The sequence below is a fragment of the Apium graveolens genome, chromosome 7 (assembly GCF_009905375.1).
Source record: "Apium graveolens cultivar Ventura chromosome 7, ASM990537v1, whole genome shotgun sequence".
In the NCBI taxonomy this organism is placed as follows: Eukaryota; Viridiplantae; Streptophyta; class Magnoliopsida; order Apiales; family Apiaceae; genus Apium; species Apium graveolens.
The window spans coordinates 237656765-237728853 of NC_133653.1; the positions used below are offsets into that span (position 1 = coordinate 237656765).

Genomic DNA, 72089 nt, shown 5'->3' on the forward strand with positions numbered 1-72089 from the left:
ATTGAATTACCCTATTTGACATGACATTATCAATGGCACTATGCAGCAAATTCCTTACCTTTGCATCCTTGGCAATAGATGAGATATCTTCAGCTTTGTATTCACTTTTCTTCTTTGGTATGGTCTTTGCTGGCTGATCTGCAACTATAACAGAGAGCTTGGTTGGCTTATGCGGTCCTTCATTAATTCTGTCAAGGTATTTAGGATCTGTAGCTTCCAGAAACATAGTCATCTTCACTTTCCATATGGGATATTCAGACGGTCTCAGCATGGGAACCCTGATAGTCTCATATCGACTATGGGTTTGAGTCTTTGGAGTTTCCTCAGTTTTGGCAGGCTTGGTTGGATTTTCTGCTTCTTCAGACACGATTGTTTTGGATCTTTACTGTATGTGTGTTAATAGATAGGCTCTGATACCACTTATTAGGTAACAAAAACTGTAGAAGGGGGTTGAATACAGTGTAGAATACAATCAATCAATTTAAAGCACAAGTAACAGAAAATAGATGTGTTCGATATAACAAACTCTGTTACAATGGAACTGTTCTCTCTCAGTGATGAACAAATATCACGAGAGCTGTTAGGTTACAATATATGATCTTCTCGATGATCGTAACTCTTATAGAGTAAACCTATGTTTGTGTTTATATAGGCACACAGTTACAAGATAACTTCTAGTTGATATGGAATATAATTTTGTCTCCTAAAATATATCAACCGGATATCTTATAATTCTTCTAATCCTCGAACTCTTTCCTTGCATATCTTCTTCTTGTATTAGTCTTTATCTTCTTTCCTGTAAATCAGCTTCCTTCCTTAACTGTAAGTCCTCCAGTACTTAAGTTCTGATATCCATCTTCTGATATTATCTTCTGATAATCTAAGTTCTGATATCCTTAAGTTCTGACTTCCAGTAAGTTCTGATTCCAGAAAGTACTGATATTTCCTGTTAGTTAAGATCTGAGAACTAAACATGAAACATATTAGATATGACATCTCAAATATATTCAACAATCGCATCACCTCAAACTTTGGTGTTGGCTTTCCCATTTCTTCGTAATACTGATTCATATAGAGACTATTAGAACTAGCATCATTTAGTTAATCATAGGTGTTACACTATTGTGATTTGTGAACAGTAATTATGATTGTTCAAGTTTTTTTAAAAGTTGGAGTTCTTACCTTTACAATGTCGCTCCATCTCTTTAATAATTTGTGCATTAGAAATTATATGCAAAGCAGGTATGAGTGGAAGTAGGACTAGAAGTAGTAGGAGTACTAGAAGTGGAAGTAGGATTAGAAGTATGAATTAATATAGAATAAGATTTTAGTTCTTTTGTTGCCTTCTGGTTTGCGCAAAAGAAAGTTTTAGGCTAATTGGATCAGTTCAGCGAGTCTTCTTTTTTTGGTAACCTGAATTTCTCCATGCTAAATGTAATAATATCTTCTAGTACTTGTATCCATTACAAGAAAGTATAAAAAACTAGCTGACTTAAATTTAGACATATTCAATACTTTTAGAGGACTCTAGAAGTAAAATATGATAAGTCCATTGCTGATGGGTTTTTTTTCTTGTCTGTGTTCTGCCCTTGTGTTCTTTTATTGTCATTTTATACTATTTTTTGTTTTCTTTTTTACATGTTATAAATTTTCTATATTGTTAGCTATATGAATAGTTAGTCTAATTTATTTATTTTTGAACTTTTATAGGTACATTACAATTTACAAAAGCAACAAATTTTATTGTCATTATATATGTTGGTTGTGTATATAACATGGATTACTGGATTATTATCATTTCTTGATGATATATTACTTGATTTACGTATTATTTTCATGTAGTTATGGATCCGACAAGTGAAAATGCAAGTCAAAAAACCTTAAGAACATACTGGAAGGACGATAATTTAACCAAAACTTTTCTTGAGGCTTGCATTCATGAGGTTACGGCCTGTGGTAGGCAAGGTAGTAGTTTGAAACCTTATTCCTGGGATAATGTGGGAGAAGTTCTTAAGAAAATGCATAGCTTTAAAGTTGAACGAAGATAAATGAGAAATCGATATGATTACTTGAGAAATAGATATGTTGCTTGGTGCGGTTTGAAAGCTAAAAATGGAAATCACTATGATCCCATGACTAACATGTTTAACTTCACTCAGCAAGAATGTGGCGCCCTCCAAACCCAGGTCATAAGTTTGGGGTCCACAACACATATACAATATATAAACCTGAATGAGAAATATTATTTGCAATGACCCTGCTTTACATAACCACGGATGGCAACAGGTTAAAGTATGAAAATAGGCCACAATCCTAACCTTTATTACAACATACCAAATCCCAACTAATTTAACTTACAATTGATAATAAAATTATTCTTACAATCTGACTATCTCTATACCGCATGACGCTTCTGCTAGCTCGAATCAACTCAACTGGAACCTTAGCCTGCACTTTGGACCGAGGAACTTCACTATCATCCATATTCTTTTCAACTGTAAAATATATAAAAGAATCGCAAAGGTGAGCTAACTAGCTCAGCAAGTCATAATAGTGATACCTGAGGTTAAACAATGACCAAATGAGATGATTCAAAGGAATCAAGTTTCTTTTTAACTAATCATTAGAATTGGATATTCACTTTAAGTTTTAAAAAACCAAGGTTAGGCTGCTGATCAGTCACGCACTAACCCCGAGCAAGCTCACATCACTGCTCTAATTACTGGATCCAAGGCACACATTGGCCTAACTTGACCATTGGTATGGTCTGACCACGAATCTGGACAACATATATAAAAACTATCCAATCCTAAAGCAGTTCAATATGATAACAAAATGATTCAATAAAACAAGATCATAATCAATAATGTTTAAACATTTGCATGAAAATGTCAGAAAACTCAAGGATATCACAAGTGTATATCAGGTTATGTATAAGAAGCGGTTTTCCAGTTTGTAAAATGATCAGGTATTTGACCAGTAATGATTTTTCGGGATATGGTTCTTTGATGTTATAAAGAATGATTGGAATATAAAAGTTTTAGTGTTTCAAATCATTCTCTTTCAGTGTTTGGGTGTTTGGTAGTTATACTTTTGAAGAGTAGTATTATATTTGTATGGTTTGGTGTCTGATGATCAACAAAGGATGGGTTACAAAGAATAAGGCTTATGGCTCAAGATCAAGAAAATCAGGGTTCAAGGTTCAATGGTTTAAAGCTCTTGCAATGTAAAACAGGAGTTATTCTAGATAATAGCGACATGTTATAAAATAGTTCAAAAACATTGGTAATATATATCTTGCAGAAAAGTTCAAAAATACTTGCCTTACAAGGCTTTACAACTATTACTGATCAACTCTGAGCCAACTCTGCTGCTCAAGCTCTAACGTCCCACCACTAGATCCCATTGGATTCGACTTTGACACTCAGGTCTTTCTGTTGGAACTCTACTGAGCTCGTCGACTGACCACTATGTTATCTTTAGTCCATCGTCCACTTTCAGGTTCCCGACTATAACCTACAGGGTCGAAAATACCCTATGTTAGACGTCAAGGTATGCTTGACATATCCTCGATACTAATTCTTACCCAACGATATTCAAACCCGGCTCGTAATTATTCATATTAGAATAACACATAAAATAATTAGGATTCACATTCTCGAAATCGATCCAGTGTTTATTTTTAGAGAATACGTATACTCGTCATTTTACGAAATTAGGGTTACTGTGTTTTGGTCAAAACATACAACACCACATATAATCAGGTTCTGTATAAAACATACGTATAAGTATTTACGTATACTCGCTCGACGTCCCGATAATCCTCGGATACGCTCCCGTATTTCCGTAATTTGATTTTCCCGGAAATCAGGCAGCGTCCCCTTTGTTTATCGAACTACCCGTCGAAACATCAATCGACGTCAAACCAACAATAATCAAATTCACAACTACAATTCCAACCACCAGTTCAGTTTAACAATTAATCCAATCACAATTCGTCAACTGATTTACATACTCGACTTTAATGAAAAATCAAATTCTCGTTTCAACGGTAACCTCACGAACTAATTTATTTATTTTAAAATATTAGGACTCAAAATTATATCATCACCGTCCACCGTCCGCTCGTCGAAATTCATCGCGGACGGCGGTAAAATCCGCGGGTACCCATTTATTTCGGGTTTCCAACACTAATCCTACCGATTAACTATTATAACCCCACACGAAATATTTTATTTCACAAATAATACTCAAGTAATTTCCTGCAGAAGTTAAATAAATAAATTAATAATCTGAAATGTTAATCCGAATAACAGAGGAATAATCAATCTGCAACACAGGCACCAACACAGAGCAGGACACACACGCAGGGACACGCATCCACGCGCGACAAGGGGCCGGAGAATGGCCGGAACAAATGAAACAACAAACAGCAACACAGAACTATAAAATCCAAGCAACACAACTACATATTCGACATGTACATACATATATACATGTACGAACACGGCCATGGGCCTCGCCACCTCTGCCTCGCCGGAAGCCGAGGAAGGGCGGCCGGCGCCGCATAAATTACTGTGAAAAACAGAAATCACGGCAATTAAATGGAAAGCACAGCCCTGCTAGCTTACCGAGGAGAAACAGAGGGAGATGAGGGAAATTTGTGGAAAAAGAATAAGGAGGAAAGATGAGAGGGATTGATGTTTCTGCTAGGAGGAAATGAAGAAAGAAAACCCAATAAATTGTATAAGTCCACTGATAACTGCCACGTATCACTATAAGGAATAAAATGCCTCCACGTGTCCTGTATTTCCAATTGCAAGCCCAACTTTAACCGAAATTTATAATTTAGCGAAATAAAATGCACAAAATAAAACTCAACAAATCTCCCAAAATAATCTTAAAACGTTATAAATATCCCGAAGTTCACAAAAACATAAATTTCATAATTTAAAAATAATTTCTGAAACGCAGTATATACCGTATTTCACATTTAACGAACCAAGGTGCACTTAAAACAGATTCAGAAAATCAGAAAAATTGTCTTAAAATATTACAAATATCCCGAAGTTAAAAAAAACATGAATTTTGAAATTTTAAAATGATTTTTAAAATGCACTTTATATCCGCTTTTATCAATGAAGCGAAACAACGAGCGCGTGAAATTAATCCCAAAAATTTCCAAAATAATTTTAAAATTCTCGGAATATTCCAAACTTAAATAAATATGAGTTTCATAATTTTTGAAGAATTATAGAATTAAGTATGGATTTTACAAATAAAAGCATTCAGAAAATCATTTAAAGATAAATAATTAATAAAATATTGATTTTTCAATTTTGTAAAATCCTAAAAATAATTATTGTAAATATAAAATCATAAAAACAATTTTAGAAATATTCCAAATATTTATGCAAATAAATTTGCACTAAATCCACTTTTGAAAATGAAAATAATTCAATATGATCCCATAATTAATCGCACGGACAACTCGATACACTATAAATCACACATGGATAATAATTAACAATACATAGCGGTCAAAACCAACATACATATCTTATTTATTTAATAATTTCCATAATTGCATAATTAAATAATTAAAAACAATATATGAGTCGTTATATCCTTCCCCCCTTGAAAAGATTCTGTCCTCAGAATCTGGTCTAGTTACACAAGTGAGGATTTTTGTCAAGCATATCCGACTCTAGTTTCCAAGTAGACTCTCCTATTCAAGGATTTCAAACGTACTTACTATAGATATACACTCATTTTTAATGACTTTCCTTGAATGATCAAGGATTTAGATCGATCACTATATACAGAACAAACTTGGACAAGAGCCCATTGGTTCCTAATCACTCACTTAATTCAAATCAGATACTTAACGCTTTAACATTAACAGGTTAAACACACTATATGTGCACACTGTTGTGCCGGTAACGTCAACTCATGAATAACTTTATCTATATTTATCAATACTTCGAATGGTTCATTAATTTTAGGACTTGACATGTCCCTTCTACTTAGATTTATCCAATCTCTTTCAAAACGACACTTTTACTAACACTACTGGTCCTATTTCTATACTCATACTTTCTCTCAATATAATTTCATCTTCTTTCTTTGTCTACTCCGAGCTGCTTTAACCAATATCACTACGCTCTTGGTGTGTAGAATTAATTTAGAATTTAACAACTTCCTTTCTCTCAATTTATCTCAATAAAAATGGGAATTTACACTCGCGTTCGCATGAAGCTTGGTAAGGTAGCATTTCAAAGCTGACATCAATGATAAATAATCATTCCAGTGTTTTCTTAAAACTCAATCTCTCAACATATCTTATATTTCCTGAATCACTTCCGTACTTTGAATCTCCGTTTAAGGATGATAGGCGGTGCTCGTTTTCAACTTGGTTTCTAAACATTTAAACATCTCTTACTTTTTTTTTCCATCAGTTAAGGCTGAAAATTAGTCTCGTATATCCACGTATTATCACCTTTAAGTATTTAAACTTTAGATTCCATGCTTTCCTATTTGTCTATTAGATCCTCGGTGGTCTTAATTACATCCAATCTTCTCTGTCGGCATAGTGCATATGTTACCCTACAGCTTTGCTTAGGTAGTTGTTCATGGATCAATTCAGAATCTTTTGTTAATCTTAGTCAAAATTCCATTCTTGAAGACTCAATGTATAGTTTCCTGAACAGCTAAAGATGTTATCAATAAATACAATTCAGTTATCTGAGTACTCCTTATACAACATGTTCCTTAATTCATTATAAACAACTGATACACTTATTATTTCCCATAATATCACCGGAGCTTGCAATACTCATAACTCATTTTAATCGTAACCTCTAATATGTTTTCAGGTCGGATTTTAAGTTAATCCCCGAAACATAACATACTTCTTGAATTAGGTCTTGTAAGTAATTAATTCTTTATAGGGGTCACTTATTATTATTGGTTGTTTTGTTCAACTCCCGATAATCAGTATATAATCTCATAATTTCATTCCTTTTCTCCATCAATATTACTGGTACACTTTACGATTCAATTCTTGTAAAACCACTCTTTGTTCTGTCTTGTCCACTAGGCTTTCCAATACTTCGTCCTAACCCTTTGACATGTCCAACACTTCCTGATCTATCTTGAAATTTCCTTCTTATACCTGGTTATCACTATTTTTCTTTAAATTTCTCTATATCTTGGAATCTCTTCTTTATCTCGTGAATTCCTAGTAGAATCTTATTTCTTAATTCCTTTAACTGTAGCACCTAAGTGCTGAAAGAAGACCTGGGGATATCGTGCTCGTTCTTCTAGGCGCATAAATTTCCTTTTATTAACTGCTAACATCATAATACATTATCTTCTCTTGACATCTTCTTATCTTTTCTTAACAATTCTAACTGAAAAGTCATGCTACCCATCTTTGCTTCCTTTAGATTATATATTTGACTTCCAACTTCAACATCTAAAATTCCATAGATAATTCTTCCGGTACAATTCTTTGTTTGTTTTCTCCTTTTTGCTTATCGCCTACCTCTACATTTGCCCTTCCTCGTGAGTACATACTTCAAACTTTTATGGTCCGTATAGATCTTACACTTTTCTCCCTACATATCATGTTTCCCAATCTCTCAAAACAAATATTGCTACTATTAGTCCCAATTATGAGTAGGATACTTCTGCTCATAAGGTTTCGGTGGTCTGGGTGCATATACAATAACTTTATTGTGTTGCATCAACACACATCCTACTTCCTTATGAGAAGCATCACCATAGACTACCAAATCTCCTTGATACCTTCAAAGTGATACAGCAGGTGTTATAACCATCCTTTCATTTAACTCCGCAAAACTTTCCTCACCCTTCTCCATTTCATATAAACTTCTTACTTTTATTGGTGCTTTTGGCCTTCCTTATTCATAGTAACTTTAGTTTCTTCTGGATCTCCTTTAGTCCCCTTCTGACTGATTATTTATGCTTTCTACCATTAAAATTTTTCACCTTGTAAACTTTACCTACAACTTCTTTCTTCTCCGACTCCTCCGTTGTTATTAAATACTTCGCATGGTCCTCCATTGAATTTAAGTAACACAAATACAACTTATCCAGATATCCTTTAAAGATTATGTCCATAGGTTCAATATCACTGGTATATTGGTTAATCCAAATGACAATACGAGAACAGTACTTGGTTCTGGAAATTATCTTTGATATATCCATAGGTTTAATCTTTAATTGGTGAAATACCAAGTCTTAAATCAATCTTATAAAAGTACTTTGCTTCTTGCAATTGATCGAACAAATCATTGGGTCGAGGTAATAGATACTTGCTCTTGATAGTAAACCTGTTAGGTTTTCGCTAGTCGACGCATAATCTCATACTTCCATTTTCTTATTAACAATTAGTAATGGTGCACCTTATAGGATATGCTGGGTCTAATCGCTTCTTCTTCAAATATCTTTTGCGTCTACTTTGCTAACATCCTCATTTTAACTGGTGTCATTTTGGGTAAGGCTGTAGTCACTAGTTTAGTCTCAGGCGTTAAGTCAATCGCAAGCTTCACTTCTCTATCTGGAGGAAATGTTGATAACTCATTTGGAAACATTTCTTGAAACTCTTTAATTGCTATAAAATCTTTAAATTTCGTTTGCTTCTGACTTTTATTTATCTCATAATCACCATAATGCTCACATCTTGATCACCGTAATCATTATTAATAAATTCTTTTCCTTCTTTCATCTTCTGAACCTCATCACCTTCTCATTTGGCATCCTCAGAATTATCTTTTCATCACGATGGTCTGTCTGGACATCACGCTTTAACAGTTAATCCATTCCTTAGAATAATATCAAATCCTCTTATCTTCCATGATATCAATTCTTCACAACTTATTGCCAGGAATCTCAATTTCACCATTGGTACTCACTTATTTAACAACCACACGTTCTTGACTTGCTAGTCCTTTAATTACAATCTTATCAATTTAATAGGGTAATTCATCTTATCAACAAAATCTTGAGAGATAAACAATTAAGTTTCTCTCACATCTTTTAATACTTTTAACACATAAGGTATTCCCTTAATCATCCATGTCATCACAGTTTCTCGTTCTTGGAGACGTATTCCTCATTGGAGTAGATTCCCTTGACTCTTAGTGCATCTCTGACTGGGCTAGTGATTTGCAATTTTCATCATATGCCTTTGTTTGCTTCCCATGCGTGAGAAGTCAATTGGAACTTTACCCGCTTGGTCCATAGTTCGTTGATTTCTGTTTGAAAAATTATCACGAAGAACGATAGTACAACGAAGCAACTAGAAGGATTCACAATTCAACAAAATTGAGAGTTGAAAAGAAAGAAGAAACAAGGATTTGAATATGAATGAGACAACCACATTGGTACTTAAGATGGTCAGTCTTTCGTACCATATGGCATACAGCACATGATTAGGTGGCGTCCCACCCGACTCTTCATCATTCTGACAAAGTGCCTCATCATAACACTGTTTGTCTCAATCAGAAAGCAAAACTTGAGGGAAGCAAATGAGTTTGAAAGGAATGGAATATCCTTCTTTTCAGTATTATTAAAAGAGTTTATTTGAGAAAAGAAGTTCATACATTTTTAAGAATTGAGAAGGAATATACACTGTAATATTGAAAACTAAAACGATACCATTGGTCACCACCCATATTTCACTTGTATTCATCTTTCGAGCTTGTTCGATCACATTCCAATTGCATCATATAGCAACTTTAGAGGGTACACTGAAATGCTTTTGCAAATTAAGCATTATGGTAAATTTCTACTTGTCACGTCTTGCGTCTTTAATATCGCACCCACACGGATAGTACTTTAATAATTCGATCATAATGGCGTTCCTTACCAGGTAACTTCAAGATTCCTCTTTTAATTTAGAATAACCACGTACCATTCGACATAACGATCCTTTTGTTAATAATATTCTGCTTTTAGAGAGGTCTGGAAATCTTTCCAATCTTCTGCGATCACGCTCTGGCTTCTGCTAAATCAATGAATTTTTCGAACTTTGATAGTCCTAATAATTGAATGTATAGTTACTCCGTACGCTGATTCTGTTGTAAATTTTATCAAACAATACGTGCACTTTACTGTTAGCAATAATCAACTTCTTCATAATCATAGGTTACTTCGTTCTTGCAATTAGCAATACTAAGTCTGAAACAGCATCCTTCCAGGTAATTCGGGCTTTCTAACAAACAAGAAACTCAAATAGTAATTTGACAACCAATGTTTAAAAATCATTTTATTCGAAAAGGCTTTTAGAAATTTGTAAAAGAAAATCTTTTTCGAAAACTTGTTTAAAAGTTTGGAAAATCACAAACCTGGTTGTCCTTACTATATAAGTTGGTTGTTGTCCTTCTGACCTATAACAAAGTACCAAATAAAAAAAAACATTCACATAAAGGTCCGTTCACTTCAATCTACCTTATCTCCTTTATCGTGTCCACTTACCTTCCTTAATCGACGAACACTTCAATTGTCGTTGCATACTATCTTATTTGTAGCTTCACATCAAAGCTTTCGTACTGGTAATACTCCCGACATTACCGTTGCAGTAATTAAGTAAATCAGGCTATCCAATGGTCAATAAGTCTATTTCATAAAACAAAGTTTGCTCATATCACATCTCATTACTGCTTTATATATCGCATTTATCATATCCTCATCATTTAATTTCACAAAAATTCCAGGTTTATACTTTTCTCTCTTACTCTTTCAAAATTCATCTAATTCATCCCATAATTATTTACGGGTGGCTTAGTCACTAATGGCTTCTTTTAACCCGATAACAACTATCCTCTGAAACACTTAAATCTTCTCTCTAAACTTCTTCTCACCTTTATTTATCTCTCAAGCGCTCCCCATTTACTATAACTCTCGAATCCATCCTTGTAGATACAATCACTTCATAGGACAAGTTCTAAACTGGGGGTATAGAACAGGATATAGGGTAAACTGAAGAGATACATTCACAATTAAATGTTCAGTAAAACAAAAATAAACAAATGGAGGTTCTTAAATAGATAGTCTCATAACAAGAGGTGGTGGAGTAGCGTAGAATAGCTTGAAGAGGTGCAACTGACATAACCGAAGGTAATGGCACTAATACTAATGGAGGAACAAGGTGCAAATCCAATCTGAGAGAATATGACGATCCTCGAACGGAAAGCTCCAAACGATCAAATGACATCGGGAATTCAGGATCTGTCATTGCCGTTATCTGGAAATCACATCGCAAGCTAAGAATCCAGAATCGCAACATGAACCGTGCCGAAGACTTAATATATAGTCGCACTCATCCTCACGACGTCTTATCTTTCTATTTCCTATTCCTAATCCTAACCCTTTACCCAATCCCGTCAATCTAGGCATGTTTCAGTGACTTATAACGTGTAGCTCTGATACCAACCTGTGGCGCCCTCCAAACCCGGGTCAGAAGTTTGGGGTCCACAACACATATACAATATATAAACCTGAATGAGAAATATTATTTGCAATGACCCTGCTTTACATAACCACGGATCGCAACAGGTTAAAGTATGAAAAAAAGCCACAATCCTAACCTTTATTACAACATACCAAATCCCAACTAATTTAACTTCCAATTGATAATAAAATCATTCTTACAATCTGACTATCTCTATACCGCATGACGCTTCTGTTAGCTCGATTCAACTCAACTGGAACCTTAGCCCGCACTTTGGACCGAGGAACTTCACTATCATCCATATTCTTTTTAACTGTAAAATATATAAAAGAATCACAAGGGTGAGCTAACTAGCTCAGCAAGTCATAATAGTGATAGCTGAGGTTAAACAATGACCAAATGAGATGATTCAAAGGAATCAAGTTTCTTTTTAACTAATCATTAGAATTGGATATTCACTTTAAGTTTTAAAAAACCAAGGTTAGGCTGCTGATCAGTCACGCACTAACCCCGAGCAAGCTCACAGCACTGTTCTAATTACTGGATCCAAGGCACACATTGGCCTAACTTGACCATTGGTATGGTCTGACCACGAATCTGGTCCACATATATAAAAACTATCCAATCCTAAAGCAGTTCAATATGATAACAAGATGATTCAATAAAATAAGATCATAATCAATAATGTTTAAACATTTGCATGAAAACGTCAGAAAACTCATGGATATCACAAGGGTATATCAGGTTATGTATAAGAAGCGGTTTTCCAGTTTGTAAAATGATCAGGTATTTGACCAGTAATGATTTTTCGGGATATGGTTCTTTGATGTTATAAAGAATGATTGGAATATAAAAGTTTTAGTGTTTCAAATCATTCTCTTTCAGTGTTTGGGTGTTTGGTAGTTATACTTTTGAAGAGTGGTATTATATTTGTATGGTTTGGTGTCTGATGATCAACAAATGATGGGTTACAAAGAATATGGCTTATGGCTCAAGATCAAGAAAATCAGGGTTCAAGGTTCAATGGTTTAAAGCTCTTGCAATGTAAAACAGGAGTTATTCTAGATAATAGCGACATGTTATAAAATAGTTCAAAAACATTGGTAATATATATCTTGCAGAAAAGTTCAGAAATACTTACCTTACAAGGCTTTACAACTATTACTGATCAACTCTGAGCCGACTCTGTTGCTCAAGCTCTAACGTCCAACCACTAGATCCTGAAAGGCATATGTCATAGCCTACTCGTTTATTCGAGTATTTAACTCAACTCAAATAAGAATGTAATAAGTAAATAGTGGATCAAGCATCAGAGAGATCTCACAAAGTAACATCTGTCAAAGAATAAAGAAACATTGTTCATCTGCAGTCTTGAAGATTCACTGGAAGAAGTTCAAGAAGTTGATCATGCCTCAGTGATATAAATCAAGATCGTGGAATTAATCAAGTGACAGAGATCTCGTCAAGGTATCATTTATTACAAGGATTCAATCAGAACAACAAAGTCAAGACATGAAGAAACGTCACGAAAGTTAGTCACTCATGAACCAGACAGTACATCGAGTGTCAACATTGAAGTGACGGAATTGATTCATAAGTCTCGAAGATTGTCTGAAGAATGGATGCTGCTCAGAGATAGTATTAATTCTCTATTAATTTAATTAAGTCATATAATTTAAATTAAGAAAATAAATTATATCTGCAAGGATTAATTTATTGATTAATTGAATTAAAGTGATTAATTAATTTAGAATTAATATTAAGGATTTTCAGAATATTAATTGATTAAAATCTGTGATAATTCTAAAAAGACAACTGATTGAACTAGCATGACAATCGGTATGACAATTGATAGTCATACCGAATGTCTTGCTAATTCAGTTAATTGAATTGATAGAATTTTCAATTAGAATAAAATCAATTAAGTATTCAGAAAAACAATTTCATTTGAACTAATATGACAATCGGTATGACAATCAATAGTCATACCGAAAGTCTTGCTAGTTCATTTTAATTGTCTTCCTAGCTCTAATAAGATTGTCTCACCGAAAGTCATTCAAGCTCAATTGGATTGTCACTGCAGTTCAACAACTTCGGCTGTTTTGATAAAAAGAAGCAGAAGACAAATATCAACATAACATTCATCAAAAACAAGAGCAGCCAAAAACACAGAACAAGAAAAAGCAGAGAACAAAGACAAAATATTTCATCTTCCATCTGCTTATTCAAGATTAACTATTCTAGCTTGTTAATGTTAAATCCAAACCACTAGAATTACTTATCTTGTTCTTGTATATCAATCTAGCGGATTAAAATCCCTAGAACTTAATCTCAAATCGCTTTTAGCATTTGATCTTTTAATTACAAAAATAGAAAAAGTTCATGTCGAATTTATTCTAAATTTGTAATAATTGATTTGAGATTAAACCCTTGTAATCGATACCGTAGTTGTAACACCTTTCAAGTTTAATAAAAGTTTTATTTAACTTGAATTTTGTTTCACAATTTTATTCCGCATTTTATTCGACGAAACGGTATTGTTTGCATTCAACCCCCCTTCTACAAACAAATTGGGACCTAACAATTGGTATCAGAGCCTTCTGATTAACGTACAAATCTAGATCCTAGACTTTTGTGTTTCTTTCACTTCTTGAATTTTTATTCACTCAAAAATTCATAATGACTACACAAAAAGTTGGAACCGTTAAAATTCCACTTTTCGATAAAGAAAATTATGTGATGTGGAAGAAGAAGATGCTACTGTTTTTACAGGTTGCTAATCCCAAATATTTGCAAGTGTTGAAGAAGGGTCCAAAAATACCTATGGTTATTGAACCAGAGGTAATAGAGAATGATGTGGTGATCACCCAAGCGAGAACTTATGTGAAGGATCCTGAGGACTTCTCTCCTGCTGAAATAGAAGAATCTTCCCTGGATGCTAGCCTTCAATTAATCTTAGTAGATTCCCTTAATCCCCTAATGAATAGACATGTGATGAATTGTAAAGATTCCAAACATATCTGGGAAACTATTGAGATTATTAATGAAGGCACAGAGGAAGTTAGGGAGAACAAACTAGAAATCCTAACCTCTGAGTATGAATACTTTAAATCCAATCCAGGAGAAGGAATCACTGAAGTGTTTGAGAGGTACAATGCATTGATCAATAACCTGAATATTAATGGTAAATACTATTCCATCAGGGAGGTCAACAAAAAGTTCCTTTTGACACTGCCAACTCATCTCGAACATAGAATCACTGCCATAAGAGAAGCAAGAGATCTGAGTGAGATTTCTTTGGAAAGGCTCTATGGTGTGTTAAAGACTTATGAGTTGGAGCAGATTCAGCAGAAGGAGGTTTACGGGAAAGGAAGGGTGGTCAGCACGTCTACTGCTCTGGTAGCTGATGAACAACAACAACAATCTCAACAGTCAGACAGAATGGTACAGTCTTCCAAGGTTGAAGACAATGTTATAGTAGCAGAATTTGATTCTCCTACTACCAATCAATCAGGAGATGATTATTATTCCTTGGAAGAACTGGAGCAATTGGAGGATGAGTCAATGGCCCTGATTGTCAAGAGATTCTCAAATGTCAGATTCAAAAGGAATCCCAAGTTCAAGTACAAGTCCAACTACAACAGATTCCAGAAAGGTGGATCTTCATCCTCTAACACCAGCAGTGGTGGGTATAAAACAGGGATGGTTGATCGAAGCACCATTCGATGCTTCAACTGTAATGAGTTGGGACATTTTGCCACAGAATGCAGAAAGCCAAAACAGGCAAGGAAGAACTCTTATGATTCTAATCAGAAGAGTAAATCTGAAAGGGCGTACCTGGCAAAGGGAAGAAGTTGGGATGATACTGACAGTGAAGATGAAGAAGTTGGGAATCTTGCTCTCATGGCTAGTGATGCAAGCACCTCATCGTCAAGAAAAGAGGTAAAACTTTCTGATGCTGAAATGGTTTATCATCTAAGAGGTAACTTAGATTGTGCTCGTCGTGATAATGAATTGTTAAATCAACAAATCAAAGACCTTGAGAAAGAGGTCAATGAATTAAGACTTGTGCACATTAGTCAAGATAAACTTAAAGACCAAGTATCTTTTCTAGAGAATAGAGTTGACTGTTATAGACAACTCGAAACTATTCTCAAAGACAAGATCACTGGTCTTGAGGCTAAGGTTAAAGCTTACTTTAATTCTTGTTCGAAGTCCAAAGAGTTTTACAATAAGCAAGCTGTTAATCAAACACATGGAATAGGTTATGATTACAATGCTGCTATTGGAAAATTAGGCATAAACTCCCCTCCTCATGTATGTGCTAAAGGCAGGGAAGTACCACATGTGCTTAAGGGTGTTGATGAACCCCTCTATAAGGAATCAATTGCTGAACCATTTGATGAGACCTCTTTTATTATTCAAGAAGAAATTCGTGCTGAAGATAATGCTAATGGGAAAACTGTCTCCAAGTCAAGTGTGTCAAAAGTTCCAGTCAAGGTTGTGAAAGCAACTGAGACTAACTCAGACACACATGAGTTGGATAGCACAAATGCCATGTCTACCATGCATAAGTTGCCTATTGTTAATCCTTCTCATAAAGCATGTGGTGTTCCTGATTGTATGTCTTGTGCTTTTAATCTGTTGTTTGCTTATTTTAATGGTAAGCATGCTTCTAATGATAAGACTACTCCTCGTCAGCATGTGAATAATAGAAAGCATGATAGGTCTAAGACTGCTAGTCCTCCTAAAGTTAGAAAGGAGACATTTGTGCCTAAGCCTAAACATAAATCTGATAAGGCTGTTTTAAAGGTCAAATGTTCAGTCATTGAGAATGTTGAGAATAGTGAAATTAAGAATGTTGTTTTGCCTGATAAAGGCCAATTTTACAAGTATGCCGGACCCAGCCAAGCTTGGGTTCCGAAGAAGTTCTAATCCATTTGTATTGCAGGGCATTAAACAGGTACAACCGGTAGTGTGGATTCTTGACAGTGGATCGTCAAGACATATGACCGGAGATAGAGCCCTGCTATCAAATGTGGTTGAGAAAGCTGGCCCAGTGGTTACCTTTGGAGATAACAGCAAAGGTTTAACGGAGGGATATGGCTGTTTGCAAGCTGGAAATGTTATCATTGAAAATGTATATCTTGTGCAAGGACTTGAACACAATCTGCTTAGCATTAGTCAGTTCTGTGACAACGGCTACAATGTTTTATTCGACAAGCTGAAGTGTCAGATTCTGCACAAGAAAAGTGAAAAACCCTCTTTAATGGGAATACGGAAAGGAAATCTGTTCGTAGCTGACATGAACTCTGGAAGCAATCTTGAAGTCAATTGTTTCTATGCAAAAGCATCGTCAAATGAGAGTTGGCTATGGCACAAGAGACTTTCCCATCTCAATTTCAAGACAATGAATTCTCTTGTCAAAAGAGAACTGGTAAGAGGTCTGCCTCAGCTGGAATTCATTCCAGAAGGACTATGTGAGGCTTGCCAGAAAGGAAAGTCAAAGAAAGCAAGTCACAAAGGCACTGACACATCTTCCATAACTGGTGTTCTGCAATTATTGCACATGGATTTATTTGGACCAGTTAATATCCTTTCTATGTCAAAGAAGTGTTACTGTCTTGTGATAGTTGATGACTATTCCAAGTATACGTGGGTTTTATTTCTTCACTCTAAGGATGAAACACCACAAGTTGTGATTGATCATATCAAGATGATTGAGTTAGATTCTAACGTCCCTGTTAGAGCAATAAGGTCAGATAATGGAACAGAATTCAAGAATGCACTTCTAAATGGATTCTGTACAGACAAAGGGATTACCAGACAATTTTCAGCTCCTAGAACCCCTCAGCAAAATGGAGTGGTAGAAAGGAAGAATCGTACATTGATTGAAGCTTCAAGAACTATGTTAAATGAATCAGGTCTTCCAATGTACTTTTGGGCTGAAGCTGTCAATACTGCATGTTATACTCAGAATCGAACTCTAATCAACAAAGACTTCATGAAAACTCCTTATGAGATTTTGAATGAACAGAAACCTTCTATCAAATACTTTCATGTATTTGGTGCCAGATGCTTCGTGCTCAAGGATGGAGATGATCGTCGTGGTAAGTTCGAGGCAAAGGCATATGAGGGTATTTTTGTTGGATATGGAAGAAGATTATATAGAGTGTATATCATTGATCAACACAAAGTAACTGAAAGTGTCAATGTTACTTTTGATGACACTAAACTCCCTAGTATCCAAACTGAAGATCCTTCTGAGAAACTGAAGTTTGATGATATGTCAGATTCAGAGTCAGAACATGGTCAAGAACCTGAGGTTGTTGCTGTTGAAGAACCTGTTAATCCTGATAATACTCAAGGTAATAGTGATGGAAACTCTGTAAACAATGGAGATACCACTGCTACTGACGGAGAATCTTCAAGTCAACATGGCAACAACTCAGGGGGAGATGCTGAAGGATCATCTAGTAGGACACAACATCACAATGAATTTCAAGGCGAATCATCAAGATCAAATCTTCCAAGACAGACAGTCTGGAATAAAGCTCACCCTTTTGAGTTGATTATTGGTGATCCAGATGTTGGAGTCAGAACTAGACGTGCTACTCAAAATGAGTGTCTGTTCTCAGGATTTCTTTCTGAGATAGAACCTAAGAAAATTGAAGAAGCACTAACTGATCCAGATTGGGTGATTGCTATGCAAGATGAACTCAATCAGTTTGAAAGTCAACAAGTCTGGAAACTGGTACCTAGGCCTGTACACAAGAAAGCTGTTGGTACAAGGTGGGTATTCAGGAATAAACTAGATGAAGATGGTGTGGTTACAAGAAACAAGGCAAGACTGGTAGCTAAAGGGTATTCTCAAGCTGAAGGTATTGATTATGATGAAACCTATGCTCCAGTGGCTAGACTTGAGGCCATAAGGATATTCCTGGCATTCGCAGCATTTTCAAACTTTAAAGTTTATCAAATGGATGTCAAGAGCGCCTTTCTGAATGGAAAGTTGGATGAAGAGGTATATGTAGAGCAACCTCCTGGTTTTGAAGATCCAGATCATATGGATTTTGTCTTCTTTCTTTTCAAGGCTATCTATGGGCTAAAACAGTCACCAAGAAAATGGTATGACACTCTCTCTGAATTTCTTATTGAAAATAGCTTTATTAGAGGTGTCATAGACAAAACTCTCTTTTCTAAAAAACATAAGAATGATACTATATTAGTCCAAGTCTATGTGGATGATATAATATTTGGGTCTACTAATGATAATCTCTGTAAGAGATTTGCTAAGTTAATGCACAGCAAGTTTGAAATGAGCATGATGGGAGAGCTGAAGTTCTTTCTTGGATTACAAGTAAATCAAAGGTTAGATGGAACATTTATTTGTCAATCCAAGTATCTCAAGGAACTCCTCAAAAAGTACAATCTAGAGGATTCTGCATCAGCAAGGACTCCATCAACTACAGCTGTCAAGCTTGGACCATGTGAAAACTCCATTAAGGTAGATGTCACAAGCTACAGAGGTATGATTGGCTCGTTACTCTATCTTACTGCAAGTAGACCAGATATTATGTATGCTACATGCCTATGTGCAAGGTTCCAAGCGGATCCTAGAGATATTCATCTCGTTGCTGTTAAACGAATCTTAAGATATCTTAAGGGAACACCAAATCTAGGTATTTGGTACCCTAAAGAATCTGGTTTTAACCTTGTTGGATATACAGATTCAGATTACGCAGGAAGTGTTGTTGATAGGAAAAGCACCTCAGGAAGTTGTCAATTCCTAGGAAGCAGGCTAGTCTCATGGTACAGCAAGAAACAGCAAACAGTTTCCAACTCAACGGCCGAGGCTGAATATATTGCTGCTGGAAGCTGCTGTGCTCAGATCTTGTGGATTAGGAATCAACTACGAGACTATGGCTCTGTATTAAACAAGATTCCTATTTTATGTGACAATACAAGTGCAATAGCCATCACCAACAACCCTGTGCAGCACTCGAGGACAAAGCACATTGACATCAGGTATCATTTTATTAGAGAGCACGTCATGAATGGTACTGTTGAACTATTTTTTGTTCCAACAGAAGAACAAATAGCAGATATTTTCACTAAACCACTTGACGAATCCACATTTACCAGATTAGTTGGTAAATTGGGCATGTTAAATAGTTTTAGTGATTAACTTAATTAGTATCTGGAATCTGTTCTTGAATGAATTTACAAATAAATTTTTCATAAATGAAAAATTCATTTGCAAATTTATTTTATCATTTTATCATATTTCTTGCTTATTTCTATGTAATATATATTATCTTATCTATGGTTATTTACTCTACTTGTTAATTGAAAATATCTCAGAATATTTTATTTCCTCTAAAAATATTTTTCTATGAATTTTATTTGCTAAAATTCAACAGAAATCTATTTTTTGGAATAAAAATAATTAATTCTGATATATTATCTTTGTTTCTGTAAAAATTATAAGTTTTTATTTCAGTTTTACTATTTTGAAATGAAGGTTCAGTACATTAATAGTTGTCTGTACATATTCATTTTATTTTAATACTGCAAAGACAATCGGCAAGACAATTAAAATTGTCTTGCTGAAAATCATTTCAGTATAAGTGAAAATATAAATCCGTTATGTCTATTTTATTTTATTCTAGAAAGACTATCGGCAAGACAATTGAAATTGTCTTGCTGAAAATCATTTTAGTATATAATGATTGCTTATTTTAAATATCAGATTAATTTTATAACTGGCAAGACAATCGGTAGGACTATTGATTGTCATGCCAGTAATAAAATTAATATCAGAATTATTTTGTACTGGTATGACAATCGGTATGACTATCAGATTGTCATACCAGTTATTTATTTTTAGTTGTTTTTATTTGTTTTATTTTCCTTCTTTTGCCTGGTATGACAATCGGTATGACAATCCCGGATTGTCATACCAGCTGTTATATAAAGGCTGTTGCTTTGTTGTGTTAAATCACTTTCTACATAACAGTTCATTTTCTAGAAATTCTAACAGTTTTCACTCTCTTTTACTCTCTTCTCTCTCCTCGAACAAGAACAAAACAAAAACCTGTTAATTCTTTGCTCGAGTTTTTACTCAGCACACTTAATCATCACTTTGTGATATATACATACAAGTATATACATAAAGAAGTGCTGCTGAAATTTTCTTAAAAAATAAAAATTATTATAAAAAACGCAAAAATCAAATTAAAATCAATTTGCCCCTTCAAATTCCATTTTAATTTTAATTTCTTACTTGTGTCTTTTGGTGTATCAAAATTGTGCTTGTGAGTTAAGAATTTTAACGAGATACATTTCGGTCTAAATTTTTCGATTATAATTAATTTAATTCGAATTATTAAATTAATTTAATTAATTCGAATTTTCTTAATATTATTCTTAAAATTCTGAAAAGCTTGTGTTTTATTATTTTTCTTTTTTAAAAAAAAAAAAAAATGGCTCTCAATTTCCAAATTGTCGCGCATAATCAAGTTGGTTATTTTAATCCGGAAAAATGTAATGTTGAAAAATTTAAGCCATGGATTAGATTTTTAAATGATCATTCGATTGTTAGCTCTGCTATTAAATCAAATGTGATTTTAAACGTCGATCTTCTTAGACTGATTTGCACAACTTCTACTGTGGCCGATGATTCAAAATCTTTTTCATTCACCATCGCAAACACACAGTATGTAGTTGATGAAACAGTCGTCAATCGTGCTTTAAATTTTCCACTAGACAATTTCTGTAATTTACCCTCTGAAAGTGATATCACAAATTTTTTCAATGCCATTCACTATCAGGGGGTGATCAATTTAACCAAACTTTCTAAATCAAATTTGGTGTCTGAATGGGATATATTCTTCGATACACTTTCCAAAGTGTTTGCCAACTGCACAAAATCTAATTTTCATAACATTACTTCCACCCTGCAGTATATTGGTCTTGCGGTTGTTTTCAATCAAAGGATCAATTTTGGCAAACTACTTTTTCCCATTCTCCTGAGACGTCTAACTTCTGCTTTACGTGATCATTCTACAAATCGTAGGGTATCATGTTACTATGCTCGTTTTCTTATGCTCATAGCAGATCATCTACTCACCCCTGAACACAAATCACTTTTTGCTAACTCTGCTGTAACAGAACCCCCACCAGTTAGCAAAAAGATTTACACTCGCCAAGACACAACCTTCAAATTTATGCAAGTACCAGTACTTGTATCTGCTTTCATGGCCAATTATATTCCATTACCTATTTTTAATCTACCCGGCCATGAACAGCAACCTCAACCTCCAGTGGTACAAGCCACACAGACTCTTCCATTACAGGTAGTAATTCCTCTCTCTCACTCTCTTCCTACTTCTGTTAACAGACCCTCAGTGGTTGATAGGGCTGACCATGAAGTTGTAGAACCACAGCTTCAATCCCAGGTCATAGAGCCAAACACAGAGTCTCATTCTATCTCACCCTCTCCCCCACTGTCAAAAATGTTACCCAGAAGATTATTAGGAAGTAGTAAAATGTCAAATTTGAGTGAACCCTCAGCTCTGCCTCCTCCTAAGAAAAGAAAAACCTATTCTGAGGCATCTGAAAGCCCATCCTTGTCCTCCCAACAGGACATGGACTTTGAAATGGCCAATGAACAGTTACTAGAGGCATTCTCTCAACAGGATGCATCTATTGAAATTCGCCATAGGGCCATGGCATCTTGTACTGAGTCAAGCACAATTCCATTACTCACAATGGAACCATACACTTCCCCAGATAATACTCAGGACACACAGCGAGGAGTGCACGTAGAGTCGGTTACAGTGCCTGCCATAGTTACGGCAGAAGAGCAGTCACATGCTTCAGAGGGAAAATCTGACTCTCCGCCATCTTTAATAGAGTCATTTTCTCCCCTCCCAGATCCAACAACTCTGGCTCCCTTATGGGATTCTCCACTCGCAGATTTATCTGGAGAAAGTGGAGGGCAACTCGGTCAATCTATCCCTGAAGCAATTCAGACATCTATTCCAAAAGATTTGATAGCATTGACTGAGGATCGGGACTCGCGAATTCCCATTGCACCACCACTGACCTCTCTTGAAGAGGCTAGGGTGATTTTTAATGCAGGTACACAAGAACAGCAATTGGAAGACTCCTCACGAGCAATCATATTGAGAGAAACACATGCACGTGAGATGAGTGAACCAAACACGAGTGAACTTCAGGTGAGAGCACACACAGACACTGATACTGTCAACCTGTTAGCTCAGATTGCTGCCCTGAAAGAAGAACTTGCTAAAAGTCAAGCTGAAGCTCAAACATTCAAAGCACAAGTGGTTGAACGGTCTTCTTCTTCCACCTCTGTCGACAATCAGCTTGCAATCATAAGGAATGACATCTCAGATTTAAAGACTGCTGTAATACCAAAGCTCAATTCTATTCAGGACACTCCAAACTTATCAGCTGATGACATATCCAACTTCTGCTCCCTACATACAAGAATGACTTCTCTTGAAGACCTCGTTGAGATGAATCATTCACTAGACAACTCAAGATTTCTAAAGATCGAGACGGGCATGGAACATCTGAATGAAGGCATGAAGCACTTATATTACATGATCAAGAATTCTCATTGCCCTAATGAAGAACAAAGAGCTTATTTTGAAGGACCGTCTGGTGGAGGATCAGGCTCTGGAAGTGGTGGAGGTTTCAAAGGAAAGTCTGTAGAGGATCCCTCAACTAAGGGGGAGAAGAAAGGAGGGAGTAGTTCCAAAGGGAAAGAAAAAGATACTTCTGCTGGAGATAAAGGAAAGGCTGATGATGCCTACTACAGTGGAGAACAGGATGACTTCGATATTTTTGACATTCCCACTGAACCAGCTCAGGAAGATAAAGATGGGTTATTTGAAGCTGAAGAAGAAAGTGATTTTGAAGATTGGGAAGAAGAAGATACAGTGGATCCTAGGTTTGAGAAAGAATTTCAGAAAGAAAAGTCAGAGATGCAAAGAAAAGAAGCTGAACTTAAGAAGGTCTCACAGATCATTGACAGGAGAAAAGACATTCAAAGAACAGAAACTCTTCAAAAGCAACGTCTTCATGACATTAAAGCTCAAGAAAGGAGAAGAGATGTCAATCTGAAGATTGGTAAAAAGTGGGATGAAGCTAGGAGAGTACTCGATATGCCTCAGCTATGCACTAACAATGATAGGCAGTTCTTACATCTTCTGGACAAGCTGGAAATCTCAAATCCTAACAATGACATGTACATGAATGCTATCAAGACTGAAGTCTCAAGGATCACAGCTGCTTTTGATAGATCCCTAAATGAGATGAGCATTTTTGTATATTGTCAGAGTGAAGGATCATTCAAGGTGTCACTTCATCTATTCGAGAATCGTTCGTTGTCAGAGATTTGGGTTCTTTTAAACAAAGTGAAAAGAAGCTCAGAGTTGAATGAAGTTCTTCGGGAAAGACTTAAAGAGTTTGCCAGCAGGGCTAGTCCTCAAGTGGTCAACAATCCTCATCAAGTGAGATTCTTTAAGTCTGATTGTCTTCAAATCTGTCAGCTAGATGTACAATCTCTTAAAGACTACTCAGCTAAGCATCTGGTCTGGATGGAACATCATTTGAGAACAGCTGGATATTCATCCATGTTGAAGACTCAAGCTGCTGACTTGATTCAAGCTTATTGTGAGAAGAATGTTAAAAGGTACAATCAACTCAAGAATAAGTTGAAGACAGTTGGAGTTCAACCAGTCAGACCTGCAAGCTTCACTTCAGAAAAAGATCGTATCTTTGACAAGGAATTGCTTCAAGATTTAGAAGAAGGTGAAGTCAGAAGAGAAGACAACTAAAGTCAATTAGCTCAAAACTCAATGTAATATGATTAGAGCGTTATGAATCAAGATAGTCTAATGTAGTTATATGTTCAGGCTAGAGGAACATCTATCTTGTATTCACTTGTAAATTTCATTTGGAATCTGGAAAATGTTAAATATAATCCAGAACTTTTCTGCTATTTACTTTACATTACTGTTCATATCTTTTTCTTATTTGTTAGTTGAGTTATCCTCTAGGTATTTGTTGTTATTGTCTAACAAGCAAATAGGGGGAGATTGAAAGGCATATGTCATAGCCTACTCGTTTATTCGAGTATTTAACTCAACTCAAATAAGAATGTAATAAGTAAATAGTGGATCAAGCATCAGAGAGATCTCACAAAGTAACATCTGTCAAAGAATAAAGAAACATTGTTCATCTGCAGTCTTGAAGATTCACTGGAAGAAGTTCAAGAAGTTGATCATGCCTCAGTGATATAAATCAAGATCGTGGAATTAATCAAGTGACAGAGATCTCGTCAAGGTATCATTTATTACAAGGATTCAATCAGAACAACAAAGTCAAGACATGAAGAAACGTCACGAAAGTTAGTCACTCATGAACCAGACAGTACATCGAGTGTCAACATTGAAGTGACGGAATTGATTCATAAGTCTCGAAGATTGTCTGAAGAATGGATGCTGCTCAGAGATAGTATTAATTCTCTATTAATTTAATTAAGTCATATAATTTAAATTAAGAAAATAAATTATATCTGCAAGGATTAATTTATTGATTAATTGAATTAAAGTGATTAATTAATTTAGAATTAATATTAAGGATTTTCAGAATATTAATTGATTAAAATCTGTGATAATTCTAAAAAGACAACTGATTGAACTAGCATGACAATCGGTATGACAATTGATAGTCATACCGAATGTCTTGCTAATTCAGTTAATTGAATTGATAGAATTTTCAATTAGAATAAAATCAATTAAGTATTCAGAAAAACAATTTCATTTGAACTAATATGACAATCGGTATGACAATCAATAGTCATACCGAAAGTCTTGCTAGTTCATTTTAATTGTCTTCCTAGCTCTAATAAGATTGTCTCACCGAAAGTCATTCAAGCTCAATTGGATTGTCACTGCAGTTCAACAACTTCGGCTGTTTTGATAAAAAGAAGCAGAAGACAAATATCAACATAACATTCATCAAAAACAAGAGCAGCCAAAAACACAGAACAAGAAAAAGCAGAGAACAAAGACAAAATATTTCATCTTCCATCTGCTTATTCAAGATTAACTATTCTAGCTTGTTAATGTTAAATCCAAACCACTAGAATTACTTATCTTGTTCTTGTATATCAATCTAGCGGATTAAAATCCCTAGAACTTAATCTCAAATCGCTTTTAGCATTTGATCTTTTAATTACAAAAATAGAAAAAGTTCATGTCGAATTTATTCTAAATTTGTAATAATTGATTTGAGATTAAACCCTTGTAATCGATACCGTAGTTGTAACACCTTTCAAGTTTAATAAAAGTTTTATTTAACTTGAATTTTGTTTCACAATTTTATTCCGCATTTTATTCGACGAAACGGTATTGTTTGCATTCAACCCCCCTTCTACAAACAAATTGGGACCTAACAGATCCCATTGGATTCGACTTTGACACTCAGGTCTTTTTGTTGGAACTCTACTGAGCTCGTCGACTGACCACTATGTTATCTTTAGTCCATCGTCCACTTTCAGGTTCCCGACTATAACCTATAGGGTCGAAAATACCCTACGTTAGACGCCAAGGTATGTTTGACATATCCTCGATACTAATTCTTACCCAACGATATTCAAACCCGAATCGTAATTATTCATATTAGAATAGCACATAAAATAATTAGGATTCACATTCTTGAAATCGATCCAGTGTTTATTTTCAGAGAATATGTATACTCGTCATTTTACGAAATTAGGGTTACTGTGTTTTGGTCAAAACATACAACACCACATATAATCAGGTTCTATATAAAACATACGTATAAGTATTTACGTATACTCGCTCGACGTCCCGATAATCCTCGGATACGCTCCCGTATTTCCGTAATTTGATTTTCCCGGAAATCGGGCAGCGTCCCCTTTGTTTATCGGACTACCCGTCGAAACATCAATCGACGTGAAACCAACAATAATCAAATTCACAACTACAATTCCAACCACCAGTTCAGTTTAACAATTAATCCAATCACAATTCGTCAACTGATTTACATACTCGACTTTAATGAAAAATCGAATTCTCGTTTCAACGGTAACCTCACGAACTAATTTATTTATTTTAAAATATTAGGACTCAGAATTATATCATCACCGTCCACCGTCCGCTCGTCGAAATTCATCGCGGACGGCGGTAAAATCCGCGGGTACCCATTTATTTCGGGTTTCCAACACGAATCCTACCGATTAACTATTATAACCCCACACGAAATATTTTATTTCACAAATAATACTCAAGTAATTTCCTGCAGAAGTTAAATAAATAAATTAATAATCTGAAATGTTAATCCGAATAACAGAGGAACAATCAATCTGCAACACAGGCACCAACACAGAATAGGACACACACGCAAGGACACGCATCACACGCGCGACAAGGGGCCGGAGAATGGCCGGAACAAATGAAACAAAAAACAGCAACACATAACTATACAATCCAAGCAACACAACTTTATATTCGACATGTACATACATATATACATGTACGAACACAGCCATGGGCCTCGCCACCTCTGCCTCGCCGGAAGCCGAGGAAGGGCGACCGGCGCCGCATAAATCACCGGGAAAAACAGAAATCACGACAATTAAATGGAAAGCACAGCCCTGCTAGCTTACCGAGGAGAAACAGAGGGAGATGAGGGAAATTTGTGGAAAAAGAATAAGGAGGAAAGATGAGAGGGATTGATGTTTCTGCTAGGAGGAAATGAAGAAAGAAAACCCAATAAATTGTATAAGTCCACTGATAACTGCCACGTATCACTATAAGGAATAAAATGCCTCCACGTGTCGTGTATTTCCAATTGCAAGCCCAACTTTAACCGAAATTTATAATTTAACGAAATAAAACGCACAAAATAAAACTCAATAAATCTCCCAAAATAATCTTAAAACGTTATAAATATCCCGAAGTTCTAAAAAACATAAATTTCATAATTTAAAAATAATTTCTGAAACGCAGTATATACCGTATTTCACATTTAACGAACCAAGGTGCACTTAAAACAGATTCAGAAAATCAGAAAAATAGTCTTAAAATATTACAAATATCCCGAAGTTAAAAAAATATGAATTTTGAAATTTTAAAATGATTTTTAAAATGCACTTTACATCCGCTTTTATCAATGAAGCGAAACAATGAGCGCGTGAAATTAATCCCGAAAATTTCCAAAATAATTTTAAAATTCTTGGAATATTCCAAACTTAAATAAATATGAGTTTCATAATTTTTGAAGAATTATAGAATTAAGTATGGATTTTACAAATAAAAGCATTCAGAAAATCATTTAAAGATAAATAATTAATAAAATATTGATTTCTCAATTTTATAAAATCCTAAAAATAATTATTGTAATTATAAAATCATAAAAACAATTTTAGAAATATTCCCAATATTTATGCAAATAAATTTTCACTAAATCCACTTTTGAAAATGAAAATAATTCAATATGATCCCATAATTAATCGCACGGACAACTCGATACACTATAAATCACATATGGATAATAATTAACAACACATAGCGGTCAAAACCAACATACATATCTTATTTATTTAATAATTTCTATAATTGCACAATTAAATAATTAAAAACAATATACGAGTCGTTATAAAGAATGGATACAACACATTCAGGTTTCACTCTTAAATAAAAATATTACTTAGTATTAGGTCACTCAAACATTATTCTAAATTGAGTGTGTTTATTGTGCAGGCTAATAAAAATGTAGCTACTTTAAGAACCACACCATTGATTTTTCCAGATCTTTGCAGAAGCCTTTTTGATGGCGCTGCTGCTACTAGCGTTAGTGGATGGGGGCCTAGCTCTATGAAGAATAGGAGTACTGATTTAAATGACGACTTGGAGATTCTTGGTATCGATGATATCCATTGTCAGTCACAGGCTAATTCAACATTTTCGGGCACACACTCGAACTCTAATTCAACATTTCAAGGTACCACACAGTCAAATGTCTCAGATACACATGATGAAGGAGAAAGACCAAAGAAAAAAGCTAAAAGCTCATTAAAACCATCCAAATGTTCAAAACTTCAAGATAAAATGGCCAGTGCACTAGACCTTATGATTCAAAATAACAGTGGACCGTCTCTCTAGGAGTGCAAAGAAAAACTAAACAAAATTGGTTGGGAATCAACTAATCCCTTACGCCAAATGGCCCTTGGTATCTTCTGCGAAAGTGCAACTTATAGGACACAATGGATGCCCCTTGAGGAAGATGAAATAGAACCTTGGGTTAAGATGGTTTCACATAAATTAGGATTTAAAGTTTAGGTTTTTTAGGTTATCTAGTCAACTATTTCTAATAAAGATTTCAAACTCGAATATTAAAAATTTTCTGGATTTGGTACTTTATTTGATTCCTGTAGTGAACATTGTTGCTAGGACTATGAATTCAGTAAATTTATATTTTATTTTAGTTTAATTTCTTGTAGTGAACATTGATATGGTTCTCGGTATAATGTAATTCAATTTATATTTTTTAATCATTCACTATTGTTTTCTATAGGTTGAATATGGAGATTATGGATCAGTTTTTATGTTTCTTACTTGTATATTATTATCTGGAAAAAAAATCGTTCGAGGAATATACCAAGGTTAAAGGTAATACTTCAGCTTTGGGTGGACATGCATATACACGGGAGTTGTTAAATGGTTTAAATACACAATGTCAAGATATGATGCGTCTCTCTCGTGTTGCGTATATACAACTTTGTAACCTCTTTAAGCAGCGAAGTTGGGTTGAAGATAGTCGAAATGCAAGTGTTGAAGAGAAAGTTGCTATATTTTTGCATGTTATAAGCCATAATAATCGCTTTATAAAGATGAAAAACAGATTTCAACACTCCACAGAGACACTTCACATGTATTTTCATGAGGTGTTGAATGGAATGATGGAGTTTGCCAAAGAAGTCATAGTCCCTACGCTATATGACCAAAATACCAATAGATCAAGAAGACAAAAAAAGCTACTAAATATATTTTCAGTAAGTTATAAATTCTTGTTTTATTTATTTAATTACAAAGTAAATATAATGTTTTAAGGTAGTAATAAAACATACATGTATCATTATATTACAGGGGCAATTGGTGCATTAGTTGGAACCTTTATTCATGCAGTTGTTCCAGCTAATCAACAAGCTCGCTATAGAGGACGAGGAAGGGGTGAATGCTATCAAAATGTACTAGGAATATGTAATTTTAATATGATATTCACATTTATTTGGGCCGGATGGGAAGGGGTTGCACATGAGTTAAGAATTTTAACAGAAGTTGTGGTTGATACTGATTCCGGTTTTCCCCTACCACCCCCAAGTATGTACCTTTTTAAATGCTTTATAATCTAGTTTTTTAATAAATATTTTCATATTAATAATATCAAAATATATTATTATATTAATTGCAGATAAATATTATCTTTGTGATGCTGCATATGCAAACACTCGTGGTTTTCTAACTCCATATAAAAACACAAGATATTGGCAATCTGATTTTCGGGGGCGGCGTGCTTTGACTAAGGAGAAAAAAATTAATCATGCTCATGCACAATTGAGAAATGTTATAGAGCGTGCTTATGGCGTTTTGAAAGCACGCTTTCCTATAATAAAACAAATGCCTCCTTACACATTTTCGACGCAAAGAGAATCGTCATTGCATATTTTGCAGTCCATAATTTTATAAGGTTGCAAAAAGTAGAGGATGAATTATTTGATCAATGTGACAACAATGTCTCGAGTGACAGTGATAGAGAAGAAAATGAAGAAATGGTAGAAGAGGCGGAAGATGAAGCACAACGAACTTCACAAGGAACACAATTCATGAGTAGCTTACGAGATCAAATTGCTTTGGAACTTTTACGCCACTTTAGTTTTATTATGACATGATAACTACTTGTTATGATTTTATATTTTTGTCCGTTTCAATGTGTTCAAATTAAATATAACTTAATTTTTTGACAAAAATGGCATTCAGATAAGATAAATTTTTTTATTCATTCATAATTCAGATTTTTTATTCTTTCAGATTATTCAGAAATATTATCCAATCAGGTATAAAACATTCAGATTTGTTAAATGACCCCTTACTTTCGTATCTTTTTCGGGTGGCTAAAAATAATTTATCTAAATTATTTTTTCTTAAATATAATTTTTTTTGTCAAAGTAGTGCATAAATATTATTATATAAAGTCACAAAATTTAAAATTTGTAGTAAATAACTATATTTTCAAAAAATTTAAAAATCACTCATGGTTATACTTGTTCACATTTCTTTTTAATGAACCATTTTCGGATGTCAACAAATATAGCTTCATTAAAAAAAATTTCATGAATTTTTCTGTCAAGTGGAAGTGGTGTACTTTTACTGCAATATTAGGTAAAAAAATATTTTATATTTTTTAATCCTCTTAAAACCCTTGTCGAACATGAATTTTAAGTTTGAGGGCAGGTTGAGTTGCGCAACAGTGGAAGAAAAAAAATATAAACTAGACTACGCCACTTCAAGTGGCGCAGCTTCAAATTTTTTTTACCATAGTGGCCTTCCAGAGATGCAACGGAACCAAGAAAATTGATGCATTTTTTTTTAGGAAAAAAATTCCATTGATATAAATATTAAGAATACAAAACAGGAGGCATAAAGTTACCAATCCAGAGAAATAGAGTTTCTTTCATTCATCCAAAGTATATCATCTAACCAAAGAATAAGCATCTACTTCCGGAAACTTAGATAATATCACCTTTAAATTTCTGAAAAGATAACCCACAAAAGGACTCATTAAAACCCCGCAAGAGTAAAACCCAATGTCAAAAAAAATTCAACGGGACAAAAAGTGCCTTATAAAAATTACATTCTATATATACACTAACAACAATACTAGTATATTCTGAAAATTCTTCGGATCCGTGATTCCTAGAAAAATGATTGTGATTTAAATGTTTGATAAGCGGAAATATTCATTAAAACTCTTTCCAGCATCCTGAAAATAAAAATAAGTGAAATAAACAAATATATATATATTAACAAATCATATTCGATAAATTATTAAAAAGGAAAGAAAAAAATAAAAAATCCAACCAAAGAAAAATCTTTTGTTAGACACAAATAAGTCAAAAATAAATTGGCACACAATTTTTTCTAAAAAACCAAAATTATGCCACCAAAAGGTTTATGGTACAAATAAAAACCTTGAATTAAGGCACTAATAAACCCATTAAGGAACTAATAAACTCATTAAAGGTACAAATAAAAGCCTTCAATCAAGGCACTAATAATCCAAACATGAAATTCGGTGGGTAGTCCAGCTCTAGACTCAGCAAAGCAATCCTTTGATCCAACAGACAAGACTACCAGCTTCAAATACATATTAATGTTCAAAACTACATAATCTCGGTAAACACAATTTCCATAAATTTACTAAACAGTACAGGTCTTTAAAAATTCCAAAATAAGATAATACTCAATCTCAAATTGTAGTATTTGACATACTTGAGAAGATAAAAAACTGCTTATTCAAAAAACAACTATGATTAAAGGTGATTAAATTGAGAAGGCTAACTCTTAGTGAGTTAGGTCTATCAAATTAATTAGATTCAGTTTATATAAGTTACAAATTAATCAATACATTACCAAGCAAACAAACATAAACAAGCAAATTTTAAGGCAAGAGCCTAACTCCTGGACGAAATTAGTGCCAAATTAAATAGGTACAAAATATATCATAATCCTCATAATATAACATAACAATTTTTTGAAAGATAATAATGATAACTAACAAAGAAAGTTTTCATTTAATAACATTAAAACATACCTTAATAGCGTATAAAAGAATATCAATTATCAAAATTGAAAATAATAAATTTTAAAAAGGGTTGGCGCAGTTGGTTAAAAAAAGGATAATTATCCTCTTGGTCATAGGTTCTGCAGGCTATTGCGTGAGCCCGTAAGATTTACCCAGTGCGCACCCGAATGGTAACGGCTGCGGGTTATCTACGAAAAAAATAGTAACTTCCCTAATTCAGTGCTACAATTAATTCAGTGCTACAATTATAGAATCATAGAAACAATCCTTTACTATTAATTGTAAAACATAAAATTCTCTCATCCCATAGTTTAAATATTCAATTTGCAATAATCATGCATTTAAAAAATTTAATTTCAAAATTTAAAAATAAAAAACTGATCGATTTTTATGAAAAATTCAGGACCTTAAAAGCATATAAATGCATAATAACACTAAAAAATCAAATGGGAGTCATGATTACTGCTAATTGCTAACTGAGACTAATATCTTTATTGGCCACTGTTGTCTACTATGGAAGTACTAGTGATATAAACCATACAATAAATCTACCTAACCTCCGGTCACTAAAATTAGTCTCGTATAACCATAACACAAATTAGAACTACATCTTGTAATGCAAAGAGACAATTTACACATTTCAAGAAATGAATTAGCATACAATAACATTATCACTCAACCAAGCATCAAAAGTAAACTAAAAAATCTAATTGGAAACATATAAATTTAAACAACATCATTTAACTTGATTAAAACTCATATTCTATAGGGTTAAATTGAAGGCTCAAGACAAACTATTAAGAAATTTTATACCTGACCGTGGATTCTATTCACACGGACTTGCCTTATGTTTTTTCTGCAATTAAAAAGAGAGCAAAATTGAGTTGTTCTCGAATTAACTTGCCGAGTTCAGAATGAATCTATCGAGTTTGAATGGGGTGCATCTTTTCTCGGCTCTTTATCGCTTAAACACCACTAATACACATCATCGTCATCCTTCTTCCTCTTCATCCATCGCCACCATCCATGGGGTCGTCCGTGACAGCTCACCGCTTCCTTCTGAAGACCGGCACGAGAAGGCCGAGAAATAGGCCTCCTAGATATATCATCAGTCGCGTTCAATCAAGGAAAATATTACTTTCTCTGTTTTAAATCATGACTCACGTGTCAATCAAGGAAAATATTAATTTCTCTGTTTTAATAATTTGTATACAAATCCTCTAAACATGAATATTATAAAAAAATATAATTTAATAAAAAAATAAAATAATGAAAAACTGATGCAGTAAATCATCTAAAATGTAACTTTATGATTTATCAATCAATCAAAAAGAAAAAAGAATAGCTGACCAAATCTATTAATTAATTATTAATTATTATATTAATAATAGCCCAACATGGGGCAATATTGATGAGATATTTTATTATCTCAAAAATTATGAGACATTTTATTCTTTGTAAAATGTCTAATTTGCCCTTAGAAATTGGTGAGACATAAAATTCAACTTAAAATATCTAATTTACCTCTCTTTTCATAAATTGTATAAAACTTGTATTAAAGAGAATCGAACCCAGGTTTTCAAGTTACAATAGCAATCAACTTAATTACTCTTAAAAGTTAGTGATACATAAAATTCAATTTTTTGATCATAAACTCTTTATATTTGATAAAAATACAATAACTTTTTATTAAAAAATTATAAGTTTTAAGTAATTATAAATGTGTTAATGAATACATAATTAAAATATACATAGTATTATATTTTTAAAAAATATTTAAAAATAAATAAACATTCACGGGTATAAAGAGCCATTAAACTTCAGCTTATTTCGAATTCAAAATTAGTACTTCACTTATTTTTTAAAAGATACTCGAAATTTTACAATGTGATCCAGCATAAAGTAATCGTCATTATCCAGTTTTATAGGTTCAAAATTACGATCTCGATAAAAGCATCTTACAAATACGACAAATTTTTGTAAATGCTATATAGATAAGGATTGATGTGTTTGAAACTCTTTTTTGTAAAATCAAGTTAATAATTAATAGGTATCAAACTTACTAACTTGATCGGTGATTGGTTATTATTTTTCGGACTTAACTCGGTTTTTAAAAAATACTCAAAATTTGAAATTAGTCGTCACCAAATTTGATATGATTATATAATACACACACATAACATACACACACAGCATACATACATACATACATACATACATACATACATACATACATACATACATACATACATATATACATACATACATACATACATACATATATACATATATACATACATACATACATACACATGTACGTGAGAAAGATGGGTCTGAGTCATCCTCACGTGACAATCCCGAGATCGAAGAATTTTACATGTAAAATTTTAAGGGTGTATTTGTAAATTCGATCATATTTTATATATTTACAAATATATCCTTATATATTATATGAGAAAATAGTCTAATATCAAGATTTTATCCAAGATCATCCACATGTGCAATATTATATATACAAGATGAGATTCGGTACAAACAGTCTTAACGTGTAAATCCACCTCTCAACTCATATATAACTTTGGTTCAACATCGTTTATTTAAAAAATAGTTAAAATTATATTGAATACACATAATTTATAACGAAAATATATTTATTACATTTTATAATTTATTTTTTAAACAATTTAAGACAAGTGTTTAACAAATATATAACTTAAGTTCTACACATATGTTGAACAATAGTTATACTTGTGTAGATCAAATAGATAAAATAATTTTACATTGATATTATTAATAAAATTATATTAAATTAATAATGTTTCCTTTTTGCATAACCAAATTTAATATTGATGAACCTTAGAAGGATAGTTCAAAATTATGAAATATATATTTAACAAAATTTTAACAACGGTTTTACACATTCTATATTAAATATTGATATTGATGAACTTTAAAAGGATATTGAAAGATTAAATTATATGTATTCAATTAAATTCCAAATCTTATTTAATAAATTCAGTCGAATTTACGTGTGTGCGGGCACGTGTACTGCATGTGTGTCATTTACAATATATTATCTAATTATTATAAGAAAAGATTAAAATTATAACTTTTATCTAAATGATTTAAATGACGATATTAATTCATAACTCAAGATCAAATCTTAGAAAACAACCCGTACCTTGCACGGGTTTTTATGCTAGTTCATCATAATCGATTGACAAGCTCTGCTAATTTTCTTTTGAATATTTAGACTTATATGAACGAGAATGATCTATTTATATTAGGGAAAAAAAAGAAGAAGATAAATCGGTATGGAGGGAATTTACACAACAGACCACTCACTCTAAGTCACTGGTGCCAAACAAACCACCATATCAAAACAACAGTTTAAGACTTTGAAGAAGATTAGTAGTAAGATGTCGTTTTGCCCGTCTTCTCCGACCCTGTTCTGCTACAAACCCGCCCATCAAAATTTTACTTGTCGTGTCAGAGCTTCGTCTGATGTTCCTGATTTTCTTTCTGCTAATTGGTAATCTCTCTCTCTCTCGCTCTCTGTCTCTCCCTCCCTCCCTCCCTCTCTCCCTCTCCCTCTCTCTCTCCCATATGTACATATATTCTGGTTGTCTATGTATACATATTTGTTCATTATATTTATTAAATTATTGATTTGTGCTATTTAAACAACATGATAATATGATCAGTTTTGTTTACTGTTGTAATTTGTATTCGACTTGGTAATTAGAATACTAGTAGTTACGATGTTCATGTCAAATGTTTTGATCCCTTTTGCACCTTTTATAAGATTATTGATCAGTGTGTTTATGTTTAGCGTGACGATGCGTGAGTAATATTGTTTTGCAATATTTATATTTATTGTTCTGCAAAATTTAAAAAGTGCAAAACAATTTCTCATCGGTATGTGTTCTAACTACTCACTTGAGTGCGGCCTATATTTACATACTAAGCTACAGTGGCGGGTGATGGCCAAACATATCTTAGATGTGTGAAAACATACCTATTTAGGTAATGAGGTGGCCTAGCGGCTTTCGAGTTTTAAATAGTCTGGGCCTTGAGCTCAAGGGTTCAATTCATTGCAAAAAAAAAAAAAAACTTGGTGTCACCTATCAGTGTGCAAGCACTTATTTACTGGTGTTTGGTTCCTGTAAAAAAATTTGTTTTTTAAGTTTGCATGATACAATAGGTCTAGCAGCTTAGATAGCCGATTACTAGTAAAAAGTAATTATTGAAAATGTGAGAACAAGAAAACCATCTGCCATGTCTAGAAGAGAAGGAGAGGTATGGATCTAGAATGTATTTCTTAGTTTATGCTGTCTGAGAGCGGTGGAGAAAAGGAAAAGAAGTAGGCTTTAGTTAAAAGTAAGCACATGCTGTACATAAGAGATTTTTGGGGTTCTGCCAGAACCGTTCTGGATGAAAGATTAAAATTCCATGTGAGTGTAATCGGAGCCCTCTTGAGAGCAACTTATCAAGTCTTAAGCACGAGGAAGCCAAGACATTTATAAGGCTGCTGTTCTTGGAAAAACCTGGTAGGGGTAGCTAATCCCTCAATACAAATGGCACTATTTGCAAGGTCATGTGATTGGATGGTCTGCACTCTGCAGTGGTCAGGAACACAGCAACGGAAGTGGTTCATGCAAGCAAAGGGAATACTGGATTTCCATCCATCACTATGACAGAGTGGAGGGCGTTGTGAATGGATTCCAGTTAGCTGGTGGAAATGGCAGTAATAAGCTAGTGGCTTGAACCGATTCTCCAGATTTGGTGAGTTTTTGAAGCATGACAACATGATTTTCTCCTCGGCAAGTGCACCACATGTAAAGCAAACAAAGGAAGATAATAGCTTCCATAGAGAATTCACACATATTTTTTTGATATAAGGAAACTAATCAGTTGGCTGTTGATTTAGCAGAAAATATTCCTAATATATTATCTATTGATATAATTCCTAAATCTTTCTTTGAGGATGATAGGGAAATTGCTTCTAGTGATGCCTGTGGAAAACTGTACCTGAGGGTGTAATATTCCATGTTTTTGTAGTACATATTTGGGGGGTAGCTATCTACTACGTCAATGCCACATTGGCACTTGCCTTGCAAAATAATGAAGCAAATAATAATTTAAAAGACTTTATAAATTATATTTAGTTAGTTTTGAGATTTGATGAGAATCAAGTTAGTGAACGGAGTTGCTTAGGTGAACTTTGACTGCTTTAAGTATTCTGACTTTAATAAAGTTATGCCCTTCTCAGAAATCAACTTCATATTCCCATGGATTTTCAATAATTCTTTATGCGATGAAGTTCTGAAGTTAAGCCTTATTCAGACTCTCCATTTCTGCCCTCGTTTTTGTGTTAACAGGACATGTCATGGGTGTAGGTATTGGATTTTATTTGAATTCTTTAATCTTCATATTGAACCTATACACTTCACCTTGCAGCAGTCTATTTAAAATGGAATATGTAGCAGGGTCATAGGTTTATTGTAGTATTTCCTTTTGATATATCCTATGAATTCGACACATCTAAATACGTCCTTACAATTTGTTGGCTGTAGGTAATATTTCTTAGAAAGTACTATAAAATATGATAATATAAAGTTTTACGTCTTAAAATAACACGCCAACTCTCCTGAACCATGTCCATTTTTTGATCCATATCCAAGAATCTTGATTATCTTAAAAATCAATATATGCTAACTATGGATTATTATATACTTGAATGTGTATGTTCTGTCTATCTGCCAGTTACTGCTATAAGATGTAATTCTGGTGCTTTGGGCCAATTCCGAAGCTTTGAGAATAAACATTAGGGAGTGTCATGATAGCAAATATTTAACAATTAAAGGTAGAGCACAATGATTTGTGATGAATTACTTTTAGTAATCAACGATTTACCATAATTATTCGTTGCTGAGTATGGAATTTCTTCTTAGCACATAACTTAAGGCAGCAACTTGAAAAATGAAGATACTCTTTATGAGTTACGTCCACTGGACTGTCTATTTTCTAGACATGAGAATTATCTAAGAAATCATTAGTAAAATGGCAATGGACTTTAATCAAATAATGAGACTGCACAATATACATAACAGCCGCATATTGTATCAGCAGTTTGAAATGAGCTGATGCAGTCACCTGCAAAAATCTTCGTGGTTTCTGCTTCCAGTGAATTCTGTGCTTACATACCATTGCATGAAAAGTTTGAAACATAACTGATGGGTTTTGTTTCTTCTAAGTAGCAAGGGCATGGTGCAAGAGAGCGGAGTGTAGTTCGGGGATATGGGAATGTGATAAATATAAAAATATGGGAATTTGGACAGTGGAAACGGTATTTATAATAATAAGTTTTTATATGTATATAGGTTACACATGTTAAAACCTATTAACTAAACCAAAAAATGTATGAAAACTGAATCAAATGCATGATATTTTCATCTAACAGGAAAAGATATAAATAAAAAAAAATTATTTGTGCAAAATGAATATCATCATCGATAATTAATTTTGTGTAGATAGCTATTTGCACAAATTTTGACTACAATTTGTGTGAACGAATATTTAAATTTAGGATTGTGGAAGAATCCCCATGTCCAATACGGGGATACCCGTTCAACTATCAGACATGGGTATTCAGCAGGTGACCCAAGGGCCCTGTTTCCGAGCTCTCTTCATAGTTTTTATACTTGTTAGAGCAATGCTTAAGCATATAACATAGTGCTCTCAGCAGGCCTAAAAAGTACTTGGGATAAAGGTGATGTCATCCGTCAAAGAGAAGGTATGTTCATCTTCCCTAAGATTGCTGGGATTTTGGTGGACTGCCCCTTCCTATCTTTAGTGAAGGAATTGAGAGCGACCTCGCGTTGACCGCTTATTACAGGGTATTGTAAAGGATTAAGTATTAATTACTATGCATCATAACTATAACAATATAAATATATATAGGTATACCTCGCGTTGACCGCTTATTACAGGGTATTGTAAAGGATTAAGTATTAATTACTATGCACCATAACTATAATAATATAAATATTTATAGGTATATATATACCTATATATATTTATATATATCACGAAGACAATTGTTAAGTGGTTTGAAGAGACAACTGATGCTTTTCTAACAATTGGTAAGTGGTTTGAAGAGATAACTGATGCTTTTCTAACACCTGGTGCTAGTGATGCACGGTAAATTTTATCATATTAATTATGTTATGGTTTATAATTCTTAGTTGTATCTATGTGTTATTTTGGATGGAAATAGTTCAGTGTTTATAAGCTATCTGTCATTTATAATAATTTGATGGAAACATTTTGAATAAGTTGGAGTGGATGTTGAATTTGTCATCTCATAAATTTGTTGTGCTTTTAATTTTTATTTTATGGTTACATTCGATATAGGATTTTTTTTTGAAATGATAACATTTTCTTTGAACAAAATGCCATATTAATAGCAATAACATTACCACTCCGGACAATCTAAGGGACTGTTTGTTATTTATACTTTAAATTTATTAGTTTTTGTTAGTACATTACCTAGTGCAGGAACTTTTTAAGATATTAGTAATTAATTATTGTACAAAAACCTAATTTTGTGTTTGTAAGTGGTACTACAATAACAATACTTTTTAATTAGAAAATGTATACACTAGTGTATATCATGTCAGAATATATTGTAGTTATAGAGGATCAAGCTCAAATCTATAGAATTCAGGTAGGGGGAACGACCCCTGACGAGGGACGACCAGCCATCCTCCTTAACCTATTTATATACAAAGGATATACTTTGTTGCAGGATGGATCTTCCCAATCTATTTAGATGCATTTACTTATATAGGAAGATCCTTGCATTATTCTAGCAAGGTCGAGGATCCAAATTCCAAACTATGCCAACATATCTGAAGGAATTGATGGCCATTGTAACTGTTGTGAGGAGATTGCATTTTGATTGATGAGTAGGTCCATTATCTTTAAGGCTGACCCAAGTACTATCATGTATTAACTTATCAAGTAGTAACTTTTTGCAACCAAAAGGAAAATATAATTCCTATGGGGGGGTCGACCTAGCAAGGGCCTTACGGGAGCTGTGGGCCCCTTAACTTTTAGCTGGTACCACTGTAGTTGTACTAATTGCTGTGAAATTAAGTTTACTGCAAGGTACATAGGTTTATTAAGTGTGCATTCAAAGCAGGCCGGATAGTTTGCAGAGATATCCAATAATTAACGGGTCTTGTGCTAATCTTATGGAAGAAAAGCTTGATTGGCTACTTACCAATTCCTTTATTGCAATTCTCTCGTTATAATGATATTTTTTGTGCTTCACCGTTTACTTAATACTTTTCCAATATTATATTGGTTTCTAGTTACACTTACAGACCTATACTCCAATATGCCATTAAAAATTAAATAGATCTATTTTATTTTTATTTTATATGTTGCACTTGCATCCCTCCAAGCAAAAAATCATGGATCCAACTTCCAACCTCATAGTTTTCAGTGTATGCTCATCAAATTGTTTTATGTGGTGCTTCAGTTATATTCACGAAAAATGAGTCACTGTTGTCTGCTGACAATACTAACCTACGGAAATTTAATTTTTAGGCTTGAATCTCGCAGAAAGAGGCCATTTGGTCCAAGATTAAGTGTAAACTCCCTTACTATCTGGTTCATTATACACACTTTTGTATAGTTTGGTATTTTAATTTAATCTTTCTATAGTTTACCGCAGAAGAAGCTGTTGGTCATCAGCTAGATGCCCTAATGTTCAATGATCAACCCCGACAAGATTATGGAATTGAAGTCATGTATAGGGTATAATTATATAGACTTGTTACTCCTGTGCTGGTTTTATATTCTTAAGTAGTTTGAGAACCTCTATTCAATGCCAGTTTGCAGGTTTTGATCCATTTGAAAGGTCTACATATTTCGGACCCTTTTTTGATTTAGGACAGGTCAGTGACTGTATAATACCCAATAGTCAATATTAAATATATATTTTTCAGGTCTTATTATAGTTTTCATTTTCAAACTGACTATATAAATAACAGTTACCTCACTGAATAATTGAGGACATTGTTTACCCCTCTAATCTTGTATCTTTCTATGGCTTCCGTGTATGACTCCAGTTTGAACGTTTTAGACGTATTTTTCATCATTCGAAGTATCGAGTATTGCTTGGTCATAGGGAGAGAAAGATCTTAAGTAGCTTGCAGGTTGAGGAGGTAATGAAAAAGGTTCAACTAAACTTGTGACTAAAAGCAGTAATTTTTTTTTACCAATACAACATAATGAATATTGTTATTTCAGAATTTATACAAGCAACGGGTTTGGATACTAGGAGCTCGGCCGGAGGAAGAGGAAACTTTTCAGTTTACAATGGTTCAGGTATTTATCCCCTCTTCTCTTCTCGTGTACAATTGAACTCCTTTGCTAGTATAAGGTGTTCATCCCTCATAACTGTCAAAAGTATATTAAGAACATGCATGCCATAGAACTAATCCTTTCTGAATGATCATTCATAATTCTGTGATCCAAATCTGTTGCAATTAAGAAAAATAGTTCAAATTAATTAAACAGAATGATTGTTGAGAATTCCTGATAGAAGATAGGTAAAGAAAGTTAAAGACAGCAAAAAGGGGGTTGAGAGACAGATGCGTCAATGTCTTGCTCAATAGGCAATTGCTTAACCATGCTCACACACTGATTACCATGCTCACACACTAATTCTTGTCACCTTTTGGAGAAGGCTCTGCTGTTCTGATGCAGAGTCTATGATTAAATTGTCCTTTATAATATGAAACATTTTGTACTACCAGTTAAATTAGTGTAATAATACATTAATACTATTCTTTACGATAATGAATCACATTGTATATTGCATTCAGTTTACTTTTAAATTTATACCCTAGTGTGGGCATGGTACTAAGAGATTTATATGTGTACTTCGATCCTTACATTTATTTCTGCTGAGAATTCACTATGGATCATTAACTGGAAGACCAATGTTCCCTTTCGTATTGCAGAGAATTGGCGGTTGTTGGGATGGTTATTGGCTGACAGAATCTGTACTTCTTGATGGTGATGGCTTTACTGGTGCTGTGGCTTACTAAACTATAACCACGAATAGGGAAGCCTTCATGAATATCACAGAGTGCCATGTCTGTATACTTTGTGTTGAGGAATAGGAAGTCTGGACCAATTTCGCACCAGCAGGAGTTGCTTGTCTACGGCTCGGTTACACCCCGATTCTTACTTGACTGTTTCATCTGCTCTTATAGAGGATGGATGCCCTATGTAAATAAATACTCGTGTATAGATTCAAACTAAATTTAGGACAGAGATTATATATAATGGACATACTCATTTCATTTAACAAGAGAGTGATTATACAAAAAGCAGCCCCTGAAGCGCTATTAGATGAATGACACTCTACAGCAGTTCTTTTTTTGGTATCCTACATATTTTTTAATCAAGTTGATTTGTCAGTATATGCCTATAGGGGAGAGGGGGAGATGATGCTACATACCCGCGGCCTTAGAATAGGCTGCAAGAGCTTTAAAATTCAATTCTCGCCTCCCCTGGCCTAACTGTTAAGAATAAGTGTAATTCCATTTTCTGGTGCCGAGCAAAACTAGTATTGTAACATTCATATCCGCATGTTACTGATATACTGATTGTAGGTTGCAAGTTAATGCTTGGACTTGACATACCGACTGTAGGTTGTAAGTTAATGCTCGGATTATTATTCTTCACTTAGCTTCATTTCCGAAAACAAACAAAAAACCTTCAAGCAAACTTTAATGAAAAATTTCTGATTATACAAAATAGACAATGGATGGTTTATTAGTTTTGTATCAGATAAATCACAAGGAAACTACTTATTCAACTGTGTTGATTATGCATAAGTTATAATTTAAAAGTTACAATTTCCTTTGAAGTATATTTGTAATTGGTGCTTTCTATTCTGTGCACTAACCTCACATATTACACAAATAGATTTAAAAATAAATAGTTGAACAAGGCTAAACTTCGGTCTGAGGTACTAGAATTTCTGGTACTTACACATGCACCCCTGGTTAACGTTCAATTAGTTTTTCATAGATGTATCCTGTAATTTATACTAGATAACATAGTACGTGATAACATAGGGTCATTCTTGATTCTTGTCAATTACATATAAAATGTATGTACTCTTGTTCATATATCTGCAAACCAATCTTTTATGAACAGTGTGCGAGTGCTGGAAACCAGTTCCTCAAAGTTGCAAGTTTTAAGAATACAAATATAATAATAACAAATAACAGAATCATAATTTAAAGCTCAGAAAAAATACACATGACGAATTGTCTTATTTTCATTCCACAACTGTAATTGCGTGCAGCACAAGGTCCGACGTAATAATTGGGTAGATCTTATTGGATGCACAGATCTCCGATGGCAGATAATGGAACAAGGATAAGACGGCAAATTACTACTGGACTTGCATACTTTACCATCTACTGAACTAGATACAAAGTCTTTTAAGCAAAGCTGAGTTGCTGAGGTTGCTTGCCGCACCCAAGTTAAATAATCTCTAAACTTTGGAGGGCCATGAAGCTTGTGCAGACATTATTATACCCACTATAACTCCAAACAACCCAAGTGCACTACCAAAAATTTCAATAACAAGGATCTTTACAAAAAGTGACGAGTTCTGAGCATCAGAGAGTGCACAGCTACTCCCAATGATTCCTACACACAACCTGCAGGTAGAGATATTACAAACTTAACAAAAAAGAAGAATATATATATATAGGCCTTTCTTGAAGAGAGAAGCCTCTTATATATAGAACCGTAGAAAACCCTTGATTTTATAATAGAATTTCATCAAATTCGTTGCTAATGTAGAATAATAATTAAAATTTGTAACTATATATGAAAAAAATTGAAATAAATTATGTATTCATATTTTTTAAATAATGGTTCTCTACGGACCTCTATATAAGGGAACCCTCCGTGGGTTGCCACTCATATATATATATATATATATATATATATATATATATATATATATATATAAATCTTGAGAAGATATCTCTATCAAACCAAAAGAAATCTCAGCATGTCATTTTATCGATAATGTCAAGACATTGCATTATAAGAAAGAAAAGTTAATCTATACAAACAAGGAAATTGGAGATGTACCCGCAAACAAGATTTGCAAAGCCCACAATGATTCCTGAGGCAAAGATAGCATATCCTGCTCTAAGAGACTCTGGTGCATAAATTTGAGATGCAGGAACACTTTCCAACTTTGTTTGTAGGATAATTGCCACAATAACACCATATATAGCAACAGCTTCACAAAAGATTACACTGGGATAATGGAAAAAAAATTAAAATTGGTGTCATATAATAACTCACAAACAACAAGCTCTGACTAGCTGTTCAAGACCAGCCAATACCTGTAAAACTAAACCATGAGTCTTGACTATAAACTGCAGATAGCTTCCAAAGAAGACATTTCAATTTTAAAACTACAATGTAATGTCTAAGGGCAGATCATATTAGATCATTAAAATCATCTATTGGAGTAGGCTGAAAAATAAAATAGCTTCAGCTCATTCTCTCTTGTGCACTTATTACGAGTCTACAGTAGGGCTATGATGTTTGTACACAGTGGAGTTAACAAAAGTTTATGTCTGACAATCGGTGCAGCATAATATAGAAATAGTCAATTTGTCATTTTCCAAGAACTATATAGTATACTACAATTTATAAATATCTGTTCATGATAATATTCTGCAGACCTCAAATATGCATTATGCAGGTACTCAAACACATAAGCTACAAACAGGTGATATTTTCTAAGTCCATAATTATAAAATGGCTATATAATGTAGCAGTAACATACAATGAGAGTGACTGCACTATTTCGATATAAAAGCACATTAATGTAGAGATTGCAACAAAGAGTAATGCTATGGTAAATTCTCACAAACTACCCCTCTCCTCGCCCCCCCCCCCCCCCCCACAAAAAAAAAAGGCAAACAAGATTGTCTTCGATTAAAGTTTTCCTTGTCGCACAGCCGGTCAAAAAGATTATCTCAATTTTGACTCTCGTTTTTCTCACACATTGGGTAACCCAAGCACTCCCCTCATCAAGATATAACGCAAACAGAAAAATCTGGGAAGTGGTGCATACTTTAGTCCTGGCATCAGTGCCGATCACCATACCATGGGGAGCTATACTTGTTGACTAGATGCCTAGTCATTGCATATATGAAGGTTTGACAACCATGACCATAGTTAGTATAGTTGGATCTGCTGCTAAAAAGGGAACGATATCACGTTAGTGTAGTTCGATCTGCTGCTAAAAAGGGAACGATATCACATTTACACGTAGCCTTAGTTTATGCTAAGAAGCTCAATATCTCAGAATTACATAGTTCTTTTTTTTTCTCTCTCGTAATGGGGAAAAACGTGAAAATAAGATGAGAATTCAGGGTTATGTGCAACCAAATTGGAAGATATTATCTACACAGGTGAAACAAAATTTAAAGGTGTAATTTTTAAAGGTCCATCTATAGTTGTTTTTTCTGGAATATCTTTATAAATTGTGATGGATGAGAAGTTGAGAACTTCCAAGTTGATAAGGTATTACCTAAATTTAAAAGAGACACTCAGGTAATATCTATTAGAGTTTTTCAGATTAATACACAAAAGATTTAAGATTCGGAATTTATAGACTAAAAACAGGAATTAGGACTGCACAAAGGTCCTAAATCAGCACGGAGTATATCGAACACCGAACATCAGTCACAGCGTCACAGGCACCCATGTACTTGTTTATTACTGATCATAGGATTGATCCGGATCAGGCAAACTAGGCCGTCATGGACCTGTTGAGAAATAATGTGACACCAACAAGACAGCAAAAAATGGCACCGTCCCCAAAATTCTGTTGACAAATATAGTAATGAACATATCTAAGACACAACTTAAAATCTCTAAATCATTAGTTTCATATCTTTCTCATCCATACACTGAAAGCAAAAGTAAGGATGGGGGGTACCTAATAAGGTTCTTGGAAGTGATGCGAGGAGCTTTAATAGCAGCACCAATCAAACTACTCCCCGTGATGTAAATACCCCTGAATGAATGATAATTAATTGATGTATATAGAGAGATCATCAGATTTGTAAAAAAAAAAGAAAAAAAGAAGAATCAAGAAGAAAGAATAGCATACCAGGCAGCGCCTAAAACAGAGACACCAATAGCAACAGCAATACCAATTGCAGAGAAAGTGTAAGGGGAGATGTGTAACAGTGCGCGCGACCACGAGCTTGATCCTCCCACCATCCTCTCTCCTATTATCCGACTCTTCCCCCCTTCTCTTCCAAGTTGAAACAATATATCTCTCCTCTCTCTCTCTCTCATTATTATATTATATCATTAATATATTTTTTTTATAATAATAATAATAAATAAATATAATAATTATTATTATTATATTTATTATTATTTTATTAAGGCTAAATTAATTCTAAGATCCCTGAACTATAAACACTTTTTTTTACGTCCCTGAACTATAAATGTAAATTTATAAGTAGTATTTTTGAATTTTTCTTTTCGCTTCTTTCTGTTAAATTTTTAAGTAATGTTAGTTTTTTTGGTGAAAACAGTTTTTAAAATTGAAAATTGAGTTTCGAAGATCAAAGAATTTCTTGGTAAAGAACTTCACTATAAAACCCGAGAACATCCCACCAACTCAGCCGGCAAAGTTCCCAATTCCCGTGAACACTAAACAAAATCTAAAAAATCTGATGAGATCGAATAACATAATACATAGTTAGCATAAACAACATCATAAATGTCTATTAGGCTAATTTATATTGCTAAATAATATCAAATTATGCCGGAGAAACGAAGAATATCAGAGGTACAAGAATTTTTCGACGAGACTAATTCGAACACTAAAAATCACGAAAATTATATGAACATCCTCGTAATCACACGCTCTTTTAATCTACATCATCAAAATCACCAAAAAGCTATTCGAATCAAAATCAATATTCAAGTGAAAATTCGAAATTACCCAAATTGAATTTTGATGATGTAGATGGATAGTTGTTATGGATAAAAAACTAAGGTTATTATTTGCTGTATTTATTACTAAGATTCGGGAGCTCAAGGCCTTTAATGGCTGCTCTCGTGTTTCGTAGCTTAATTCTGTCTTTACGAGATGCCTACGTATCTCTGTTAATTAGAGAATCAAGCCAAAAAACGTAGTTCTGATTTGTGGGGCGAGACCCCTTATATAGATGTTGAGAATCCTTGAATTGGACTTGGTATAGGAGACTTGGTGGGCAAGTCTCATAATTAGAATGGACTTTGGAGTCCTAGATAGTAGGAAACTGATTCCTTATCCTTTTAGGTCCCCTTGAGGCCAATCTACAAGGATTTATATCCCCACTAGGACTTATCTTAATAGCTGTTTTCCTCATTTATTTATTAATTACGAAATTAATAAATAATCAGGGTTTTTGGGCCTTCTTTGTTCCATCAGGCCTGATCTGGTCCATCAGGCCTGTTCAATGTGTTGACCTTCTTGGTCTGAATGTCATACATCTTCTTATTGGGCCTAGCAGCCCACACCTTGCAATATTTAATTATACAATCAGGATTTATTTATCCCTATCATTTGCCCCCCAACTTTTGGGAAACATTGATTAGGTGTCGCAGAAGTTAAGTCTATTCATTCCCTTACAGGGTTTCGTTTTTGCGTAAAGTGTGGAGCGACCTACACATTTACAACGACTTTTCCTTTAATTCAGGAATTATCTTAATTTCCAGGAATTTTTCCCTAATTTTCTGGATTTTTCCCTTAATTTCTGGGGTTTTCCCGAATTTTCTGGGATTTATCCTTAATTTCTGGATTTTTTCCTAATTTTCTGGGATTTATCCTTAATTTATGGATTTTTCCCTATTTTTCTGGGATTTATCCTTAATTTCTGGATTTTTCCCTAATTTTCTGGGATTTATCCTTAATTTCTGGATTTTTCCCTAATTTTCTAGGATTTATCCTTAATTTCTGGATTTTTCCCTAATTTTCTGGGATTTATCCTTAATTTCTGGATTTTCCCCTAATTTTCTGCCTTAAAATCGATCAGGATGTATAAAAAATCGATCAGGATTCCTGACCGATTTCGATCAGGATCCTGATCGAACTAGCTCAGGAACTAACATTCTGGTCGACGTGATCTTCGATCAGGATCTATGCGGAATCGATCAAGATTCCTGATCGATTTCGATCAGGACTCTGATCGAACTGGCCTTCAAAGTGACACTCTAGTCGACTGAAACATGGGCTTAATCGACCAGAATTCCTGATCGATTTCGATCAGGATTCTGATCGAAATAGGTGGCTTTCTACCGTTCTGATCGAATGAAACATCGATCTGGATTCTCTTCTGTGTCAATCAGGACTCTGATCGATCTTAATTTTTTTCTTCCTTCTTGCTCGAATGAGATATCGATCAGGATCCTTTTCGGGGTCGATCAGGAATCTGATCGAACTTAGGGGATTTCTTTCCTTCTGTTCGAATAAAGTATCGATCAGGATCCTGTTTGGCGTCGATCAGGACTCTGATCGAACTTAATAGGTTTCTTCCCTCTTGATCGATTGAAGTATCGATTAGGATTTTTTTCTTTGTCGATTAGGACTCTGATCGAACCATTTTAAAATTCTGGTCGATTTTCGTCCCTTCATTTTCCACAGTAGCTTCTAGATTATTCCTGATATTTCTGGTAGATGGGCTTTTAGGTTGGGCCTGGCTAAATGGGCCTAGAAACGCCTCGTATTCCGAGCTTTTCTCCTATATAAGTGTAGTGTGAAGTGAGAATCCTCACTTCACTTCACATTTCTCATTTTCTCTCATAAATCTCTCTAGAGTTCTCCCTTTGAGAAGGCGATTTCCGGCGTCCTCAGCCACCGCAGCTCCACCTTTCTCAGGTTTTTCTGGGTTTCAAGCCTTCAATCGAAGCATATCAATGGCGGATCGTGGCTTGGCTCATTTGCAGAAGATGAATGTCTCTAAGAGAGGTACACACATTCAAATTCAATCTCCATATACTTCCCTACTTGATATGATTAACTCGAGAGGTGATGAATATCCCTCTCTATCTGAGTTAGATTCGTATAACCATGGTAACACCTTTCATGAGTTAGATGGTAGGATAGAGTCCATGAACACCCTGTACAGACTTCCACCCCACCTTAGGATCACTCCAGCCGCCCCTGGGGATAGGACTTGTAATTGGGAGGGGGATACTTTATTTATCTATCGAGGAGCCCTGACCGCGGGTCTTAGGTTCCCATTCCATGAATTTATTCCTCGCTTGCTTGCCGATGTACAAATTAACCCCTGTCAACTCCCTCCTAACGCTTGGAGGAATATTATCTGTTTTATGGTCCTTTGTCTTAGAAACAATTTTCCTCTTTCCGTAGCTGTCTTTAGGAAAGTTTTCCAATTCTATAATAGCGCCATGAGTCAACCAGGTTGGGTTTTAATTCATTAACGACCCAAAATCCCTCATATCTTTGATAGTAATTCCATAGTTGAGAACAACCCCAAATGGAGGGACGAGTTTGTGAGGCTGACCTGGGCTGGGGGTGATTGGGCCACACTCTTTCGTAGGCCCTTTTGCAAAGTGTCAGATGGGAGTCCAGGTAGCATCAGATTATCTGATGAGGAGGAGGTGGCCTACCAAGCCTTAATTTCAGATGATGGGAAAACAGACACCTGGACCCTCTTAGAGGAGTTTTCCTTGAAGAAAGTCGATCTCTCTCAGGCCAGTGATAAGGGTAAATTTATAACTGGATAACCATTTTTCCTTCCCTTTAATTGTAATGTTTTATCTCTCCTGCAATTTAATATTCTTTCTATCTTTCTTTTTCAGCTTGCGAGGCCATCAATAATGTCAACAGGCCCAAGGAAGGGGAGTCAGGCCGCCAGAAGAGGGCCAAGCTAAACAAGGACCCCAGGAGCAAACCTGACGATCCTTCTTTTCTTAAGCCCCACGTCCCGGTGGTCGAGTTGGGGGACGATGTGGATCCTCCACTTAAGGCACATTCCTTCAGGCCTAACTGGGGCTTCAGGAGGAGCGATACGGTGGTTGGATCCACCAAACATGCTAAGGATTGGTCATACCATTCCATCACTCTCCATGACTTTACTGACATTGTTACGGGGAGCGATATCGAGACTATTGAGCTTCTGGGTTCTCAAGCCCAAGCTGCGGTAACTTTCTTTTTTCTCTTTTTCTTTGAATCCCAACTTTTTCGTATTTCAACGAACTCATACATATTTCTTTGCAGAGTAATACCTACTTCCAGGCGGCCCTCCACCAGGCTAGGTCCTGGAAGGGTAACTCAGATGGGTTTGAGAAGGAGATGAAGAAATGGGAGGAGAGAGCCAAGGTCCTGGAGAAGAAGCTGGACACGAAAAAAGAGGAGCTGGCTAAGGCTCATTCCGAGCTGGTGAAACTTAGGAGCGATAATGATAAGCTCATTGATGACTACATGGATTCTGACAAGTTTAAGAATCTCATGGAGATTCATGATGAGGGTCTTTATTCCCTACAGTTTACTCAGGGATGGGATGCGGCCGTAAAGGCGGTTTCTGAGAAGCACATGGGCTTAGTCGACCCTAAGGACTTTATAAGTCCCGAGCAGGCTGAGTCGGAGGACAGCATAGACGCCCTCTTCAACTCCCCTCAGCCAGATGATCGCATCTTGGATCCTAACACTGCTTCTCCTCCCGCTTCTCCTGCGAAGGATGCTGAAGGCGCTGATAAGGAGCAAGAGAATGAAGGCTCCCGTATGGAGGAGTAGTTTTTCTATTCTGTAATTTTATCCTTAACTTATGTCTGGACTTTTTTTTGTATTAAAACTTATTACCCTCCGGGGTTTTTATATGCTACTTTCCTTATTCGCATCTCTCTCCTTTATTTTTCCGATACTTTAATATTCAAACTTGGCCTAATGGGCCACACAAGTATTATCACAACTCAAACATCCATAGGTTGAAATAATTTCGAACTCTTCAATTTCAAGTCTGGTTTTCCAAAACCTTACATAATATGGGTTCGACCCTGATCAATAATAGCTAGAAAATAAAAATCCTATGCAAACAAAGCTTCAAGGTACTTTTAAACCTACTTGTCACAATGACAAGTGAGAATCGTACTTCGACTATCTTACACGTAGTAAACCTTCATATTTTGTGCGTGCCAGGTTCTCGAGACTTCAAAACCATCCATAGTCTCCAGCTTGTAGGTTCCTCTACCCTGAACGCTCTTGACTTTGTACGGCCCTTCCCAATTTGGGGCAAGTTTCCCTTTCTGTCCTACCCCAGAAGTTTCTATCTTCCTCAAGACTAGGTCACCTTGTTTAAAGAACCTTTCTTTAACCCTTAAGTTGTAGTAGAATGAAGCCTTCTTCTGATACTCTACTATCTTTGCATGTGCTTCATCTCGCACTTCATCGATTAAGTCTAGAGCCAACCTTTGTCCTTCCTCATTTTCCTCAGCATTGAAAGCCTGAATCCTTGGAGAGGAATGTGATATCTCCATTGGAACTACAGCTTCTGCCCCATACGCCAACATGAAGAGAGTTGCTCCTGTCGTGACTCTACAAGTAGTCCTATAGGCCCACAATATGGGAAGTATCTCATCCACCCAATTATTTCTTGACTTCTCGATCCTCTTCTTTAGTCCATCCAGGATTATTCGATTTGCTACTTCTGCTTGCCCATTGGCTTGTGGGTGAGCCACGGAGGTGAACCGTAACTCAATTTCATTTTCTTCACAATACTTCTTGAATTCCTCGTTGTTAAACTGCGTTCCATTGTCGGTGACTAGGACACGGGGAATTCCATATCGGCACATAATGTTTTCCCACAGGAATTGTGCAACTTGTTTAGTTGTGATTTTGGCCAAGGGTTTGGCTTCAATCCACTTAGTGAAATAATCAATGGCTACAATCAGGAACTTCCTTTGTGCCGTGGCCATAGGGAAAGGCCCTAGAATATCCATCCCCCACATAGCAAAGGGAATAGGCGAGTTGATAGATGTCAGCATCTCGGGAGGTTGTCTAACAACAGGTGCATACTTCTGACAGCGGTCGCACTTCTTCACATATTCTTTGGCATCAACCATCATTTCCGGCCAATAAAAGCCTAGACGAGTTATCTTATGAGCCAAGGCCCTGCCCCCCAAGTGTTGTCCACAAATACCTTCATGCACTTCTTCAAGAGCCAAGCATGCCTCATCGGGCCTGAGACACCTCAAGTAGGGAACCACGAAAGATCTTTTGTAAAGAATCCCATCTATCAAAGAGTACCTTAGTGCTCGAACAATTAACTTCCGTGCTTCAGTTGCATCACTTGGCAACCAACCAGTTTGAATGTGAGCCTTGATAGGATCAATCCATGACGTCCCCAGGCCTATGGGAGCCACAAGCTTAACATCTATGCTTCGTGTCTTCAAAACACGGAAGTACACACTTCCCGAACTTTCTTCTATCTCAGATGAAGCAAACTTTGATAGCACATCTGCCTTAGCATTTTCTTCCCTTGGAATGTGTTCAACATGGCATTCATTAAATTGGGTCATCACAGCCCTTACTAGGCGGACATACTTAGCCATCGTATCATCCCTTGCCTCAAATTCTCCCTTTACCTGGGATATGATCAGCTTCGAGTCTCCACGGACCTTTAAGTTTTTGACTCTAAGTGTCCCAGCTAGACCAAGACCAGCAATCAGGGCTTCATACTCTGCCTCATTGTTTGTGGTTGGGAAGTCTAGCTTCATAGCATACTCAATTAAGAATCCATCAGGGCTTTGCAAAACCAACCCTGCTCCACTGGAATTTGTTTTTGATGCTCCATCAAAATAGAGAACCCAATATTCTTTCTCCTTATCATCCTTCTCTCTGTCCCCATTATCGACTCCCTTGTCTTGAGGTATGGTATCTTCCTGCCCCCCGACTTTTTGGTTGGGTATGGTACATTCCACCACGAAGTCAGCTAGTGCCTGGGCTTTTATGGCCGTACGTGGTTTATACTTGAGATCGAACTCTCCCAACTCTATTGCCCACTTAATCAATCTCCCACTTGCCTTGGGACTGTGAATGATATTTCTCAGTGGCTGATTCGTTAGCACCTCAATCTGATGAGCCTGAAAGTAAGGACGCGGTTTTCTCGAAGCCATTACCAAGGCTAGAGCAAAATTCTCAATAGTTGAATAATTCAATTCAGCACCATGCAGAATTTTGTTGACATAATATACGGGTTTCTGGACTTTTAGCTCCTCCTTAACCAACACCGCGCTCAAGGCGCTCTCTGAAACGGCCAAGTATAAGAATAAAACTTCATTCAAAGATGGTTTGGCCAACAACGGGGCCTGAGCCATATACTTCTTTAACTCTTCGAATGCCTTCTGGCTTTCCTCATTCCATACAAAGTCTTTGATATTCTTTAGTGACTTGAAGAATGACAAGCACTTGTCTCCTGACTTGGAGATGAATCGTCCTATCGCAGCGACCCTTCCTGTGAGCTTCTAAACATCCTTGACAGTTTTTGGTGGTTCTATGTCCAGGATTGCCTTTATTTTATCGGGGTTAGCCTCAATTCCTCTCTTTGAGACCATTAATCCCAAGAATTTTCCAGATCCTACTCCGAAAGCGCACTTCGTAGGATTCAACATCATCTTGTGGTACCTCAGGATCTCAAAAGCTTCCCTCAAATGGGTTATATGATCAGTCTTTACTAGACTCTTGACTAACATGTCATCAACATAGACTTCCATAGTCTTACCAATAAGATCCTTAAAAATTTTATTTACCAACCTTTGATAGGTGGCTCCCGCATTCTTAAGACCAAACGCCATAACAAGATAACAATAAACACCAAAGTCAGTGATAAATGATACCTTTGGAATGTCATCCGGGTGCATCTTAATCTGATTATATCCACTAAATCTATCCATGAAACTCAGCATCTCATGCCCAACAGTGGCATCAATCAAAGTATCAATCCTTGGCAATGGAAAACAGTCTTTAGGGCATGCATCATTCAGATCAGTGAAGTCTATACACATCATCCACTTTCCATTAGCCTTCTTCACCATTACAGGGTTTGCTAACCACTCCGGAAATTGAATCTCCTCAATGAAACCAGCCTCTAGGAGCTTCTCTACTTCCTGTTTTATAACCTCTTGTCTTTCCGGGGCAAAATTTCTTTTCTTTTATTTCACTGTCTTCCGGCTTGGATCCACGTTTAGCTTGTGAGTAATCAACTCCGGGTCTATGCCTGGCATATCAGCTGCTGACCATGCAAATACATCACTATTTTCTTGCAAAAATTTCACCAACTTCCCTCTAAGGGGATCCTCTAGTGTGGCTCCAATAAAAGTCATCCTCTCAGGATTCTCGGGGTCTAAAGGAACCGAAACCAAGTCTTCTGCTGGCTTTCCTCTCTTCTCATCATTTTCTCGGACATCCATATCTTCAATAGGAAGAACCTGCCCCCCGACTCCATCTGCCCTCAAAGAGGCCACATAACAGCTTCTAGCCATTTTTTGATCTCCTTTCTCTTCTCCAATCCCGTTTCAGGTGGGAAACTTCATAACTGAATGGTAGGAAGAGGGGACTGCCTTAAAGGCATGTATCCCTGTTCTCCCCATGATAGCATTATAAGTTGAACTAGCCTTTACTACCACGAAATCCAACATCTGCGTTGCTTGTCTTGGTTCCGTACCTATGGTGGTTGGCAGTTTGATTATTCCTTCCACAGGACATTCTACTCCAGCAAATCCATATATCGGCATGTCGGTTGGTGTCAACTGGGAATCGTTATATCCCATCCTTAGAAAGGTGTTGTGGAGCAATATATCCACAGAAGCACCATTATCCACAAGAACCCTCTTAACCGGGCTATTTCCTATTATTTGTGTTATGACCAACGGGTCGTCATGAGGAAACTTTACGCCCTCTAGGTCAGAATCATCAAAAGCCAATGTTACTTCTGTCCCGGCCCTCTTCGGGGCTTCTCCAACAATATGCATAACCTCTCTAGTATATTCCTTTCTTGAATTTTTGGACAATCCAGCAGCAGTCGGACCTCCAAAGATCGTGTTTATCACAGGTCCTCGAGGGCGTCGTGGTCCTCCAAAAATTGCATTTATAACCGGCCCTCTAGGTTGGGGATTCCGCCCTTGATCGTCTTGGTCCCTCCTATGATCTTCAAAATTCTTCCTTCCACTATTATTTCTGTCCCCTCCATCTCCAGTATACTTGTTCAATCTTCCTTTTCGAATCAAAAACTCAATTTCATCTTTCAATTGCCTACACTCATCGGTGTCATGGCCAACATCCTTGTGAAACCTGCAATACTTGCTCTTATCTAGCTTGGCGGGATCAGCCTTCAAGGGCTTAGGCCAGCGAATATCTCTATCTTTCTCAATCTCCATCAAAATTTGACTTCTAGGAGCATTCAGCTTAGCGTATTCAGTGAACTTTTGCCCAGGTCCTCCCTTCTTGGGGGTTGAATCAGGGTTTTGTTCGGTTCTAGGATATTTGTCCTTTGCAATATATTCTAGATCAGTTTTCCGCTTCTTGCCTCCAGTGGGCTCATTACTTATTACGGTCTTCCTCATACTTTCTTCAACCTTGATATACTTCCCTGCCCTCTCTTGGAGCTGCAACATGCTTTCAGGGGGACGTTTGGCCAAGGACATCTTGAAAAACTCATCCTAGTTCCTTGTTGTAGTGCTATCATGGCTACCTTATCATCAAGGTCCGGGACTTTTAAAGCCTCTTTTGTAAAACGATTCAGGTAATCTCTCAAGGATTCCTTAGCTCCCTGCACAATAATCATAAGAGATGCTGAACTTTTCTCATGGACTCTTCCGCTGATGAATTGCTTAATAAAAGCCTGACTTAACTCTCTGAACGATCCAATAGAGTTTGGGGGTAAGCGACTGTACCATCTTTGAGCCATACCCTACAGGGTTTGAGGGAAGGCCCGACACTTAATAGCGTCATTCACGGGTTGCAGCAGCAGTGCATTAAAGAATGTCCTGACATGGTTAGCGGGGTCTCCGATGCCATCATAGGTTTTGATAGTGGGCATATTGAATTTCCTTGAGATATGGGCATTCATTATTTCTTCTGTGAAGGGTGGAGTTGGATCATCAGGATCTCCAAGGGGAAGGAGATTGCTTGGATTAGTTCTTGGGAAGACAGCCCTTCTTCATACCGGACTATCCAGGTCTATGACAGGAGGAAGATTTCTCCCCCTAGGAGGTATCTGGGGTCTGGTGGCCTGGTGAGCTTCCAAGTCACGCCTCAGCCTTTGGATCTCAGCCTCATGAGCCCTTATCCTTTCCTGCACTTTCTGGGGATTCGCCCCTTGGGTGCTTCTAGGGCGTTGCCTTTCATCGGCCATCGGCTCCTTGCCTGGATGTCTCCTTCTTGGGGCCACTTCATCATCCGAAGATTCGGAATCTCTCTCAGTGTAAGGACCAGAAAATTCCCGATCCTCGGGGATAGGAGCCAAACCTCGTATATAAGGGGGCGATTGCCCTCGTGCTTCACTTCGCCCAGCATATCTACTTCCTCCAACCTCGGGGTAAAGGGGCATCCCATAAGGGGGGTTAGTAGTAACAACAGTTGAATATTCATACCCGACGGGTCGAGAATTCACAGGTATATGTACTTGTTGAACTTGAGGATTCGTACCTTGAATAGTCGGGGGAGTCGTCCCTTGTGGCTGAGGTTGAGTTGCCCCTATCTGGGTTTCCGCTTGAGTAGATGCATAAGTTGAGTGGGGAGGAATCTCCACGGTTGACGAAATCACCTGAGTTGTCCCTGATGGTGTTCCCTCCTCCAGAGCGCTAGTTGTTCTCCGTGTTCTTGCCATGGTTGTTGTTCTTCCCACAGACGGCACCAAATGTTATGGATAAAAAACTAAGGTTATTATTTGCTGTATTTATTACTAAGATTCGGGAGCTCAAGGCCTTTAATGGCTGCTCTCGTGTTTCGTAGCTTAATTCTGCCTTTACGAGATGCCTACGTATCTCTGTGAATTAGAGAATCAAGCCAAAAAACATAGTTCTGATTTGTGGGGCGAGACCCCTTATATAGATGTTGAGAGTCCTTGAATTGGACTTGGTATAGGAGACTTGGTGGGCAAGTCTCATAATTAGAATGGACTTTGGAGTCCTAAATAGTAGGAAACTGATTCCTTATCCTTTTAGGTCCCCTTGAGGCCAATCTACAAAGATTTATATCCCCACTAGGACTTATCTTAATAGCTGTTTTCCTCCTTTATTTATTAATTACGAAATTAATAAATAATCAGGGCTTTTGGGCCTTCTTTGTTCCATCAGGCCTGATCTGGTCCATCAGGCCTGATCAATGTGTTGACCTTCTTGGTCTGAATGTCATACATCTTCTTATTGGGCCTAATAGCCCACACCTTACAATATTTAATTATACAATCATGATTTATTTATCCCTATCAATAGTGGATTGAAAAATAAGCAATTTGGTTACTCAAGTTTCGATTTTGGACACTAGAAGTCTAGAATCACTTTTAAAGTTGTCTTCGATTCTCCGGAATTTCAAGAATGTTCTTCGGAGTTAATTATATATTTTTTATTTTTTTATAAGATGTCACGTCATAAAAAAAACTAATGGTGTTACTTAAAATTTAACGGAAAGAGTGCGATGAGAAAATTTGAAAAGTTGGATTACCTATAAATTTATATTAATAGTTCAGGATCTAGACAAAAAAATATCTATAATTCAGGAACATTAGAATTGATTTTCCCTTTTATTAAATATCATATCAAATTAGAGAAAAACGGAGAGAAAATGTAAGCCCCCCGCTCCTCTAGCTATAGCGAAACAGTGTCCCAATGTCTTGAGAGGAGTGAGAACTTTTGTATCCGTTTAAATAAGGCAACAACGTCCTTATCTAATTCTCTTAGTGAAGAGAAAAGGAGGAAGGAAGAAAATTATATCCAATAGCGTCATACTTAACCTCATACTTACACGTTTGTGTTGAGCAGTATTAATCACCACCTGACTAGGAACAATATGAGACATCTCACTCCGTGTCAAGGAATATGACTCAGTCAAATCGATACACAAATCAAGCCCCATATCCCATGAGTAGAGTAATTTGCTTGGCGTAACTTTTTGTCTAGCCCGCCATCTAACCTAATATCAATTTCCTTTTTAACTAAAATTCAAGACCGATAGCACATGTCAATAATAGTATCGCGTACACTATTATGTACATGTTTAATACCAACACATGACACAACATGATCTCCATAAATATCCCCTCGTAAACCCCTCAACAAGCTGAATAAGGCTTCGAAAAAAAAAATAAGGTGACACTTAACCGACATCATCAAATAAAACAAAATGGTAAGTCTTACCATTCATAATATGTCCCAAACCTAAAATTAGGACAACCTTAAGCCAATTAAAAGTACAGTCTCCTTCTTATTATTATTATTATTATTATTATTATTATTATTATTATTATTATTATTATTATACTCCCTCCGTCACATTTTTCTTGTTCCATTTTATTTTTTACTAGCATTTTTATGTACATATTATAAATATCTCCATATTTCATTTTTTTATAAAAATATTAATAAAAATTAAATTTTAAACTTTTATTCGTAATTTTTTTTTTAAAAATGTAACATTGTTATGTATATGTGTGGATGACTCTATAATATTCCAAACATTAGATTTTGATCTTTCTTCTCCTTTAGACTCCTGACTTTACAAATTCTTGACTTTTTATTTTCATATTCTTCTAACATATATCTACTAATGCCTTTAAATAGGCAGGCATCAACCTTGAGCTTTTATACATACAAGATTATATATTAAAATTATATGGTTCTATCTCTTTTCTATATGCTCTCTATATAATATTATATATATATATATATATATAATATTAGATATCATGTACGAGAAGACTCAATATTTTAAAAACTATCAAGGTGGTGTAAAGATTCAATGTATTAGTAAGGTTGATTAGGGCTAATGTCGTTAAGAACTATAAGTACACTAGGTATAAATTAAAATATATACTTTAGTTTGCCTCCATAATATATAATATGTTTATTAATAGTGTACCATGTAATCTCTTAAAGTTTTTCCTTCTGACTACAATCTCTCTAAATGAAATTTTTAACACTCTTGATTATTAAATCATGGTCAGTGTTGTTTCGTTTGTTTTTGCATATGAATATGTGATTAGGAATTATAGGACCTATTAAAATCATGTCTATTCTATTTTAATTTTGTTTAAGCATGTGACTTAATTTTTGTGAACCTGAATGTCTACAATTGCATACTTATCTTTTGTCTAGGTTAGTTAATAAGTTAAAAAGTTTTTTCCCTCTCTTATTAAAAAAGGTTGGAATTTTGTAAATAAAATTTCCTTCCCGTGACAATTATGTATTAGGTGACTTTCGTGTTTATAATAAAATAGCATAATAACTAGTGTAAGGGCATATATCATTTTCTAGAATTTTTTTTACATCATGCAATTATAATATTTTTAGTTGTTTTCTTATTTGTAAATGTTGTACAATATTTAACGTATATCAAATACAAGTTGATTGTTTATCAACGTGTATTATTTTCATAAAAGACATTACCAAATTTCACAATATTTCTAATATAACTCATTAAACAAAATATATATATTCTTGTTTGTATTGAATAATTTGTATTTAATAAATCAATATAAACATGATAGTCAGTGTACATTTAAAATGAAACGATTAAATTTAATTTGTAGAATGCAGTATATTTACAAAGAAAAAACTAAATTTAACATATATGTTGAATACAGAGTTGACCAAAAATTTTAAATTTTATTTAAATAAACTATATGTATTGGTTTATATTTTTATTGAATTCACTACTAACTTACAATTAATTTACTCAATTTAAAAAGATAAAAAAATGCATAACTAAAGTCAGAATGACTTGCAATATTAATATACAATAATTTAAAATTTATACTACTGTTAATATAAAAGTTGATTTTAATGAAAAATGTTAGTTTTTGAAATTCAACGTATGTATGTATGGAAAAATATTAGTTTTTTTTTTATTTACACTACTGTTAACAAAGTAAGATTAAATTGCATATGTGTGCTTTAACATGTAAATTACAGTATGTTACATTTCTTAGTAAATTACAATGGTTTCAATTATTTATATGCTAAATATCTGATTTATTTACATGTATAATCATTATTAACATCTAGCGAGACAATTGATTACTTAAATAACATGAATTTATAATTATTCAAAAATTAAAATTATGTAATAAATAAATTACGATAATTTATATTGGTATTGACATTATCACTAACAAACAATCCATATTTATTTTTTACGCAACCGAGTATCAATCATGGCTGTAATATAAAAATAAATTATATATTGTAAAGACTTATTATTGATATTCATGATTTTTTTAAGAATTCAAAGGAAAATTTGTAATTATATCGTTATTTAAACCGCTTTTAAATTTCTTTCATTACGACTCTAATATTTATTCATATAATAATTTGATAACATTGTATACAATTCTCCTAATTTTCAATTCGATAAAGTTTTATAAATATCAGTTGAACTGGATAATTTCTTCAAATTATTGAACAATATATATTTTCTTTAAATAGTATAAAATACATTAAATCAAATGCTACAATATAGTATAATATAACTTTTATTTAAATAATTCAAAATATTTGCACAATATTATCTTGATCAATGAATATTAGTTATCTAAAATAATTATTTTTAAAAAGGTAGCTTTTTAAAGTGGAAAATGAAAAATAAATTGATTTAATATATCATCGTAGTTTTAACAAATCTCGTGGGATGTCATATTAAATTTCGAATATTTTTAAAATCAGGACAAGTCCCAAAAATAATAATGTGCTACTAGTGAAGTTAGTAATTTTAATACAATTAATCAATTGACTTGATCCTATAAAGACCTCAAACACATCAATTTATATTAACATAAGATATTAAAAATACACATTATTGATAAGATATTCTCGCCGAGTTTTTAATTTAAATTTACTAAACGTAGATTGTGACGATGTTTTTCGAGTATTTTTTGAATAATGGGCCAAGTTCTGATTTCAAATTCGAAATAAATTAAAATGAATTGACTCATTATAATTCGAGATTATCTAAATATGTAATACCAATATATATTATTTATATATAAACGGTTATATTTTCAATATTTTCTTTAAAAATTATATATGTACATTTTTATTATTTTTTTATAATAAAAAATATGTTAAAATATATGAGATATATTTTCAAACTAAAAAATGATTAATAAATAAGATAATAATCCATTTATGTATTATGCCTAACTTTATATCTGGAATTTAATTCTTTAAAAGTAACTGTACAAATATTCAAGTAACTATCTTTTTTTTTTGCGGAATTCAAGTAACTATCTTTAAAGTTAAATAAATATTCATTTAGCACACTTACATATTATGTGTATGATAAAAAACACAATTGACAATATGGTGTAGTGGTATGATATTGTATAAGTGAATGAAATATCTCAAGTTCGATTCCCACAAACTGGCACATATTTTTATACAAATATTAAAAACAGGGGGTAGTTTAGTCTTTTCAATGAGACTTTTTAATCTCATGAATTTTATCCCCTTGTTCTCCTATTATATATAGAAGAAGAGAAATGTTGTTATGATATAATCGGGTAATATTTAATTCATTGCTCTCCTCAAATATGGATGTTAAAAGGGATGTAGTGACATCATAATAAAAAAAATAAGTTTTCTCAACTATAAGTCATTTTTTAAGTGATAGACAGTAGTTGTGACGGCCTCAACCCCGGATTCAGGTGTTGACGTCACTAACAATATCAAATTACAATTATAACTTAATCCAATCACTTTTATTTCAATATAAACAACCCCTTCTCAAGATCTTTTCCAGGTTCAAGTATAATTTAGGTTACACACTTATTACAAACCAACTTATTTAAAACAACCTGACATTTCTAACTTTCTACAACAACTCACAGACCACACCTGGTCTGACACTACACATTCAGAGAAGCTCAACACAGGAGGAACTAGAAACTGGCCCATACCAAGACATCACAATCTCCTAGGCATCTGCAAGGTGAAAATATACAAAATATTCGCAAGAGTGAGCGATCAATCGCTCAGCAGTACCACTATATGAATAATAATAAAAACAATTTATGATAAGCAATTATAGGAACCGAAATCATAACTCGTTTATAAAAACAAGTAAAACAGGTGAAAACAGATGATAACCGATGAAAACTAGATATCAATAGCTAGCATGTTCTATAAAACATCTCATTAATTGTGTTGTGTAAATACCAGAGTTCAATTTTAGCATGCTACTTTCATTTTCAAATCTTCTGTTCTATTACAGGAACCATAAAGCCATTTGTCCCATTACGGGGACCCAAAACCATTTGTTCCGTTACGGGAACCATAAAATCTCGCTCAGATATAAAAGTATTGGATGATCCCTGGTGAGACAGCTGATCAAGCTATCTCCATAGGATGACTCTCTTGGCCATCCCATAAAACTTGTTCCGGAACTCAGAGACTAGCTAGGTCCCTGTCATGCTGGGCTGGTAGTTATAATAGGGTGCGCAACCACTTCCTGGCCGTTAAGGGCCCTTGCGCTCATCCAATTATCTGATCAACTTTATCCAGTTTTCCAAACCACTTACCTATCTCTTTTTAAAACAATTCTATCACAACACACTTTCCAAAACGTTTTCATTTTATTCAAAGTTTAGATATAGGTACTTTCAGAAGTTACTTTTCCCCCAAAACACAAGTTAACAAAACAATTTGAACACCGAGGATACGTAACTTAAAACGTTTTGTTCCAGTACGTAAATTTAAATCAACAACTATTCATATATTACTGAACCATAAAGATATGGTCAGGGGTACTTGCCTAAATAAGCTTTAACAACTATTACTAGTTGGCTTTGAACCGACCGGGATGCTAGGGATTTTGACTGGAACATACTGGAACCGAAATACCCTAAATTAGATGTCCGAACATGCTTGACTTATCCTCATTAACAGTCTACCCGTACGCTAACAAAACCCGACTTGTAACATAGTTCATATTATAATACACGTATCAATTAGGGTTGATGTCCTCGAAAGTCGGCTCGGTGTTCGTTTCCAGAAAATACGTATACTCGTCATTTTATGAAATTAGGGTTACAGGTTTTGGAAAATATTTCTTCACAACACATAATCAGGTTTCGTATAAATTATTTATATATAATCACTCGACGTTCCGATAGTCACTGGATACACCCCCGTATTTCCGTAATTTGATTTTCCGGAAACCGGGCAGCACCTCCTTTATTTATCAGACTACCCCGTCGAACAACTCGACGTCAAATCAATTACAACCAATTACAATTCCCAACCACTGATTTAAACCAACCACAACAGCGATTCACAAATTCCCAAACGCCACTTAAATACAGTTGTTAATTATTAATCGTGTTTTTATATATTAATCCGTATTTTTATAATTTTAATCCTAGGACTCAGATTGTATCATCATAGTCCACCGTCGGCTCGCCAAGGCTCATCGCCGACGGCGATAAAATTCACGGGTTTTCGACTATATCGAACATCCTTCGCGAATTTCATCAATTAATTACTATATTTCCCGCCAAAATCTTTTTATTTCACAGAAATTAATCAAATTATTTTCCTGCCAAAATTAAAGAATTGAGTCAATAAAATTTTCCAAAAATCCAAGATTTCAATTCGACTTAAATCGAATCAGGCAACACAATCAGGCAAACAACACAGGCAACATGCGCGTACGCGCTGTGGCACGGTACAGGGGGTCGCCTCGCCAGAAAACTCGGCGGCAACCGGAGAATCGAACCACACAAAACACAGACACAACCCTGCGTAACACACACACACAAGAACACATATACACACACAATTTCACGCACACACACAAGACGTATAAAAAGGAGAAAAATAGCGGCGGCTTACCAGAAAGTGGGGGGAAAAGAAAGGCCGAGGAACAATAGGAGAAAAAGAAGAGAGAAACCAAGAGATAACCGAGAGGAGAGATTGTGAAAAGAAAGAGAAAGGATTGATTAACAGAGAGAGGGAGAGACATGAACTGAAAAAAATGGGTTGAACCCGATTAACCCCTCTGCCCTTTTTTTATTATATTGAATAACCCTGCAACTAATGTATTGCCTGACCTGCATTTTAATTTTTTTAGCGATACAATCTGTGATCGAAACAAATCAAAATAATCGCGCATAAACCACAAAATTCCCAAAAATAATCAATACCGATAATATATAAAATTTTGTAATTATTTAAAGCATTTTTGAAACGCGCAAGTACCTGCGTTTAACGATTAAGCAAACCGACATGCGGGTGAATTAAATCCCAAAAATATTCGAAATAATTTTAAAATTCTTGAATTTTTCCAAACTTAATAAAAATATGAATTTCGTAATTTTTGAAGAATTCTGGAATTAAATACGGATTTTACAATTAAATGCAATCAAAATCACTTTAAGATAAATAATCAATAAAATATTAATTTATAAATTTTATAAACTCTTAAAAATAATAACTAAAATTATGAAGCTATAAAAATGATTTTAGAGATAATCCAAGTATTTCTAAAATAATCCTTGAATAAAATCAGCTTTAAATATAAGAATAAAACAACACGGTTCACAAATAATTACTCAAATAAATCTCGAACACCAAAAATCACTTATGACTCATCACAAAGTAATATCCAGCTGACAGAACCCACACATATATTTTATTTATTTAATTATTTAATAATTACACATTTAAAAAATACAGAAATGTACGAGTCGTTATATCCTTCCCCCCTTAAAAAGATTCTGTCCTCAGAATAAGATCTAATTAAACAAATGAGAATATTTGTCAAGCATATCTGACTCTAATTCTGAAGTGGACTCATCCATTCGAGGATTCCTCCACAATACTTTGACTATGGGAATAAACTTATTTCTAAGGACTCGCTCTTTGCGATCTAGGATCTGGATCGGCCGTTCCACGTAGGACAAATCTAGCTGAAGCTCAGTTGGTTCATATTCAATAACTTGATTCGAATCGGGGATATAATGCTTCAACATAGACACGTGGAACACATTGTGGATATGTTGTAACTGCGGTGGCAATGCTAACTCATAAGCCACCTTACCAACCTTTCTCAATACTTCAAAGGGTCCGATATACCTAGGACTTAACTTGCCTTTTTCCCCAAATCTAACCAATCCTTTCCAGGGCGACACTTTTAGCAATACCAACGACCCTATTTCCATATCCATGTCCTTTCAATGAAGGTCTGCGTTCTTTTTCTTTCTATCTTGAGCTGCTTCTAACCTTTTTCGAATCAATACAACCGCGTCCTTGGTTTTTTGAACCAACTCAGGGCCTAATAACTTCTTTTCTCCTACTTCATCCCAATAGAGCGGGGACCTACACTTACGTTCATATAGGAATTCTTAAGGAGGCATTCCTATGCTCACATGATAACTATTATTATAGGAAAACTCAATCAACGACAGGTGATCATCCCAGTTCCCTTTAAAGTCCAACGCACAAACCCTTAACATATCTTCTATTATCTGAATTGTTCTTTCACTTTGGCCATCTGTCTGGGGATGGTAGGCAGTACTCATTTTCAACTTAGTCCCTAAACATTCCTGAAATTTCATCCAAAATCTTGAATTAAATCTTGGATCTCGATCAGACACAATTGAAAAAGGGACTCCATGCTTGGTCACAATTTCATCCAAGTACAACTTGACTAACTTATCCAAAAAATACATTTCATTAATTGGGAGGAAATGTGCAGACTTCGTCAATCTATCAATAATTACCCAAATAGCATCATGGTTCAATTTCGTCTTTGGTAGTCCCACTACAAAATCCATCACAATTTCTTCCCATTTCTACTGTGGAATCTCCAAAAGTTGTAACAATCCACTTGGTCATTGATGTTCTGCCTTCACCGTCTGACATACATGACATTTGTTAACCCAATTTGCAATTTTCTTCTTCATTCCTGGCCACCAAAAGTTCTTCTTCAAATCTTGATACATCTTAGTGCTTCCCGGGTGAATGGAAAACTTAGAATTATGAGCTTCCCGCAAAATCTCATTCTTTAGTTCAGTCACATTAGGGATCCGTATTCTTGAGGAAAACCTGAACATTCCTTTGCTATCCTTTTGAGTACAAAGTTCTTCTCCAGTTAAGCTATCGAGTTCTTGATTCATTATTTCTTCCTAATATTTCTTAATCTCGTCCATCAATTTTGGCTGAAAAGTGATCTCATACAATTGTTCTCTATTTTCATTTGGCACTCGAACTTCAATTTCCAGCTTCTCCAATTCTTTTGCGAGTTCCTCGGAAACTTTGATCACATTCAATCTTTCCTTCCTACTCAGGGCATCTGCCACTAAGTTGGCTTTGCCTGGGTGGTAGTTAATGGAACAATCGTAATCCTTAAACAGCTCTAGCCATCTTCATTGTCTCATGTTTAGATCCTTCTGGGTGAATATATACTTTAAGCTTTTATGATCCGTGTAAATCTTGCATTTTTCTCCGTACAAGTAATGTCTCCACAACTTCAACGCGAATACGATCGCTGCTAACTCCAAATCATGCACTGGATACTTTTGCTCATGAGGTTTTAACTATCTAGATGTGTAAGCACTGACTTTATCATGTTGCATCAACCTGCAGCCCAAACCTTTCAAAGATGCATCACTGTAAATTACAAAATTTCCTGTCTCATCGGGCAATGCTAATACTGGAGCTGTTACTAACCTCTTTTTCAATTCTTGGAAGCTTTCCTTACACTTCTCGGTCCAGATAAACTTCTCATTCTTCCTGGTCAACTTGGTCAATGGAGTTGCAATCTTAGCAAAATCCTTTACAAATCTTCGATAATACCCTGCCAATCCAAGAAAACTTCTGACTTCCGTCGGGGTCTTTGGTTGTTTCCACTTGGATACAGCCTCAATCTTTACAGGATCCACTTTAATTCCATCTTTTCCTACTACATGACCTAATAATTGAACTTCATCCAACCAAAATTCGCACTTCAAAAAATTAGCATACAACTGCTTCTCTCTTAGCCTTTGCAGGGCAATCCTTAGATGGTAAGCATGATCTTCTCTAGTCTTCGAATATATGAGGATGTCATCAATAAATACAATCATAAACTTATCAAAGTACTCCTTGTACACCTGGTTCATTAGATCTATGAAAGCAGTTGGTGCATTAGTCAACCCAAATGACATCACCAAGAACTCATAATGTCCATATCTGGTTCTAAATGCAGTCTTTGGTATGTCTTCAGGCTTAATCTTCAATAGATAGTAGCCCGATCTCAAGTCAATCTTCGAGAAACAGCACGCTCCCTTAAGTTGGTCAAACAGGTCATCTGTCCTTGGTAGAGGATACTTATTCTTAATGGTCAACTTATTTAACTCCCAGTAATCGATGCACAACCTCATACTTCCATCCTTATTCTTTACGAATAATACTGGTGCACCCCACGGAGATACACTTGGCCTAATCACACATTTATCCAATAATTCATGAAGTTACTTAGCTAGTTCTTTCATTTCTACTAGAGCCATGCGATAAGAAGACTTTGAAATTGGTTCTGCTCCGGGAACTAAATCAATAGAAAACTCGATCTCACAATCTGGTGGAAATCCTGGAAATTCGTCTGGGAAAATGTCTGGAAATTCTCTTACTATTGGAATCTTGTCTAGTACAGGTACTTCTTTCTCAATGTCTACCACACGTGCTAAGTAAGCCTCGCATCCTTGCCTTAACAATTTCTTTTCCTGTAATATCGAGAGAAATTTCTTTTCCTGCCTTTGTCCTTGATAATTTATCTTAACATTATCCTCGGTAAACATCACAATCCTTTTCTTCTTGCAGTCAATATTTGCCTTATATTGGGACAACCAATTCCTTTCTAAAATCACGTCAAACTCTCCTAGCTTGAAGGGTATTAGGTCAGCCGAAAAAGAATGCCCGTAGATTTCCAATCGACACTTAGGGAAGAACTGACTCACTGAAACTCTATCCTGATTGGCTACTTCTATAGTCAAAGGTTCAGCCAAATCTTGTAACATTAAGTCCATTTGAACCACACAATCCTTTGATATAAAAGACTTAGATGCTCCCGAATCAAATAAAACTTTAACAGGTATGGAGTTGAGAGAGAGAGCGTACCTGCCACTACATCCGATACCTGAGCATTTGACCTTTTTGTCATTTTAAAAGTTCTGGCTTTAGCTATGCTGGATGCTGGTCCTTGCAGATGCCTAGGAGATTGTGCTATCTTGGTAAGGGCCAGTTTCCAGTTCCTCCTGTGTTGAGCTCCTTTGAGTGTGTTGTGTTAGACTAGGTGTAGTCTGTGAGTTGTTCGGATTTCTGGCTTCAGTCCCTGCTTCTTCGCATTCTGAGCTTCAGTACTCACATACACAGGAACCAATCGGGCCAATTCCGTAAACTTGGCCTCGTACTCGGCCACACTCTTTTCATCGTTCTTCAATTCCAAGAACTCAACCTCCAACTGGTTTTGCAAACAATCCGGAGAATACTTTTCCGAAAACAATTCTATAAACCTACTCCATGGAACATGACCTTATCCTTCCAAGGCACGAGTGGATTCCCACCAATAATTCGCTTCACCCTTTAGAAAATAACTTGCATAGTCTGATCTAAGATTATCACTTACTTGCGTGAGGGTGAAAGCTTTCTCCATTTCCTTTAGCCAAGTTCTGGCAGCAACTGTGTCCACCTCGCCCTTAAACTTTGGGGGCTTTACCGACTGAAAAGATTTAAAACTCACAGTTTTATTTTCTTCTCTTTGCTGAGGTTGCTGCAGAAGTTGCAGCTGTTGCTGTTGAATTTGTTGTTGCTGCTGCTGCTGTATGAACTGCTGCTGTTGTTACAGAAATTGCTGCTGCTGCTGAAATTATTCTTGCTGCTGAGCAATTTGATTATACTGTTGGCACAACAAATCTAGAAACTCACCCATAATTGGGCCCCCTTCAGAAGCTCTACTAGAGGAATTGGATGGGATATTCTTCTTGGGCGGCATTCTCCTGAAACATAACAAATGATTTTAGTTTAAAAGAATTGCCCCCGGGTAGCAACATTTTCATGTGCCAAGAGAATGCTGCCCCAATAAAATATTCCCATCCTTATTTAGTTGGGGTCTGACCGTAATGAGTGGCTAGATTTAACAAAATAAGCAACAATTGCAACAATAAAAGTAACAACAATAATAACAGCGCGACACTAGCAGCATATGCCAATACTTATAACAGTCGCTAACTAATATCGCAACCTATTAACTGAATTCACATGATCGGACTCGTTTTCGCGGAAGGGATGTCTACAAATCTCTATCGACCATTACCAATGGCACCTATACCAGGGAGACACACTAAAGATCAGGGCAGTTCCAGAATCCTCAAAATATGCCAGGGTTACACCTTCGAACCCTCGACTAGACTCTTAAACTTGCTCCTCTAGATGTGAGTTGCTGATTCACACCCTATACACCAACTCTACACCTTTCCGACTCTATTCCTAACCAAAATCAGGGACTCAAACCTGTAGCTCTGATACCAACCTGTGACGGCCTCAACCCCGGGGTCAGGAGTTGACGTCACTAACAATATTAAATTACAATTATAACTTAATCCAATCACTTTTAGTTCAATATAAACAACCCCTTCTCAAGATCTTTTCCAGGTTCAAGTATAATTTAGGTTACACACTTATTACAAACCAACTTATTTAAAACAACCTGAGATTTCTAACTTTCTATAGCAACTCACAAACCACACATGATCTGACACAACACACTCAGAGGAGCTCAACACAGGAGGAACTAGGAACTGGCCCTTACCAAGACAACACAATCTCCTAGGCATCTGCAAGGTGAAAATATACAAAATATTCGCAAGAGTGAGCGATCAATCGCTCAGCAGTACCACTATATGAATAATAATCAAAACAGTTTATGATAAGCAACTATAGGAACAGAAACCATAATTCGTTTATAAAAAATAAGTAAAACAGGTGAAAACAGATGATAACCGATGAAAAATGGATATCAATAGCTAGCATGCTCTATAAAACATCTCATTAATTGTGCTGTGTAAATACCAGAGTTCAATTTTAGCATGCTACTTTCATTTTCAAATCTTCCGTTCCATTACAGGAACCATAAATTCATTTGTCCCATTACGGGGACCCAAAACCATTTGTTCCGTTACGGGAACCATAACATATCGCTCAGGTATAAAAGTATTGGATGATCCCTAATGAGACAGCTGATCAGGCTATCTCTATAGGACGACTCTCTTGGCCATCGCATGAAACTTGTTCCGGAACTCAGAGACTAGCTAGGTCCCTATCACGCTGGGCTGGTGGTTATAATAGGGTGCACAACCACTTCGCCTCTTACGCTATCTTCGTGGCCGTTATGGGCCCTTGTGCACACTCATCCAATTATATGATCAACTTTATCCAGTTTTCCAAACCACTTACCTATCTCTTTTCAAAATAATTCTATTACAGCACACTTTCCAAAACGTTTTTATTTTATTCAAAGTTTAGAGATAGGTACTTTCAGAAGTTACTTTTCCCCCAAAACACAAGTTAACAAAACAATTTGAACATCGGGGATACGTAACTTAAAACGTTCTGTTCCAGTATGTATATTTAAATTAACAACTATTCATATATTAATGAACCATAAAGATATGGTCAGGGGTACTTGCCTCAATAAGCTTTAACAACTACAACTGGATGGCCTTGCACCGACCGAGATGCTAGGGATTTCGACTGGAACCTACAAGAACCGAAATACCCTAAATTAGGTGTCCGAACATGCTTGACTTATCCTCATTAATAGTCTACCCGTACTCTAACAAAACCCGACTCATTACATACTTCATATTATAATACACGTATCAATTAGGGTTCATGTCCTCGAAAGTCGGTTCGGTGTTCGTTTCCAGAAAATACGTATACTCGTCATTTTATGAAATTAGGGTTACCAGTTTTGGAAAATATTTCATCACAACACATAATCAGGTTTCGTATAAAGTATTTATATATAATCACTCGGCGTTCCGATAGTTACTGGATACGCCCCCGTATTTCCGTAATTTGATTTTCCGGAAATCGGGTAGCACCTCCTTTATTTATCGGACTACCCCGTCGAATAACTCGACGTCAAAACAATCACAACCAATTACAATTCCCAACCACCGATTTAAACCAACCACAACAACGATTCACAAATTCCCAAATGCCACTTAAATACAATTGTTAATTATTAGGCGTGTTTTTATATATTAACCCATATTTTTATAGTTTTATTTGTAGGACTCAGATTGTATCATCATAGTCCACCATCGGCTCGCCGAGGCTCATC

At 35.2% G+C, this 72089-nt stretch overlaps 3 protein-coding genes across 3 annotated transcripts; 1 reads left to right on the forward strand and 2 right to left on the reverse strand.

The window, feature by feature from the left end:
- The first annotated feature begins 35694 nt into the window (after positions 1-35694).
- LOC141672206 (uncharacterized) lies at positions 35695-42799 on the forward strand. Its single transcript, XM_074478744.1, has 7 exons — positions 35695-35939; positions 41024-41066; positions 41141-41233; positions 41311-41373; positions 41548-41643; positions 41729-41806; positions 42445-42799. The coding sequence occupies exons 1-7, from the start codon at positions 35827-35829 to the stop codon at positions 42529-42531; spliced, it is 573 nt and encodes a 190-aa protein (XP_074334845.1). The 5' UTR covers positions 35695-35826; the 3' UTR covers positions 42532-42799.
- A 792-nt stretch (positions 42800-43591) lies between these two features.
- LOC141671713 (V-type proton ATPase subunit c''1) lies at positions 43592-46817 on the reverse strand. Its single transcript, XM_074478030.1, has 4 exons — positions 46650-46817; positions 46476-46553; positions 44606-44776; positions 43592-44163 (listed from the first exon to the last, which is right to left on the reverse strand). Exons 1-4 carry the CDS (start codon positions 46760-46762, stop codon positions 43995-43997), a joined length of 531 nt encoding a protein of 176 aa, XP_074334131.1. The 5' UTR covers positions 46763-46817; the 3' UTR covers positions 43592-43994.
- Positions 46818-68220: 21403 nt separating this feature from the next.
- LOC141674573 (uncharacterized) lies at positions 68221-68772 on the reverse strand. The gene has a single exon (XM_074481284.1). It carries the CDS (start codon positions 68770-68772, stop codon positions 68221-68223), a length of 552 nt encoding a protein of 183 aa, XP_074337385.1.
- Positions 68773-72089: the final 3317 nt, after the last annotated feature.

Excerpts from the sequence above, each read along its gene's own strand:
- LOC141674573 (XM_074481284.1), bottom strand. The coding sequence starts at position 68,772 with ATGGACTTAATGTTACAAGATTTGGCTGAACCTTTGACTATAGAAGTA.
- LOC141672206 (XM_074478744.1), top strand. The coding sequence starts at position 35,827 with ATGTCGTTTTGCCCGTCTTCTCCGACCCTGTTCTGCTACAAACCCGCC. Across the intron at positions 41,067-41,140 it reads CATTTGGTCCAAGATTAAGT|TTTACCGCAGAAGAAGCTGT; the intron begins GTAAACTCCCTT and ends ATCTTTCTATAG. Across the intron at positions 41,644-41,728 it reads GTAGCTTGCAGGTTGAGGAG|AATTTATACAAGCAACGGGT; the intron begins GTAATGAAAAAG and ends TTGTTATTTCAG.
- LOC141671713 (XM_074478030.1), bottom strand. The coding sequence starts at position 46,762 with ATGGTGGGAGGATCAAGCTCGTGGTCGCGCGCACTGTTACACATCTCC. Across the intron at positions 46,554-46,649 it reads TCTGTTTTAGGCGCTGCCTG|GGGTATTTACATCACGGGGA; the intron begins GTATGCTATTCT and ends TCATTCATTCAG. Across the intron at positions 44,164-44,605 it reads TTTGCAAATCTTGTTTGCGG|GTTGTGTGTAGGAATCATTG; the intron begins GTACATCTCCAA and ends CTCTACCTGCAG.